General features: G+C 44.9%; 1 pseudogene; it reads left to right on the forward strand.

Annotated features, from left to right (window-relative positions):
* Window positions 1–48741: 48741 nt before the first annotated feature.
* Window positions 48742–60269, forward strand: LOC125416089 (dihydrofolate reductase-like; annotated as a pseudogene).
* The last annotated feature ends 679 nt before the right edge of the window (window positions 60270–60948 follow it).

Below are 60948 nucleotides of genomic sequence, written 5' to 3' on the forward strand. Positions count from 1 at the left end.
TGGGATGTTCTGAGCCACAGGACTACCATTTATTCTGATGAGGTGACATTTAATGGGTTCCTTGGTAGGGGCTGATCATCACAAAGGTCAACCCATGATTAGAAGTTTGGGATTCTCAGCCATACCCCATCTTCTATGAGTGAGTTAGCAACTGGTCATTCCTGCATGATTAAAATTTCCACCCATCCTCAGAGCCCCAAATTCATAGTTCCTAGGCTGGCAAACAAACCCACACGCTGGGGTCCTGGGTGCTGCTGCCGTCTTCCACACCTGGGTTCTTCCAGACTCTCTCTGGCCAGCTGTTCACATGTATCCTTTGTCATCTCTTTTACTAAGTAACAAAGAGGGATTTTGTAACCTGATTTCTGTGAGCCATCTCAGCAAACGGTGGAACCTGAGAAGGGGCTTATGGGAACCCCAGTTTAACAGTTAATTACTCAGAAATACAGGCAGCATCCTGGGACTGGTAGCTGCTACCTGAAGTTGAGGTAGCATTGTATCTTTCTAGCATTGTATCCTTCATCTCTTTGATCCACAGTAACACTGGTTAGTGTTGGGAGCCATTGCAACTACAGGACAGCTGGTGCCGCCGGAGAACTCCACAGCGTGGGAAGAAGCACACACTCATTCTGAGCCCCGAGCTGTTGTGTGTTCAGACTAGGAAAAGTAGGCGTGCATGAAACATTGCGGTGGAAATGTTGAGTAGACAGCGACACAACACAAGTCCTGTCGGAGTCCAGAAGGGATACAACAGCACAACAACAGGGGATGAGATCACCAAAGAAGTAAAAACACGTGAAGTCTGAGGCCCTGGGCAGCTGACACTTAGGAGCTGGAGAGACAAGAGCTTTCTTCCTTCAGAAAAACTGGCCCTTTGTGTCTGTCAGGATTTTACAAGCTCTGTAAACCCTTTAAACACCGTGACTCACTCAGTGCCGAGCCAGCATATGGATTACAAGGTTAAGGAATTCCCTAAGTATAAAATACAAAGTTAGAACAAAAATAAATAATACCAATGGGAAGGCGATAGAGTCAAAACTGCTAGGGGCTGGAGAGGCGCTCAGTTAGATGGTTCTTGCAAGGACTTGAGTTCGGTTTCTGGTATCTATGCCACAGAACTTGAAGATAAGACCCTACTGCTGAAAGACACCATACACCTGGGACACAGAGCTTGGAGGAATTAAGCTGGAACTGACCAGAAGCCTCCTTCCTGAGGCCTAGCTCTGCCAAACCAGTAGGTTTTCCTCTAGGGCCTATGATCCTCCAGTCAGGGGTAGTTGGGTAGGTTTACAGGCTTTAAGGCTGGGTTGGAGTATTGATTCCTTTTCTCCCTTGGCAGCCTGAACAGTACGCTAAGGTCCTGTGAGAGCTAGGATTTGGAAGGATGTGTACAAGTTACGTAAATACAGTACTCAGGTATATAATCCTCAAAAGTTAAATTAAAATGAAAAGAATTCTGGGCCTGGAACCCAGATGAGCGGATCAAGAAAAATCTGGGGCTTAATATATAGCTTCAGGTTCTGCAAGGCAACCGAGGACAACGGAGCTCATTGGACCTCCATAACCAACATTCAAGGAGCTGTTCTTCCTGTCTGGCACTGAGGTGTCTGTTGGATAGTTTATGGCCCTTTCAGGGAACATTACCACCCCATAAGGTAGAGCTACATCTAAATTATGTGGGGGGGACTATATGTGTGTGTGTGCATGAATGTTCATATGCATGTAAATAATGTTTTCTATAGCTTTTTCAAACATGCCTAGTAGTATATATGAGCCTTCCCTTAGAAAAAATATCTTTAGCAACTTTTATGTGTAGAAATCCTATTTCTCCCCTTTGCAGACTTTCAAGTCCCTATATTGTTTCTATGACTGTTTACTTATTTCTCTTTTAAGAAAATGCGTTTTTAAATTTATATTCATTTACTTAAAAGGGATATTGCTGTCATAAGCCTATAAGAGTCAGGGGCAGCACTCTGAAAGTGAGCAGCTAAACTAAAGTGAAATTAAATGAGATTAATAAATAGCCAGATACTATTGCCTGCTTTCCAAAGGGCAAGGCTGCAACCCGCTTTCCCTTTCATAACGGAGATGAGACAGCGTTAGGTCATACACATATTCCCCCAACCCTTCCACTAATCAGATCTGGTAATAAACAGTGTGCCATGTGATTTGATTTAAAAGAAATTTAAAAAGCCCATTCAGTCCTGTCACTGCCTTTGATCTCTGACTTAACTGATACAGACTGAAAAGTTGTGTCCCTTCGCAATCCAAAAACTGAAACCTTCACACCCAAGGCGACAGATGAAGCTGAATTTTTTTGTGAGAGCAAAGCCCTCACAAATGGAATAGTGCCCCCATAAGAGGCTCTAGGGGCATTCAAAATCTCCCTTGACCTTCCCATGTGACGCTGAGTGAGAAGACAGCCCTCTGTGAACCAGAAATCGGGCCACACAGAACCTGCCAGCTTGGCTCTAAGACTTCCAGGCTCCAGACTTGGGAAGGGTAAATTCTCATTGCTTGTTAGCCACCCAGAATGTCATAGCTGGTATCGCTGCTCAAACAGCAGGTCGGGGAGAGCAGGTGGAAGGTGAGGCGGTAAGCCCAGCAAATGGGAAAGCATCCTTAATGAAGCAATAAAAGTAACAGTTCTGTTCTTCCTAAGGGAGAGATGGGGAGCCACAGTGGGGAAAAAAGAAGAATGTGTGGACCAGTTCCCTGGGTCTTCTGTAAGAAATTCCCACAAACTCGGTGCCTTTGAACAGCAGAAATGGGTTCTCTCTCAGACCCAAAGGTCAGAAGTTCAAAGTCAAAATGTTGTCAGGCTATGCCCGCCCCATCTCCGAGGCCTGCGGAATGATGTTTCCACAGCTCCTTCCAGCTGCAGGCACCACATGTAGGTGCCTTCCAGCTGGCTTGTGGCACACGTGTGTAGCCTTTTGCTTCTCCCACGTGTCCCTCCTCTGCTCTCACACATTTCTTCCTGGATCTGAGCGCCGCTCTAACTCTAGAGGGTTCATCTGAAGATTTCTGACTTCATTATGTCTACAAAGACTCTTATTCCTGGTAAGGAACATTCATAGTTTCTACAGGGTCTGGAATCTGCTCACATCTTTCAGGGGTTCATACTTAACCCACTATAAGACAAGAGGGCAGGAGAGCAATTAGCATAGCAACTTATTAGGATGAAATCAGTGGCTAATCAGTGGACTTACTAAATGCATGAATGTCAAATATGCCTTTTGAAATTATTTAGATTTCTGCAGTAGAAAATCTTGGATTTCCCCCTTAAGTCAGGTTATTGCGAATGCACACCTATACAGACTATTTCTTATTCATGGTGGTTGGTGTGGTTGTAGTACAAAGGCATACCCACATAGACTATTCCTTGGTTGTAGTGGTTGGTGTGGTCGTTAACTTGGTGGGAGTAAGAGATATTTTATTTGGGGGGGGGGATGCATGGGCAGCCCATATATGGCAGTTCTGTTGAACTTGTCCATATTGGGTTTCATGGTCTAAGTTGATGAGAATGGCTGACCAGGTCTCTTCCTCAAGAAGGCACCAGATCTCATTATAGATGGTTGCGAGCCACCGTGTGCTTGCTGAGAACTGAACTCAGGATCTTTGGAAAAACAGGCAGTGCTCTTAACCACTGAGCCATCTCTCTAGCCCAGGGTGTACTTGGGTGTGCTTGGGGTGTGGGGAGGAAGTGTTCCCGAGAAAGCTGACATGTGAGTAGTAAGAAAGATCTCCCCTAAGTGTGGTGGCACCTCCCATGGCGGGCTGTCTGAACAAGACCAAGGGAAAAGTCAGTGTGCATCCCCATAAGCCTTTCGAGTGTATCTGTTCTGGTGTCATCAGACTCCAGCTTTTTCAGCCTTGTGATGTGGGTTCAACACCAATAACTGCTTGTAGATGACCCAGCACCTCTCATGTGTATGTGGATGTGCACACACACATACACACACACACACACAATGCAACTTCTTCTTATTCATGCACACATATTTACATATTTGTATATGCATGCATGTACGTCCATTTCCCCCCAAGTGTCTAACTGAAAATAGTCTTTTCCCTTTCATGAAGAGTTCTCTGCCAGACCTCTACTTGTCTTACTCCATTTTTCCCATTCAACATTTTTAATACCTAGCAACATTATTCTATTTTATTTCTTCAAAATGCTAGTCAATATTGCATTGTGTGCATATATAATATAGTTTGCTGCTCACCACTGCATGTCCTAAGACAAACTCCTGAGACATGTGCATCTCTTCAACACTATAATCAATGTGATAAATATTTATGATGCCTTCTTGTTTGCCATGTGGACTTTTCTGCTTTGGCACTGCCTGATTATGAGGTATGTATACAGAAAGTACAATAATGCTAGCTTTCAAAACTGGCTGCATCAATACATACTTCTACTCTGAGAAGGCAGAAGGCAGGTCCTCATTTTCCCCTCTCTTTGCTCTTAGTTTAATAATGTGACTTTTCCTAATCTTTATCAATCAGACAGGTTTTACTCTTTTGTTTGACTTTTCTGATAATTGATCGTATTAAAAGTACTTTCCCACACGCCTATTGACTACTCATATTCCCGTCTCTGTGTATTGCTGCTCATAAGCTTTTCCTAATTTTCAACTGGTATTTGTATATTTCTTGCTTCTATGCTAGATGTGCTTAGATCAAGCCTCTGCTTTTCTTCCCTGTTATAATATGTTCTGTTTTCTCAACTTTCATCACTGTTTTGTAGCATAAATTATTAGACAAACATATTTCACTTTAATATATTTAGATAAATCATCTTTTTCCTTTTTATGTGTTGTTCGTGGAGTTCTTAATACACTCGTGTCAAAAATATATTCTTCCAAATGTCTTTATATTGGCTTTATATTTTTTATTTCCAGATTTAGATATTTATCTCTCATAAATTCTTTACTTTCTTGAATGAACTAAAATAAGAATTCAAATTAATCCTTCTAAAGAAACTATGTTTCTTTTAGTAAAACTGTTATTTACTAATAAGTGACTAAAAGGAGAAAAGGAAATCCCTAAATTGGTCAGAGACACAAGTAACAGTCCCACCAAAGGAATTCCAAACACAAAGGAACATGGACAAACTCACTAATAAACCAGAAACAAAAAAAAATTTAATTTTCAAATTAGCAAAGATTGAAAGGTTGAAATGTTTGATGTTGGCAGGCAGCTGGGAGAACAGGTCCTACATAAGCTACTGATGTTTACTAAGCTGGTGAAAATAGCTAGAAACTTGCCAATATCTAATGCATTGAGTTCTGACTACATCCTTGACTCACTCTTCTGTGTGAATTTATCTTATATAAATAACCGTGGCAAGTCTGCAGGATCAGAACAATGACTGATGATGGGAGCGGCTGCTGAACTTTGGCTCTTAAGGAAATCCCTATCAGGCACAGGCTGACGGCAGAGATCACGGAACAATGATCACACACAGGAAATGCAGACTTTGCCACTGCTAGGAAAATCCATTACCCAAGCATGCAGTGAAACCTATAAAAGTCATCCTAAAGGGGCAATCAGAGTTATCACACTATCGTGTGAAAATTGAAGTCTCAAGAAAATGTGTGGATTATATTTTTTTTACTATGGAATTGCTCAGTCATGTATAAAACATACCAAGAAGGAGAAAAATATGGACCACCCACAGAAGACAATAATTTGATAGATCCTGTCTTTAAGGAAATCCAGACAGCAGACTTATTAATCAAAGGTGTTAAACCAAGTGTTCTAAGTGTGCTTGAGGAAGTAAAGGGAACCATAAGCAGGAAACTAAGGGATAGCAGGCCAACAATGTATAAACAGATAAGTAGCAAACTGCTATAAATTATCAAAAGACACCTAGAGTTCTAAAGCTGGTAATTATAATGAGTGAAATAAATCTCATGACAGAAACTCAGCAGCAGATTTGAGCAAAGCAGAAGAAGTGGCAACTGGGAATTAAGGCATCAAATGTACCAAATCCAGGAGGCAAAAAAAAGCTATTTTTAAAAACTAGACACCAAGGGGCCTGTGGAAGACCATAATCACATCAATATGTCTGAAAGTTCTAAAGGAGAAGAGAGAAAGGCAAAGTGTATTAGAAGAGATAATGCTTGATGAATCTTGAAGTCTATGAAAGTCCTGACCTGTTGTAAGAAGGCTGCTTGGTCATTCCTGACTGCTCAACCCTGAAATAATCACACAGAAACTGTATTAGTTAAATAACTGCTTGACACATTAGCTCTAGCTTCTTATTCGCTAAATCTTACATATTAATTTAACCCATTTCTATTAAACTGTTCATCGCCACATGGTTGTGGCCTACCGGCTAAAATTCCAGTGTCTATCTCCAGTGGGGCTACAAAGTTTTTCTCTGATTCTGCCCTTCTTTATCCCAGCATTCAGTTTAGCTCTGCTCCACCTTATCAACAGCCAAGGCAGTTACTTTATTAACCAATGGTATTCATAGCATATAGAAGGGAATCTCACATCACCTCCCCTTTTCTGTTTAAGTGAAAAAGAAGGTTTTAACTTTAACATAACAAAACAGGTATCAAGCAAGAATTACATTTGCAATATTTATATCTACTTTTTCTTTTATCATAACTAAAAAAAACTATAGCTATAAATTCTTCAACCCCATTAAATATTCCAGAAGGATATAATATTATCTAAGTAAATAATAAGTTCATTGTAAGCAACTTCCAAAACTCTAGAATTGACAGAGACTTCTCACTGCCTGGACAGTCACCCAAAGTTCTTCTGTACTGTTGGGGCATCCAGCTTCAGCGTAAAGGGCCCATAGTATCCAGCAGACTTTTCCATGAAACAGGAAATTTCAAAGATAGTTCTGCCTATATTGGCAGTCTGTCAATTGCTTTCTTCTGTGTACTGTAGAATGTCTAGCAGACTCTTTCATAAAGCAGGAACCCTGAAGGACCATCTCACCTTTAGGCAAGTTCAGCAGTCATTTCTCTGTGGGTTCTTAATGTCCAGTTCACTCAGCATACTATCAAACAGTCCAGACAAGAGCAATTTCTTGCTCAAATGGCTAACAAACTTCATAAGTAACCTCTTTGATGCCCATATTCCTCTTGAAGTACTTGGTGCTGCCAGGAGCAGATGTGTTTCACTGTCATGAAAAGTCCTAACTTCTTAAAACATTTTAAATGCCATATTCTGTAGGTCTCTGAAAGATTTTAAGAATATCTATCTAACTGAATTTATCTCTATATATCAGAAAACCTAACTAACATGACTACAAGCTTGACTATTATAGATAACTTTCTGTTAACTTATATTTCTTAATTATATATTACACTTTTAAATGAGGTGCACAAACATAATAACTTAATCAAGAGCAGAAATATACATAAAACAAAATTGATCTTAAATTTGTATCAATAAAGCAAAATCCATACCAATGCAAAGTATCCATCTCTATAGCATATCCCCCTTTAAATGTAAACAAACATTTATAAACAATTTTTGGGAATATGGGCATAGTTCTCCCCAAATTTCTTCCTGCTATTTATTGAGAGAAGTAATTTTTTGAGGGGTGTTCAAGGCAACCTTTCAGGGGATCTTGGTCCATCAAATCACATTAGCCTGGAATGAATCCACAGGTTCTCATCCTCTGTGGAAACAAAAGAAGAACCTCTTTTCCAAAGCAACATATCCTTAGACTCAAATTCCAAAGTCAAGATACCTTTAAAATACACATGTTGGTTTAACTTAACAGTCCCTAGAATCAAATGTCTCTCTGCAGTCAAAAAAATCCAGAGATAATAAGAGAGCTGGTATGACTACATTAACATTAGATGAAATGGACTTGTGTTCCTACAAAATCCAATAAAGAAGTAAACAAGCAGAGTGCTGTAGAACAGTCCATTGCGGACACTGGAGGGGCTCCTGAGAACCTCTCTCTCCCCACAGTTTCTGGCAGCAGGAGAATGTCCTTTCCTTCAGGGGCTTTGGCACTGAGAAGTTGCCAGGGACCCAGTAAATAACCTCTCCCCCATGTCATGCAACACAATTAGACTCCAGGGGTCATGGTAAAGCAAAGAAGGCTGGAAGGACAGGGCTTGGAGGGGTTCAGTGGAAGGGGAAAAAGAGAGAATGATGAGGAAGGGTAAAAATGATCAAAAACACAATATACACTATAAAGTTGTCAAAAATAAAATATTTTAGAAACAAAATTTGATTTCTAAACATTATGAACAATCTGAAATGGGATTAGGGGAAAATTCTATTTGCAAGAGTAAAATTCTTAGGAGGAAGCTTAGCCAAGAAAGAGAAAGACTTGCTGTCTGTACGTAAATCTATGAAGTGTTGCTGAGAGATTAGAGAGGTAAACAAAGAGAAGCCATCCAGAGCAGAGGTTTGCCTCTTCAGGCTGACTGGATTGAGAAGGGCCTGGGAGGTTAGAAAAGCATATCTCTGTCAGTGAGGGAGTTTACAAAGAGGATTAAAGAAGAAAGGATGGGACAGTCTGAACGTGCGTATCACTACCCCATAAGCTAAAGGCTTGTGGAATGATAGAGAAAAAGAAAACACATGCACTCTTTCTATCTATCTAGCTAGCTAGCTAGCTAGCTATGTATTTATCTATCAACCTATTTACCTACCTATCTATCTCTATCATCTTTATTTCTCTCCCTCCTCACTCACATCCTCTCCTTGTATCTCTCTTCCTCTTTCTCCCTTCCTTCCTCTCTCCTTCCCTCTGTCCTTCTTTCTCCCTCTCTTTCCCTCCCCATCTCTCTCTCTTTCTCCCTCCCTCCCCCACCCCACTCCCTGGCTGCTGTGGTGTATGAGATATTCTACTGTGCCATGCCCTCCCCAACATGACGGACTGAGCTCTCTGATGCCATGAATTGAGCATAAATAATCCCTCTCAAGTCGTCTGATGGGTATTTTGTCAAAGCAGTAAGGTGTCTGACTAATGTAGCCAGTGTTCACAGAATGGAATGTTCGTTCTGCCCAAAAGGATGCAGAGCTAATGTGATTCCTATCCTGATGTCACGCTTGCAGAAATAGAAAATCGCAGGTGTGGTGATTTGTCTCTGAAACCAAAGCACCAGGAAGGTTACAGGGGAAGTCACAAGTTTGGGGCTTTCCTGGACTAGCCTGAGCTACCTAGCAAGCACATGTCTCAAAAACAAACATGTAAATTGATATATGAACTCAATAGAACCCTAATCCTAAAGCCATCTGAAAGAAAAAAAACTGTCTCTTTCAGGTCTTGTTTTTCCTGATTTTAACCAAAAAAAAAATGCAAAAAGAATACGATGCTGCCGTAAAGCTAGCATGTAGAACAACAGAGAACCAGAAACAATAATTTTCAACAGAAAAGATCATTCAATGCAGAAGAGGGATTTTTTTTTAACAAATGGTGCTAGGCAAACTGGACAACATAAAAATAAAGAACTCAGAGCTTTGCCTGCCAACACATACAAATGAATTCAAAACGGACAAATCTCACGTATTATACAAGCTAAAACTAGAAAACCCTTAGGAAGAAAACTCTGCAACACTGGGCTTTGCAAACTGTCTTGGGTATGACACTAAAAGCATAAACAACAAAAGAAAAAAATAGACTCCCTCAAAATTAAAACCTTTTTGTGTATCAAAGGGCATTAGTAAATGAAATAATGACCACTTCGCTACAAACTCTGTTGTAAATTCTAAGTGATAAGGAATTAATATCTATAATATATAAAGAACTCCTACAACTCAATAACAAAACCTCACGCATGTGAAAATGACTTGAACAAACATGTCCCCAAATAAGATACATGAGGAAAAGATGCTCAACATCATTAGTCATTATGACATAACTGAAACCACAATGAGTTTCCCGTCACACCTGCTAGAATGACTCTACTTCTTAAAAAACAGAAAAGAAGGTATGTTGTCAAGGATGGAAAACAGAACTTGGGCAAGGCTGCTGGGACAGTGGAACAGCCTCTGCAGAAATCAGAATGGCTGTTCCTTCAAAGTTAAGCATAGATTGCTATATGAATTAGTAATTCCACTCTTGGGCTCAAAATAACTGAAAAAAAAACAGGGATTCAAACAGACAGGGTTTGGGGGTTTGGTTTGGTTTTTTGTTTTGGTTATTCCTCTATCATATATTGCATCCTGATTGCAACTTCCCCTCACTCCTCTCCCTCCAGTGACCCCCACCTAAGATCCACTCCTCTTTCTTCCCTTCAGAAAGGGCGGACCTCCCAGGGATGACAACCAAACATGGCATATCAAGTTATAACAAAACTAGGCACATCCTCTCATATAAGGGCTGACCGAGGCAACCCAGTGGGTAAAACAGACAAAAGAACTAGAGACAGCCCCTGCTCCCACTGTTAGGAGTCCCACAGGAACCCCAAGCTACGCAACCGTAACACATATGCAGAGCACGCAGGTCAGACCCACACAAGCTCCTTGCCAAACACATGGTTTCACGCCAATGTTCATAGCAACATTACTTACAGTACCCAAAAGCTGGAAATAATCTAAGTGTTCACCAAGTGAACTGGGTAAATATAATATGGTATATACGAACTAGAAAATATTAGTCAGCTATGAAAGGAATGCAGCTCTGACATGTGTTACAACATGGATGACTGGAAATGGGTGAAATCAGCCAGACACAGAAGAACCATACTGTATGACTTCACTCATACGAATGTGGACGATGGGGACAGAGACGGAAAACAGATTAGAGGAACCAGGGGCTGGGCAGAGGGGGAATTACTGCCTACTGAGTAGAAAGAGGCCCTGTGGAGTGATGAAAGCTTTGGGAGTAGAGAGTGGCGATGGTCATGCAGTGTGATGGTCATCTCTGCCCAGACTTAACATTCTAAACACAGAATTTAATGTTGGCATGTGCAAAATCACAGTAACATGTTTTTAAAAAAGAAGTAATCCTTCACCACAACAAAAAAGAAATTATGAATACATAACATTGTGGATAAATCCCCCCAAACATGATGTTGATTGAATAAGAGACAAAAGGACATGCAGAGAGGAATGAGGTTATTACTGAAGAAAGATACTTCTGGAAGATGTTGGGGTGAGAGAGAACTGAATACAAGAGACCCACAAGGAACTCCTCTCGGGCATAGAAATCGTCAAGTCTTGCTCTGGTGGTGACTGCAGCCCTTGGCAGGAGCTCACTGCCTAGCTATGCCCACCCCACCTGGTTGTGTGACTCCCGCTCTTCGTATTTGTCAAAATCCATTAATTAATGCTTTTTTAATTTTTAAAAAAGAATGACTTTTATTTCGTGTAACTTTGAATAAAATTAAAAAAAAAAGACCCTTGCAGAAATCTCCACTTATGCTGCAGGAACTCTGGCTCCAGCATTCTGGACAGAGGCATTGTATGGGGACATTCCCAGCCCCAGATCCCTGCCTAATGAGGACCCACTCTGCTGAAGAAGGAGTGGAGATCAGTTCAGGCAATGCGCCAAACTGAAGGAAGCAGTGGCCAGCCCATGCTGGACAAGACAGAGCCCAGCCCCTGGGTGCCCTGTTCTCTCTTCTCCACTCTCTTGGATCCCTGGGAAAAGGGCCAGCCGCTCCTCCCTCCCTCAGGACACACCAGGATGAACAGATGTGGCACTCACTGGCATTGCTTTCATAGTGGAATTGCCTGTCCTGACATCTTCAAATAAACGGGTTCAATTCTGGAACTGCAGGCTTTCCTTCCATGGCCACCCTAATGCTGCACCCACATCCTTCCTTGCCACCATGCAAAAAGCGCTGCCTGCTGCATCTTGCTTTTCTCCCACAAGGGACCAGTCCAGGCCTGTCACTTGTTCCCTCTCCCAATCCTAATCCTGTCAGCCCAGAAGGGGTGCTAGGGGCAGGTCTTGGGCTCCTGCTGCCATGGGAAATTGCACTTCCCCTGGTCCCAGCCAGAAGAATTAATTTCCTCGGAAAGAGTTGCTCTCAGCTCTTTGGGGGAGTGGCCATCTCTCCCAGTGGCAATGGCTCCCACTTCCAGATGCACATAGGGACCAGTTTCACCTATGGAACACACTAGAAAAGAGTAGAAAAGATGAAGCCATCACCAGAAACTCACCAGCAAGCACACCTAATGACATGTCTCCTTTTAAAACTGATCCAGCACACAAAAGGTGTTTAAAATCTAAACCCCTCTCCAGAACCTTGGTTACATGAAGGATGCAGTAGTCTATCACATCTGAGATGAGCTTCTCTCTGTCCCACAGGCTAAGTCCAGGTGACCTAGCCATACAACTTGGAACGCCTCCCTCTCGTTCCCATTGGAGCTGAATTTGGAGACTCAGTCACAATGATCAAAAAACTATTACCAGGCCAGGATTCATGGTGGTCACCAGGATTAAAGTCGTGTGGGTTGTTTTGTTGGGAGCACTCAAATACCAGTCAGCTCATTGCCACTCAACATTTTCTGTGGTTATCTGATTGACAGCCAGCAGGCGGGGCAGAGAGTTATCGTTACTGAAGCCCATGCTTTCGTTGCCCCTCTTCATCCTCCTGACAACACTGTAATCCAGGCGTTGTCTCCATTGACTATTTTCAGAAGTGGAAGTCCAGAGAAAGCCAGGGACTGGCTGTCCTCAGGTGGCATTACTCATCTGGAACAAAAGCAAAGACTCAAATTCACATTCTTCCTATGATACCAGGGTTCATTCTGCAAGGCAGTCAATAAACATTTATTATAAGAATGAATACCCCGGGGGACCTTCTGAAACTGAGAAGTTTCTGTAAAGCAAAAACATGTTCAACAAGACAAAATGACAGTCTACAGAATGGGAAAAGATTGTCACCAACCCCACATCAGACAGAAGACTGATTTCCAAAATATACAAAGAACTCAAGAAACTTGACATTGAAAGAACAAATAATCCAGTTTAAAAAAAAATGAGGTACAGACCTAAACAGAGAACTCTCAACAAATGAATCTCAAATGGCTGAAAGACACTTAAGGAAATACTCAGCTTCCTTAGCTATCAGAGAAATGTAAATCAAAACAGCTCTGAGATACCATCTTATACCTGTCAAAAGAGCCAAGATCAAAAACACTTTTTTTGATGACAACTTATGCTGGAGAGGATGTGGAATAAGGGGAACACTCCTCAATTGCTGGTAGGAGTGCAAACTTTGTACAGCCTCTTTAGAAGTCATTATGGCGATTTATCAGAAAATTAGGAATCAATTTACCTCAAGACCCAGCAATACCACTCTTAGGCATATACCCAAAAGACGCTCAATCATACCACAAGAACTTTTGTTCAACTATGTTCATAGCATCCTTATTCATAATAGCCAGAATCTGAAAACAACCTAGATGCCCCTCAGCTGAAGAAAAAATAAGGGAAATATGGTACATTTACACAATGGAGTAATACTGAATGATAAAAAATAATGACGTCTTGAAATTTGCACGCAAATGGACGGAACTAGAAAAAACATACTGGGTGAGGTAATCCAGACTCAGAAAGACAAATATAATGTGTACTCACTCATAAGTGGCTTTTAGACATAAAGCAAAGAATAGTCAGCCTACAGTCCACAACCCCAGAGAACCTAGACAAAAAAGGAGACCCTAAGAGTCTACATGGATCTAAACAGGAAGGAGAAAAAGATGTCCTGAGTAATTTGGAAGCATGGGGGGGCAGGATGGAAGGGGAGAGAAGAGGAATAAAGGGGAGTGGGAGAAAATGTATAGCTCAATTAAAAACAATAACCTATAAAATGATGAATACCTGGAGGCAAAATAGACAAGATGTGCCAATAACATACACGTTTTTAAGAGTGTGAAGGGTGAAATAAAGATCACGGTGTTGGGAGAGCATCCATTTTACAACACACAGTGCACGTGTGCTGAGGAGCTGGGTAGATGCTAAGAACGAGCAAGAGGGAAGGCTTGGGCACAGCCGTGCTCCCCAGCTGTTCTGCTTGCCTCTGCGTGGTCCCCCACTCTTCTGCTCGCCTCTGCACTCGGCACTGTGGCCTTTCAGCTTGGGTGAGCGCTGTGGCTCTCAGTGGCTTTGGTGTATTTTCTCCTCATAGGTTCATAGCATCCCTTGAGGCATGTTAGCTTCTCCACTTCACAGATGAGAGAAGTAAGGTTCTCTGAGGCCGAATTCCTTGCCAAGACCACATACCTAAAGCAATGGGAAATCTGGGGCCCTGTTCAAACCCCTAAGGACTTCCCCACAAGCCCAGGGTTCTTACTTGCTCTTAAATAAAGAAATCCACTGCCTCGCTGCAGTAATAAAAAGCAGAGGCATTCAGAGGGGCAGAGACATGATGGGGTTGGATTAGAACTAACTCCTCACTGTTGTCAGCTTCTGGCGATTAACAGCCTGGTCTGTCTGCACTGAAGGTTTCTGCAAGGCAGCAGTTCTGGAACCTGGTCTCTCAGATCCCTATAGCAGCTTTCTTTCCCTCGGACTGCTTAGGGAGTTCTAGAAACATCTTGCTACTCAGTGGGAGCCAGTTCCCTCCAGGAGCAGGCATATCACAGCTCAGAAAGGAACAATGTGTTCCTGGCATTGCCCTTAGCTGAGGAAGACAGAGCTGGGCTGTCTAGTCTGAGGGGTTACCAGGGCATCCCCGCAACGATACTAAGCAACACTTTCACGGTTTGCAAACCATAGCCTAGGAAGCCATTTTAAAAATGGCTGCCCATTACCAAGTCTAAAGAAAGAATGTATGAATGTATGAAGACGTATGCTCATCCCAGGGATACAGGCTGCCTCACATGGAGGGAAGCCTGGGTTTCCTTCCCCCAGGGACCTTTCTATCTTCAGATCTCAGTCTTCACCCCTTCCCCTACCCCAAGAATGGCCTGGTGCATCTTCCACTGCCTGCTCAGCCTTACAGTCACAAACTCCTGTGATCTGGTGACTCCTTCCATCAGGATGCCCGAGTGGTAACAACCATAGTCGAGATAAAGTACACTGAACAAGAAGGCGGAAAGCATGGCATTGAGTGCTGCTGACTTCAGCCAAGACTTGCAGCCCCTCATGAGTAAGGTGAAATTAACTGGCGGTGGATTCCCTTTATGTCACTGGAGCAGACATACAGAACACACATGTAGAAGTGCTTTGTAGCCACTCATTAGCCTGGAAAGGCGAGCCGCTGTGGGTAAATCCCAAAGAGCCCTTAGAGAAAGGACACAGCCTGGCTTGAACAGTGAGTAGATACTAATAGCATATAATAGTAGTAAATATAATAGAAATAAAGAAAAAGAAAAAAGCCCACCCCCCACGACAACCCTCGGGAAGAGATGGGGTCTCAGAGCAGAGTTGCCCAGGGCCTGACCAGCCAGCTCAGCAAGTTCTGGGCTTAGGACAGAGTGGATGCTCCATCAAGAGGATACAAGCCTGCATGGAGTGCTCCCTATTCACTCTGTCTTCAGAGAGCCCAGGCCCTCTACACTCAGGGTCAGCCTTGGCCTGCATGATGGTCTTGGCTGCTCAAGACCCCAAGACAACTCATGTACTGGGAAGTGCAGGCCCAGGCCCCTGTCAACCAATGGGGGTAGAGGGACTACTGCTGGACTGTTGGGTTTGGAACTGGATTGTAGTCCCTGTGGGAAAATTGAACTTGGACTTAGAAGGACATGAAGTCTCATTAATGTCATTCCCCTGGGAAGCTGCACCAGCTTCTAGCTTCTGGGCTATGTGGAGGTCTATTAGATAGACATCCCAGAAGCTCTCCCAACTGTCACCATAGTTACGGAAGTTCACTTTCCAAGGCCATCTCCTTAAAGAACTCCAAGGACACATTGATCTTCTAGTGTCACAGGGTCTGTGATTCTGCCAAGTGTCAGAACGCTGTACCTGGAGCCCAAGCCTCCCAGCCTCTCTGCACCGATACCTCTCTACCTCAGGAGACTCAGGCATGGCCAACAACGGGGGCCCCTCACCTGACTAGCCTGAAGGCACTTTCCTCTGCTGGCTGGGTGCACAAGGCTGTCAATGGGCCTGGCTCAGAGCTCTGCAGGTGTGCAGAGCCGTGCCAGCTCCTGCCCCTGCCTGCTCCCTCCCACACCTCTCCTGCTGTCTGCCATCCAGGCTCCCACCACACCCTCTTGAATCCTGGTTTACTCCTCCCCGGGTAAAAAGCTGAGTACGGGGCACAGGACTACTGTGGTGTCCCTCGGTTCAAAGTCAAGTTGGTAGGGTATAGTCATTATTAGACGGCACAATCTGCTTGTAGATATACATCACTGGAGCTTGTAATAAAACAGCCATGATTATTTATGTCTTCACTGGTCAGGGAATGTTCCTCCAGGAGATAGTGTTCAAGGTCTCCAGGCAGAGGGTCCCACATATGAAAAGACACAAAATGTCCACGCTGGGACAGAACAAAGTTGATTCGCTAAGGGGCAGGGGCCACCAGTGTTGACATAGCTGGAGCCAGTGTAGGAGCAGGCAAGGAGAGAATGGGAGGACAGGCTGACGGCCTGCCTTAGAATATCAGCCAGGATCAAACTCTGAACGATGGCTGTGGGCGGATGAGCTTCCCGCGGAGCACATGACTCCCAAGGCTGTTTTTCTGAAAGAATTTCTTTGGCAGTGTTATGGAGAAAGGATTTAGGAAGAGGGGTCTTGGAGGCAGGATGCTGAGAAGAACCTGTAGACAAAGTTCAAGTGAGGGACAAAGAGGGCCTCAGGAGGGCCAGCATTGGCTCTAGAGTACAGACAGTAGATTCAAAAGGCACTATGGAGAAAGGAGTTGGTACCTATTGGGGGAATGGGGAGAGTATTGAGAGATGGGGACACAAGTGAAGACATCTTTCTGGTCACCCCCTCGTCTGTAAGCCTCACGCCCTCAGAAGACAAAGTCCTATCTCAGGACACAGGCCAAGTTACACACATCTCAGCGGCTCCTTCTGAAAGAAAGATGTCTGTAGAGCCCAGAGTGGACCGGGCGAGCTCATCTGAAATGGGTTAGAGGGGTAGGGACCACGAACACTGGACCAGTGTATTGGGGAGTGAGTGAATGAGTGAGAACATGAACACCTTCCTTAGCGCTTATCCTAGGATGGATTCTGACTGACAGGTCCAGAGGGGCGCCCCTCACATACATTCTCTCCTGTCTGAGCCCACATGCATGCCCAGGCTTTGCTAGCTGGGACAGAGGTAGAACACTGAAGAACTTGAAAGACAGAGCGGTGAAATCCTGCAGGTTTCTCACCAGCTTGTTGATTACCTTGGAAGAGACTGGAAAGTCATTAGGGGCTCGCTAAGTGACATCACTCCCTTACCCGGAGATGATGGACATGACCTCCGAGCAAAAGCAGATAGCAGCCCAGAGCTGACATTACTGAAGAGATTAATTCCTCCGCACAAAGCAAATTTTCCTCCGGTTTTTTTTTTCTTTTGCACAGGCAGCAATTCAATAAATAATTAATGCTTGTTAATCTTTTAGCTATTTCTCCCACTGTAAAAAAATTAATTGGTCTTCCATCATCTATTGCATTGTAGCCCGGAGGCATCTGGCCTCAGTCCACCGCCCTGCCATAACACGCCCCTCCTGGTACTCTCTGGTGTATGTCAGTGACACTTGGCAATCAAATGCAGCCTCCAGGTTCAAGGCATGAATAGGAGTATACAACTGTGTGGAAGGCTTCTTTGCAGAGCTTCACAGAAACATTGCCTCTTTCTTCAGGTCACCCAGGTAGCTCGTGAGCACTCGCTCTCACACACCTCCCACTGGCCTGAAACTCTGACGCTGTAAGAAGAAGACAGGACTGGATGAAGGATGCCGGAGGCAGCATCTCTCTTCAGGTCTTCAACTGGAAAGGGCAGAGGTCTCAAAGTGTCTTTCTGACTTCTGCACTGTTTAGTGGGAAGAAGACGACCAGAGTCCTAGGAGCTGAAATGGGGAGGGTCGGAGTAAGACGGGAGACGCCTTCCAATGTCGTCTTTCCTCCAGGACAACCACTGTGTCTTCATTCGAAATCACAAAGCAATTATACCACACTCTACAGAAGGTCTCCTGGATTAAACCTAATACCCAACTCGCCCTTCAGCCTCAGCAACGAAGTTCTATCAATGACTAGTCTGTCCTCGTGGTTTTCTCAAAGCTCTGAGAGAGTAGTCATACTTGTCCCACCCAGGAAATCTGGGCAGCTATCCTGCAGAGCCAAAGGTCGGGCATGACAGTGGCTCCTGTCTGAGCCTCCCCCATCATCAGCTTGTCTTGCTTCTAAGGGTTGTATCACTGGTCTGTCTCCAGCCTCTGTGTTGTCTCTGTGAAGATGCTTCTGTGCCCAGGCTGCTGAAAGGATCACATTTGAGGGTGAGTGGTCGACAGTTAAGGCAAACCAGGGCTGTCCGTTCTACGGCCTGTGTGGTCCTCTTGCTCTGGAGGACCAGTCTGAATTCGGACGCAGTCTGAATTCCAATTCCCGTCTCTGGCTTCTTCAGGAAGCCCGATGGTAGAATGCCACAAGATAAGATAGAGTGAGGATGGCACCCTTAACATGCAGCCATCTTCCTTTACTGGTAGGAAAACAGGTTCACACACCAACGCAAATGGCGGGGGCTTTTCTCGTTATGATGGGCAGTCAACGTTATGATGGGCAGTCAACACCAGACTCCTAACTCCACCTTGACATAGGATTCCTTGGCAGTAGCATTTCTGTGGGCGTTCCTTGTGCCAGCCATTCATTTAAACTTCACACCAGACCTTGGGGGGAACGCTGAGTATAGCTACCATCTACATCGGACAAACAAAGATAAGCCAAGCACTGAGAGAACACGGAATTAAAGGTGGCAATGGCAGACTAACGTAAATCCACAATCTGTTCTTCATCAGCTAAATGTGATACTCCGATCCTCTGTCCTCTCAAAGGCAAATTCTCTCTAAGGAAAAAATTATTTGAAAAACAGCCCATCAGTTATGAATTCACTGAAGGAAGAGGCCCAGCCCTGTCTTCAGAAGCACGTCCATTCTCTCTCCCTTCATACTTCTCTTCCTGTTGTCCTCCAAAACAACTACGTCCTACATGCATCAGTGGACCTGAGCGAGACAGGTTCCCATGTCTAAGGTGTGGGGTGATGCCCAGAATGAACGTTCAGAACTCAAGCAAGGTGAAGTTATCAATGCAAGAGAAGTCACAGGAGTGTTACAGCCTAAGATAGTCTGGAGGTATCCCTGTGGGAACTTCCATGCCCCCCAAATAATATGAGCTACGCAAAGACAGCATCCACACAGGGCAGGACCAGCATAGAATGCTGGGAACAGCGAGAAGAGGGTTTTGACATGGGTGAGGAGGACACCTCAGTGTGGGAGGTGGTGACAGCAATGACGGGAGTAATATGGAAGGTTAACCAAAAGCATAACTGTATGAAACACAGCAGGACCCAAAGCTTTTTCTTACGGCAAGGCAAAAAAATATATAGAAAGGTGAGTACCATTCCACTCTCAGCGTCTGTGAGATCAGCTCTCTTAGGTTCCACATGAATGTGATCTAACAGTGTTGTCTGACTTCCTTTGCTTGATAATAATCCCCAATTCCACCCAAGTTGTAAATGATAAGATGTAACGCTTTTATGGCTATTCAAGTTGGGGCGTCTATTGCTGTGAAGAGACACCATGACCACGGCAATTCTTATAAGGAAAAAGCATGTAATTCTACTGGCTTAGCTTTTCAGAGGTTTAGTCCATTATCATCACGGTGCAACATGATGCATGGTGTCTTGCAGGCAGACGTGGGGCTGGAGAAGGAACCAAGAGTCCTTCATCTTGACCCACAGGCAACAGGAAGTGATGTGAGACATTAGGCACAGCTTGAGCATAGACCTCAAAGTCCGTCCCCACAGTGACACACTTCCTCCATCAAGGCCACATCTCCTAATAATGCCACTCCCTATGAGTTTATGGGGACCAATTACATTCAAACTACCACAATGGCTAAATAGTGTTCCACTGTGTGTATACACCACCTTGTCTTTGTCCATTCATTGTTTGATGGACATCTTGCCTGATGGCATATCTTGGTGATTGTCGCAGATATGTCTTTGCTTTGCATATATACCCAGTAGGAGGCTTTCTGGTAGCCCACTTTTAATTCCTTTAGGAATGTCCCAGTTTTCCATAGTGGCTATATTAATGTGCATTGCTGAAACAATATGAAGGGTTTTTCTCCCCCTTCCCAGCAACACATATTCCATTTGTCTGTTAGACAGTAGCCATTCTGGCTCGAGGGGGTGGGGCTGTACTGTGGTTTGGCTGTGTGGTCATTTCCTGAGGTCCAGCAGAGTAGAAAGGAGAAGAGACAGGGAGGTTCATCAGAATTTGTTAGAGTAAGAAACACTACACAGTAGTTAGACCTTGATAAGCAATGAACCATAGGCCCTAAAAGGCTGAAAGTGGATTTGTATGTACTGAAAAATCAAATGATACTTTACTAGTAGGTATAAATTTTATGTCTAATATGTCTGTTAAAAATAAAACCTTCAAAAATATTGTCACTGTAAGCTAAAATGGGTCTTTAAAGATGGAAACTGTTATATAAAATCTAAAAAAGAGATTTTGCCCATTTGTCTACCCCTCACCCTTACAGTGCTGTTGATGGTGACTTTAGTGTTGGCTCTATGTCCCATCTGTTAATTCTCCCATACTCCTTATCAGACATGATTAACATGACTCACTCCATTTAGTAATAAATGAGTACATGTTCTACTGTTAAATTTTAATATCGTATTCAAATGGGGAAGGGGAAAATGTTAGAATGAGCCTGGTAGTGTTGGCTGCTGTTGGAGGCAGCTCTTTGAATTCATGGATTCAACACCCAGCACTATTGCCTAAGGGAACTTGGCTCTCCAGGAGAGCTGTGTTTCTTCGGGGAGTCTGGTGTGTTCAAGGATATGGAAATCTAACCACCAGGAAACTTCACGCGAAAAAGAAACGAAACGACAGTCGTAGCAGTTCTTGCTTGCTCCTTATTGATGGCTGCTGTGGAACAATCTTTGTACAGTGTTAATATGTATCACTCTCCTTGGTTAATAAAGAGCTGACTGACCTATAACTGGGCAGGAAGAGATTGGGCGGGAGAGCTGGACTAGGAGGACGCTGGGAAGAAGGGCGGAGCCTGAGAAGCCACTAGCGAAGCACAGATGAAGCAGGAGATGAACACGTTGTGCTGATAGAAGGTACCATCACATGGCAGAGGGTAAATTTAAAAAAATGGGTTAATTTGAGCTGTAAGTGCTACTTAGTAACAAGCATAAGCTATCAACCAAGCTTTTATAATTAACAGCCGTCTTTGTGTGGTTACTTGGGGAGCGGTTGCAGGACAGAGAAAGTCCGCCTGCAGAGGATGACAGACGGAGGGTGAAGCAACACCAGCATCTCCTCTGTTTCCACCCTTCAGAGAGCACCATCCTTGTAGGGCACCATCCTTGTAGAGCACCACCCTTCAAAAGTTCCCAGGCCCTCCCCACAGGCAGACCTGCCATTTCCCAGCCTGGGTAAACATTTGAATCATCCCAATCCTGGTGTCACCCCAAAGCCACCAGGATCTCCAAGAACTGTGTTTGTAATGTGTTTGTTCCTGGGATTAGATGGGAAGCCACTAGATTGGAAAATGCTGCTGATGCTTCGTAACATCTGTACCGCTGAAGAAACGTGGTGAAGCAAAAAACCGAAGCTCAGCATGTGCGCGGCCTGCCCTTTTTAAGCCTCACCTGTCTAAATTCCATGTCCACCAACCTCAGGACCTCAGTGTGCAAAGGCAACCTCAAGCATCAAGATGGCTGTAGGCTTTAGCATAGTGTTATGGGGTTCAGGTGCAGAGAGAGTGAAGATATTTCAAACCTTCACACAACCTTTGTAGGTGGCAGACAGTCATTCCATACCATCAGCAGACGCCAGCTCTGTCTACAACTTAAAACATTTACCTACCCCCAAGAAAGTCACTCGCATCCTAAGGCTTCTGAAGTCTAATTGATCGCTCCAAAATGGATAGAACCTTTTCCAACAATTTCCACAAAATCTTCTATTAGTAATCTGTAGGCACGGCTACATACAAAGTCCTTGACTAGTTAAATATACAATTTTAAGGCGGCCCTTTGCATCTTGCAGAACACTCTCATTATACCCAAATGATGGAGACATGTGTGGCCAAGAAGGCAAGAAAGGTTTCCAACAGAGCCAAAGAATTGAACTTGGGAGGGTGTATCCATTATATCAGATCAGTAACACATGTTGACCAAAGATCAGGGTACGACACAGGATTTGTGTCTGTACCTCTGAGAGAGAGAGAGAGAGAGAGAGAGAGAGAGAGAGAGAGAGAGAGAGGTAGTACAGGGTCAGGAAGCTGAGAGTCATGTCGATGTGTATGTCTCTGGAATATTCTTCTACAGAATTATAGCATAAAAAATTAGGATATTACAATGGGCCAAAGACTCGTGAACTTCACAATTTTATAATCGCCATTTTGCTTTTGGGGGACAATCTGCTGGAAATGGAGCTTCAACCTGAGAGAATGAGGCCACCAAAGCAGGGCTGTGGGGGTGCAGAAGACCAAGCAAGTCAGCCTGTTAGAGCCTATGGGTACCATCATGTTCTCCACGCCCTTGGCAATCCCACCAACCATGGGAGCAAGAGCTGACATCCACCCTGGTTCTGCCCCTGTTTACTGTGAGGCTTTGGAAGACCATTTAACTTCTGTGAACCTTGAATTCCGCTTCTGTGAACTGGAGATCAGAGCATCCGCCCTACTTAGCTCAGAGGCTTCTGTGGATGAGGCAATGTGTGGAGCGCTTTGTCAAGGAGAACACACTAATGCAGCACAATGGGCTGTTGTTTCCCCTCTAGGTAAGCAAACATAGGCCTCCTCTGTCTCCGGCCTCCTTGCATTTTGCAGGTTGGCTACCTCTCCTATTCATGGGCTCTCAATGGTCTCTCTCTCCTCGGCAGTGCAGGCTCATTCCCAGCTGGTGTGAGTCAACCATTGGGAGACATCTCTGATTCTCATCCAGGTCCCCCGGCCCTGAGCACCAGTCTCAGCCTTTAGGCTTCCACAGGTCATACAGGGTCATACAGGGTCATACAGAAGACCCCTTGGTCAGTCTCCCGCATCTTCCTCTTGTGTCAAATCTCAGAGCCAACCAACTGTAAGAGGAGCAAAGTCATGATTGGAAATGTCATTCTGCTATAGAGTCTATACTGCTATTGTTTGCCTAGCCTATTGAAGTTCTGTTTTCTGAAACGTTCTTTCTTTGTACCTTATCCAGAACTAACTTGCCCAGAGTCCAGGACTGCTGGAGTCATCAGGGCCAAGCCACAGACCTCCTGGATCCAGGGAGAAGCAATGCTCCATCCCACATTCTGCAGAGAGAACAGAGAATCCGTTCTCATCCATCTCCCCTTGCAGGCCCCATGCCTGAGTTTCCCTCTTTCTCCAGAGAAGAGATCTCAGGTTGTGAAATACCATGATGGAAAAACAGCCACAGGGCACCAGCTTAACAGGATTGTATCCAAAACCATTATGTCATAAAAAGTTTCTTTCCCCAAGTACATGCAGGCTGGTTTCCAGCAATTATCCCAGCTCACTTTTTATAGAGAGATGGGGCCGAGGAGGAGGGGAGAGGGGGGTTTACAGCTCAGAAACGCACAATCCCCCATTCATGTCTCCTGGCTCTAGATTATCTCACATTAGTAAAGGGGTTCTTCCCCAGCCTGAGGCTCTGGGCTCTCCCCAATCTGTCCCCCTCACCAACACCCTTTTACTCATCAGGAGGGATTTTGACATGCAATTTGCTAAGTTGGTGTTTATCATATATTGCAGAACCTTGCTGGGAGGAAGCTCCCTCAAGGCGGGAACAAAAACAATTTATCTCTATGTAAGATAAGCAAGTGGCCTGGGTACCCTCATGTGGAGCAATTAAACGGGGAGATGTTGGTGTGATGGAGAGAGATGGACACCAGTCTGAGTTCCATCATAAAAGAGCAGATTGTGTAGACTCTAAGGCATGGTGCTGACTTGCCACTTAACAGACCCAGTCGGCCTCCAAAAGGACTGAGCTGCCTGTGTGTCTGTCCGATTCAGCTGAGCATGGTGCCTTAGAGACAGGGAGGAAGGTCAAACATGTTGGAGTCATAATTCCACCGCTGTAGAACAGAGCCAAGGAAGGTGACTATGAGGTAGCGTGGAGGAGCAGAGGCAAAGGTGGCGAGAGGCAGGTGTAGAGGATGATGGAAGATGGGAATCCTCTGCAGCGGATTTGCAAGAAGACCAGCACAGTGATTGGCTAACCACTAGAGGGGCCAGTTCCCATGGCCTGGAATTAACCAGCTAGAAACTGGAAGAAAGAAAGCCCCATAAATGAGGTCACCACCTTGTCTCCTGTGGCAGAGAGGCTCAGCGGCAGCCTGGTCTTTCAGAAATCTGTGTGGGTCAAGAGTGGCCATGATACACACAGCTAAACATGACGTGGCAGAGCAGCACCTGGACTGCCCTCCACATCAAGGAATCTATAACTTGCTACCACAACAGCATTTTTATTCTGACTGTTTTTATAACGTGAAGTCAGTAGTCTGTTTTAAGACCCTGGCACAGTGTCGAGGATGGGGGGTATAGACCTGTCATTTGCAGCAATACGGATAGAACTTGGGGCAGAATGTTAACCAAAACCAACTAGAGAGAGAGAGATAAGTGTCACCCAGTGGGTCCTTTCACATCCTTGAAAACTACAACGGAAAAATGAAACGTAAAAGTTGAACAAAGAAGAGGGATTGCTTAGGACTGGGAGGGAATGGGAAGAGAGTACAGCAGAGATAGAAGGATGGAGAGGTGATCAGTTTATGTAAACATCGGTGATCTGTACAATAACAGCAAAAGAAACAAAAAGGCAGACGCTCTGGATAATTTCAAGAGCCAGGGGAAAGCACTGATCCCCTACCTGGAGAGTGTTATGTTATAGCTGGTAACAGCTTTCTGGAAGAATTTTTAAAGGCAGCACAGATACAACTTGACCATGCAAAGTGTGAGAGGCAGGGTCTGACCATGAGTATTTTCCTATGCGTGGTATTGCTTCAGCATCCATATCCTTCTGGGGACAGTGCCTACGGCAGTGGGGAATTCCCATACTGTTCCAACCCTCCTCACCAGACATTAATATTAATGCTGCATTGATATGGTATAGATATCATGAATAAGTTTCCTGGTTTCAACACTGCAGCAAAAACAGGGAAAGTCCCAGGCATGGAACAAAGTTCATCCGTGTTACTTCCCTCTTGTATTGTTCTCAATTATTTCTTGGCATCAACATCAAGAGAACCGAGGTCTTCTGCAGGGGCCCTCAGAGAACCTTCCATGCGTAGTGGAAGAACAGGGTTCAAGAGCCCTTAAGACTAGTATCAAAGGGGACTGATTCAAATATGTCATTACTTCAGTTCCAAGATCAGCATGAATACTTGAGCATAAGTCTTTACGCACAAGGACATTCTCTGACATAACAACATAGCATAAAATCCAAGAAGTTAATGTGCCTACCTTCTTGTCACCTAATTCATCATAGCCATTGAGGGTGCGCTGACTGTTTCAATAATGCTAGAGACCACCTGTACTGGCTGTGCTCTTTAAAACCTTTCTAAAATGTTTATCTGTGTAGGTGTTGTGCCTGCATGTTTGTGCACCATGTGCAGTTCCGGTGCCTGCAGAGGCCAAAAGAGGATCCCCTGAAACTGGAGTTACAACGGTTGTGAGCTACCACGTAGGACCTAGGAACCAAACCAGGGTCCTCAGTAAGAGCAGTCAGGGCTCTTAACTGCCAAGCCATCTCTACAGCCCCTCCCTGGTTTTCTCCATCCGTTCTTGACCTTCCTGACTGCAATGTGGTTGAGACCGTGTGAGCTATTTTGTAAACAGTTCCTTGTGACTGGTTCAGGTGATGCTTTGGGGACAAGAGTGTCACACACATGCTCTCCTTGAATTCTCTTTGATGACTGTCATTACAGTTGACTTTATGTCAGCTTCTGTGATCTTGTATCACCTAAATGAGATGCTTCTCCAAGTCCTCTACCAAAAAGTTGCTCTTTTTCTCTTTGCAGGGACTAAGAAAATACACTCCTCTCTCACCTTCACCACTCCTGGGCTACCTTCATATCCTTGGCATTGCTTCCTGGGTGCATTAACTACCATGATGGCTGCCAACTGGTGATTTTCCAATTTTACCCCTCCTTCTGAGTACTTTGGTTGGAAGGAGACTTTCCTTCTTCATTTGTATTTGTATTTGTCTGACTCATGGATTCCATTTTATCCAATTGTATAGAATCCATTATTAACCCTCGTTTTCATGACACATAACGGCAGGCTTGGTGGTTGAGAGTCCCTTCAAACTGGCTCCCTTGTGCTTCCTCAATGTTGCAATCCTTCTTTAAATACTTCCTGGTTTCTAACACAACCAAACATCACAGCCACCTTCTGGACTTTTTCAGCCACAATCTTGGAGCTGGCCATTTCTCAAAGAAATCCTGTCTCCTCTTAGTGAAGAGGGGATTCTGAAGCTAAATTCCACAACTCAGAAATAAGCATTAAATCTTCTTATTGCTATTGGGGTATTCTTGCCCACCAATCCTCTCTGTGGTGCACACACACACACACACACACACATACACACACAGTCTACTGTAACAAAAAGTATATTCATAGTTATCGAAAGTACATAAGAAAAATTTAGCAAAGTTACATTCTAAATATGCAAATATGCATTCTAAATATACAAATCAAACCCCAATAATGCTGTGAAGGAAGATGAAAGCATCTGTGTCTGGTGAGAATGAAGAGGTTTGGAAGGACGCAGAAAGGGAAAGTCACACAATAAGAAGTTAATGTGTGCTAAGAGAGACATACATGGATCTAATGTACATGGGAAGTAGAAAAAGAAAAGATCTCCTCAGTAAATTGGGAGTATAGGGACCATGGGAGAGAGGAGAGGGGGGAGGAGAGAGGAAGGGAAGGGAATGGAGAAAATATATAGTTCAATAATGACAATTTTTTAAAAAAGGGAAAAGTCAACGTGAGGCTTTTGCTGTGACTTCTGCCAGTGAAAGCCACTGGAAATAGATGTTTGTCTCAAGCCCTGAGGAGGATCCATGGAACATGGCAATAAAGGTGGTTAGGGAGAACTGACTGTAGGAGTTTATGAATGATGGGGGTGCTAAGGAAGTAAGGGCTCAATTGACCTTGGACTGTGAGTAGAGTAAGCTCTGTCTCTGAAACAGCAGAGAGAGAGGTGGAGGGTGGATCTTCTGGGAGAGGATGCCAATAAATCTTATCTGTAGGGAGTGGGGACGGACAAGGAAAGAGTGGCCAAGTGTTGACCATTTTTCACGAAGCACAGTCATTGTCTACCTTAGACAAAGTAAGAAGTGGCTTTGCTTTGCCTCCTTTTATCACGACCTCGGGGTATTCTGCGGTGGGTATTCTATGTGGTTGTGTGTATCCAGTAGGCTCAACTGTAAATGCCAAATCAGTTTTTGAATGTCGAGACCCCCTCCCCACCACCACTCCTGACTCTGCCTCTCTCTGTCCTGTCTCTCCTCTCTCATGTCTCTCTCTCTCTGCCTCTCTCTGTTTCCCTCGGCTAGCCTGTTTGTTGTAAGCTATCACGAAGATGTTAGGAATCAAACCCAGGTTCCCTGAAAAAGGAGCCAACACTTTAACTGCTGAGTCATATCTCCAGTCCCTTAGCTTTGGTTTTGTTGTTTATCCATTTGTGTGTGTGAACACGCATGTATGTCTGTGTGTTTGTGTATATTTTGTTTTCTGGTTTTTTGGTTTGAGACGGGGTGTTATATAACCCAGGCTGGTCTCCAACTCACCACGTAGTTGAGAATGACCCTGATGATTGCCTACCTCCATCTTCTAAGTGCTGAGATTATAAGCGTGAGCCACCCCACGTCGTTCATATGGTGCTGGGAATCAAACCCGGGACCTGTGCATGTTGGGGCTAGCACTTTATCTACTGAGCTACATCCTTGGCCTCTAGAACTTAAAAGTTCAAAGTAGCCAGACACAGGAGGCCCTGACCTGGATCCAGAGACCCAGCATAGAGGCTAAACTGGGACAGGCACCCATCTTGGGACATAACACAGAGACTATGGACATAACTGCCTCTCCTGCTACCCACCCCATCTCCAGAGGAGCCATAGCAGAACTGTCGGTGCAGAAGGGAGAGTACGGAAGTTAAGTCCCTTCTGCACTACGGCCTCCCAACCTGATGCAGACCCAGGCTCAGGTCAGGGGTGTTTAAATAGTCCCATGGACTTGACTTTGTACTACTCCAAGAGACGTTTCTCAATGTTTATGAAGACCAGGCAAGTTTCTGCTGATGCTATCAATAAGAAGATGAAAGAAAATCAGACAACCAGGTAGCTTCAGGCCAGCCTGGGCTATAGACCAAGACACTGGCTTAAAGGGGGGAGGGAGTTTCCAGAAAAGACAATGGTATAAAAAATGAAGTTCCTTGTAAGTGTGCCAGTACACCCCATGGTGCTGGTACAATGACTCAATGACCATTGACTCAATAAGCCATTACATATGCACAGTAATGACATACTGGTGTTTTTTTTTAATTAATAGACTTTTGTTTAAGAAGTTTTAAGCTTACCAAACATTTTCTCTGTCCCTCACTACCCACAGTTTTTCCTGTTATCAACATATAGCATTTATGAGACACTCAGGAGCCAATATTGATGCATGCTATTGACTAAGACCGTGTTTATTTTAGGGAGCATCCTCTGTTTGCAGCTTCTGGGTTTTGACATCACACAGGCCACACATTTACCCTTACCGTGTCATGCAGGATAGGATTGTTAAAAGTTTTAAAAGATCCATGAGCTCAACCCACTCAACCCTCCCCACTCCACCTAGAGCCAGAAGTCACTGCCATTTCTGGTCCCCACCGGTGTTGCTTTTTCCAGAATGTTGGACAGTTGGAAATCACACCGTATGTAGCCTTTCCAGACTGGCTTCTTTCTCTTGACAATATGCATCTCAATTCCTCTGCATAATTTTGCAGCTCAAGGCTTCATTTCTTTTTACCAGTGAATAATACTCCGCTGTGTGAATGAGCTGTAGTTTATTCATTCATCTATTGCAAGACATTTTAGCTGCTTCCAGTTGGGCATTAAAGAATAAAGCTGCTATAAACATCCACTTGCAGGCTTTTGCGTAAACCTAAGTTTTCAAGCCTTTGAATAAATACCAAGGAATGTGACTGCTGGAGCTTACGGTAGGAGTATGTTTAGATTTGCAAGAAACTGCCTTCCGGAGTAGCCAAGCAATTCTGCGTTCCTGCCAGCACCTAATGAGAGCCTTTGTCATTCTGCTTTCTTGCCAGCAGTAGATGCTGCTGGAACTGGATTTTAGGCATTCTCACAAATGGCCAGTGGCTTCTCATTTGTTGTTTACTTGTGTGCTTCTTAAACTAGTTCTCCAGAAAAGGGAAAAGTTTGCTCTATTTGTGAATTTTCATGGTGTAAATATTCCCATCGTGGTCATATAAATATAATTATGAGAAACTGTACAAGTTCTAGAGAAAATAAAAAATAGAAATGCCATATGACCCAGTGACTGGTTTGCTTTCTGTTACTGTGGGGGGGGAAAATGACCAAAAGCATCTTGGGCAGGAAAGTGTTCACTCTGCATCTTACAGATCAGTCTGTCATGAAGGAAGCCAGGGCAAGCGTTCAAGCAGGAGTTGAAGGCAGGAACTGAAGCAGAGGCCATGGGGAAGGACTGATTACAGACTTGCTTAGCCTGCTTTCTCATAAACCCCAGTACCACCTGCCCAGGGGTGGCTCTGCCCTCAGTAGCTGGATCCTCCCATGTCAATACTTAACCAAGATGTCCCACAGGCATGTCCACAAGACAATCTGATGGAGGTAATTTCTCAGTTAAAGTTTCCTCTTCCCAGGAGACCCTAGTTTCTGTCAAATTGACAAAAACTGGCTAGCATAGCCAGTAATCCTACTTCTGAATATCCACAAAGGAAACAAAGTTGCTTTCTCAAAGAAACATCTCCTCTTCAATGTTCCTTATAGCCCTATTCACAACGGCCAAGATCAGGAAGTCACCTAAGTGTCCACCAACAGGCAAGTGGACAAAGAAGAGGGGATGCACACATAGCAAGAGTAGCTGCATTTGCTACAATGAAGCATCACTCAGCCTTTCAAAGAAAGAAAACGGCCATTTGAAACAACATGGACCAGCCCAGAAAACACTATGCCAAACAAATTAACCCGGACACAGGAAGCCAAATGCTGCCTGACCGCACAGGTGGCATCTTTAAAAACCACACTCAAAGAGGGGTGAGTCGCTGCTTGGTGGATAATGATGTTGACCTAAAGGTATTAGCTTTCAATTACCTGTGAGCTCTAGAGATCTATCGAAGTGTCGACGTCCTCTTGTATACTTTACGGGAAGAGCAGACTGTGTTCTCACCACAAAGGGAAAGCGAAGCTGTGCCGATGGGCGTGCCAGCTTAGCTGAAGTCATCATTTTACAAGGCATTTTACACGTGTTTATGAAAATTCCACGTTGCATACCCTGAATATTGCAATCTGTCATTTATAGCTCATTATAAGTGAGAAATGGAATTTTTTTAAACTCCCGTCCCAGCCAGTTTCCAGCAGCCATGATGATGTCACTGAAGGCAAAGTTATTCCCACTACCCAGTATGGGTTAACATCCTCCACAGCCCTCGTAATGATGTGTATTTATGGCATTCCCTGGGTATCTTCAGCTAGATGGTACTACTTGACTCAAGATGAACATTCTTACTTAGGAGCTATATAAGCAGCTTCCTCCCTCTAGAGATCCCTGTCATAATGACAAAGATGCTCAGAGAGTGGACACCTAACAATCACCGTGCCGTTCCCATCGATGTGCCAGTGCCCCCATGTATCTCCAGAATCCCGGAAACCTTCCCACAGTCATATGAACGGGCCCTAAGGATAAAGCCCTGCATGCCACTCATGCCTTCCCCATTATTCTTCTTGTTGCTATGGAGGGGCCTCCTTTCCTTTCTTCCTTGCTTTTCCATGATTCTCTTGTCCTAGGAAAAGAATTTAGCTGGTGACCATTTGGCAGCTTCTTTAACTGTGATGCCGTATAGTACATGCTGACCTCAAACTTGGGATGCTCTTTCTTGCCTTGCCTGCAGAGTGTTGGGAATACAGGCATGTGCCACCACACTTGGCTATTGGAAGTATAACTGAGATAGAGCAATACTGATCTAACAGACATGGCGTGGTTGTCATTCCCTCGTATGGTGTCTTCTTCTGGCCCCTAACACCTATGGATCACCCTCACTGCGGTCATTCTAGTGTCCCCTCTACTCTCATGGCCAGTGGAACTTCTGTGGCACCACATACAGGGGGCTGTGCTTTCTAAATTAAGAATATACGTGGACACACATAGTACTACCTTTCAAAACCTCCATGAGGTTCAATTATGTAGCTGATTGTCCTCTTCCTAGGGCATTTTTCCCTTAGTCACCAATAACTGGAGTTGGTAATGCCTGCCTGATGACTTACTCCTCAGCAATTCTTTGACCAACACTAAATTTAGCCTTTTTATGTGAGATTATGCTTTGAAGTGCGACCAAATGAAACTTGGAGCCTCGAGAATAAAACAGGTGCGGCCCTGAAGTCCAAGCAGGGGTGTGAGGGCAGAACTCCCGGGTCCTGTGCCCAGTTCTGCTCCTGTAATCCTTAATCTGCCTTCACAGTAGGGACACTTTAGCATAATTAGCAACCAGGATTAGCAGGGGTGATCTTGCCAGCAGAGTTATTTATCTGAAAGAGAAGCAGCTCTCCTCAGCCCAGAAGGCCCTGTCAGTGGCCCTGATAACACCCCCCCCCCCCCCCCCCCCCCGCGCGCGCCGCCCCACCGTAAGCATCCTGCGTGAAGCCTGATCTGACCTCAGGCGGATTGCACAAGACCTGTGAGATTAAGTTCCTCATCTGTTACCTGAGACCACAAGCCTTTCATGATGGACAGGTGGTCTGGTTCTGCGGGAACAGCTATGGGCTAGAAGCAGACGACAGGGAATTTAAAACTAGTCGTGGCCGTGGGTGCCATGTGATCTTGACTAAGCAAGCTACTTCCCTTGAACTTGTTTCTCTCTCCTTGCTAAATAAGGATGCTGAAGGAGGAAGCGGAGAAGGAAGAAGAGGGGGAGGATTAGAAGGTTGCACCATGGTGTAAGGGAAGAAAGAAGAGGAGGGGAGGGTTAGAAAGTTGCACCACCAAGTTCCCTTGCTCTAAAAATTCCGTTAGGGCTGGCAAGATGGCTCAGCAGGTGAAGGCACTTGCTGCCAAACCTGATGGTCACATAATGAAAGGAGAGAACGGACGTCAGCTGTCCTCTGACCTCCGCTTGCACATCAAGGCATGCACAAGTGTGCACACAAACAAATGTAATAAGCAGAATGGTGAGGGATAGGATAGGATAGGATAGAATAGAATAGAATAGAATAGAATAGAATAGAATAGAATAGAATAGAACAGAATAGAACAGAATAGAAATGTTCTTTTAAACAAAGAAACTGTTAAACCCGGTGTGAATTCAAGCTCATTGGCCTTTGGGAACTCAGTCTTCCAACACTATCTAGCAAGTATAACTTTTTGAGTATCTCATCTATATATGATATTTGTGTTCTGACCTACTCTCAGCCTCAATGACCCTCACACACACAAGGGGTGATCACTTCTATATAAATGAATTCCTAGAAAACTGAATATGGGGAAAGTGTTAGGGGTGAAGTCATTCCACACACCTCGAAGACTTCCGCTTTCCTGCTAGGTTGCCTCTACAACCGCCAGAGCACAATTTTGGAGTTTTGTTGTTGCTTGTTTGCTTTTGTTTGTGGTTCTGAGGATGGGATCAAGCATGCTAGACAAACACTCTTCTCTGGCCTCCATGGGAGAATGGGCAATCCCCCTCCAAATCTCCATCTCAGATTCTGACTCTGCCAAGGGTCCTTTACACTTTGCCTTCGGACCCAAAGCACTGATCAAATCATTTCTCCCACAGATCATTTCCTCCCAAGGGAAACACTGTTAACTAGTGACATACAGGAGAGTCCTTTCTCTATCAGCCGTCATTCAGGGGTCATAGCAAATCTTGAGAGGTACAACTTTACAGATGGGGGACCTAAAGCCCAGAAATGTTACCAGCATTGCATATCAATTAGGCTGGCTCAAAGTCTGTCTTTTTCTTCTACCCCTTTGCCCTCTGTCTGATACTGAAGAGCCCATGAAGGCTGGTCCTGAAGAGTGTCTGCTCCCAAGGAGCTGTTGCCTGTCACCCCCACCCCACTGCAATGGCAGAAACCCTCTGATCACCAAGGAATTGATGAGTCTTCCAGATTTCTTTCTCTGGCAGAGAAAGACACCACTGCTTAGCACAGAGTTGGTGTTGGGAAGGACCCCATATGCTCCCCAATTGTTCTCCCTGCTGTATATGTAATTCTGTATCCAGTCCCCTCCCCAACAACCCCAGCAGTTCCAAGTGTGTGTGTATATATGTGTGTGTGTGTGCATGTATCCTATATATGTGTGTGTGTATACATGTATAAATATATATGTATACACACACACACGTGTGTGTGTGTGTGTGTGTGTGTGTGTGTGTGTGTGTGTGTATTCAGCCCATGGTTGATATAAAGTCCAATATGGATTTGCAAACTGGGCTTGGGGTATGGTTCAGTGGTATATTTTCTTAACATGTGTGAGACCCTGGATTCAATTCCAGGAAATGTGTGTGTGCATGTACATGCGTGTGTGCATGTGCATGAGTGTGTGTTCATAAGTGATGGTTTATATCTGCAGTCCCTACATTAGAGAAGTAGAGTCAGAAAAATTCAAAGAGTTCCAGACCATCTTGTTCTACAAAGTAAATTCCAGGCCAGCATGGGCTACATAGAAAGACTTTGTTTCCAGGTGGTAGTGGGCACACTGATGTGGAATTCCTCTCTGTATGTTTTGAATATGTTTTATTACAATTGATTAATTTTTTTTAAAAAAAGCTGTTTTGGCCTATTCCAGCATTTGGGAGGCAGAAGCAGATGAATCTCTGAGCTCAAGGCCAGTCCTGTCTACCGAGTAAGTTCCAGGCAGCCAGGACTACACAGAAGAATTCTGTCTCAGGGTGGGAGAAGAGAATGGAGAGGAAGACTTTTTCAAAGCAAAATAAACAGACAAGAAAAGACAATTATAATTATAATGGAGGAAAGAAACGGGACTGTATCTCAGAAACAGGTACCTAAGGACTCTTGGCTTTGGAATTCAGTATGTCTGTAGTGATGACCAGAAAAGTACAGTGGTTTCCCAGCAGGGAGTGGAGGAAGGAGGCAGGGAGTGTGCTGGGCACCCCAGGGTATCAGTCGCAGATTAGGCACTAGCTCTGGATCACATGAGAAATGAGCACCAGCAAAACATTGACAGTTACCTTTCCTGTCTACAACTAGAAGCACCAAGGCTGGGGTGGCCAGATGCAGAACAAACAGATGATCATGAAGTTCATGTTGAAGGTCAGGTGGATGGAGATGCAGCTATGCTAACACACCTAGTACTTCCAGATGTATCCAGGACTTTCATATTCAACATTCCATCTGGTGGCCAGAGCCACTTCCTGCTCTTCTGAGAATGTGTGAAATGGTGCCCACCTTAAGTCTCACTGTTCCCTTCTATACAATAGGGATGCTGATGGTAGGCATCCCATAAGGCTGACAGGGAGACAAAGTAAAATACTCATTCATTTGGCAGTATTGAGAGGAGAAAGGAAATACACATAGTAATTGTGCCCTATTATATGTTACAGAGTCAAGATGACCAGCACTTTAGAAGCACCCAGCAAGCCTTGGCTAATACTGTTTCTACCTCTAGAGCCTGTGAGGCACATTTGTGCCTGGCCCACATTTCACAGGTGGACAATCAGCAATTCAGAAGGTGAAAGACCTGGTCAGCCTCTGTCAACCGTAAATACCTTTATTTCTTATAAGTTTTACCACAGGATTCAAGCAACAGAACATGAACGAAATAAAAATTAATACTCCCTGGTGTTATAGGGAGAGGCTGCGTGTTTGTCCTGGCTGCCCAGTTAGTTTACACCCAAAATAACCACACAGAAACTGTATTAATTAAAACACTGCTTGGTCCATTATCTCTAACCTCTTATTGGCTAACTCTCACATCTTGATTTAACCCATTTCTATTAACCTGTGTATCGCCACGTGGCAATGGCTTACTGGGAAAGATTCAGCATGTCTGTCTCCAGAGGAACCATGGCATCTCTCCCACTCTCCTTTCTTCCTCCCAGAATTCAGTTCTGTCTTCCCCGCCTGCCTAAATTCTGCCCTATCAAGAACCCAGAGCAGTTTTCTTTATTAACTAACCAATACAAGCAACACATAGAAAGAAGGACCTCCTGCACCATCCTGATGCTCCTCTTTCTTAATTCCACTGCCTGAAGAGTCCAGTTAAGAATTGAGGGTATTTAAACACACACACACACACACACACACACACACACACACACTCTTACCGCTCCACATTGAATTTCTTTCACTCACATGGAAACAGACTGCCCTGAACCCAAAGGCATTTTCCCCCTTCAAGAAATGTAAAGCTAACTGGATGAGGAATAACTTATTTAATCCTTCTCTTACTAATACAATTCAAACTGCTTGTTGCCACTCAGTTCAACACAGCACCGCAGCAAGCACCTCCTGACACACATTTCCATCCTGGTGTTTGCCCATGGGTGAGTTTCCTGGAATTCTTGCAATCCTAATCTAATTTGCATTTTAAAAATTAAAAACGAGGTTGACTGTCTCTTTGCAGCTCTTCTACAATTCATTTTAGACATGTGTGGTCCAGGCTGACCTAGACTCATAATTATTCTACCTCAATCTTTGTAGTGCTAGGATTTCAGGCAAACCTTATCATACCTACCTTCTTCTGTAAACTTCTTCCTTCCTCCTCAGATGTCTGCCAGTTCAGATGTTTGTCATGGGACTGTCTCTACCTTCCACCTCTCTAAACCTTTATCCACAGCCACCATTATTCTGATCTGTCATTGGATCAACTAACCCAGAGAAGAAAGAATGTGTATAGGGACATCACTGCAATCCAAGTGATGGCGCGAGGAGCACATTTGGAAAGTTTAAGGAGTCTGTCTTTTGGAGAGTGCCTCAAAGGAAAATAAGGGTCTGAGGAGCAGGGCACAGAGGAGTATGGCAGGGGACTTAGAGACATGATGAATGAGCGCAATGGAAGAGCCTTGTCGTGGCATGATTTACAGATTCCCGAGGGATGAGATTCTGTCCCATCTCTTGTCCCTCCCTGAACTGGATGGTAAAAGGTGGTGAGTGAGCCAAACAGCATCACTGGTTCTAGTTTTCTGATGCCATACTGCATTTTAGAGCTCCTGAAAGCCATTGGGAAGTGATGTGTCTGATTAGGAATTAGGGAAATATGATCACGGTGCTGTTTGGGATACAGAGGCCATACTATGTCACATCTGAACAATCACCCTTGAAGCCCCAGCCCAACTCTCTTCCCTGTTCCCTAACTGTCTCATAAAGGACAAGCTCCAGGACAAATAACTCAACTCTTCAAGTATATTATTATTGTCACATGATGGCTAAAACCAGAGTCATAAGGAAACACCCCAGCCTTGCCATGTTGGTTCAGTCTATAATATTTGAGAGCTCCGCCTGTTTCTCTTCAGTGCCATCTCCTTGGAGCCTTTTGTAGATGGACTCTGGGACTGAATAACCAACTGTTGAATTATAGAGGAGATGATTGAATGGTTTGATTAACTCTTCCCATTTTATTGGGAAGATCTTATTTAAAAGCTCACTTTTGAGGACTCAACTCCCAGTACCACTGACAGAGGTGGGAAAAACAACTTTGGGGTGAGGCTTCTGCTCCCCCTCCCTGCTAAGGGTGGAGCTGTGTGCAGATTGACTGCCTTCTTTTCCCTGTAGCTCCCTTGTTTTCCTCCAGGCACTTAAACTGCCCTGGATCTCTATGGATTTCCAAAGTGCTCTCTCTCCTTCCTCTCTCCCTCCCTCCCCTGTTACAAGGAGCAGGCCCCTTGTTTGTCCTGGCCACCCGACTAGCTTACACCTGAATTAACCACACAGAAACTGTATTAATTAAAACACTGCTTGGCCATTAGCTCTAACTTCTTATTGGCTACCTCTTACATATTAGTTTAACCCATCTCCATTAATATGTGTATCGCCACATGGCAGTGGCTTACTGGAGATTCTAACCAGTGTCCACCTGAGGTGGGGGATCCATGGCTTCGCCTCACTCTGCTTTCTTCGTCCCAGAAATCAGTTCTGTCTTCTCTGCCTACCTAAGTTCTACCCTATCAACTAGGCCAAGGCAGTTTCTTTATTCATTAACCAATAAAAGCAACACATAAACAGAAGGAACTCCTCCTTCCATCCCCTTTCTTCTTTCTCTCTCCCTCCTCCCCTCCCTTTTTTGCTGTAGAGTCCACTTTGTCTTGTTCTGACCGTTCTCTCTCACCAAGCACACAGAGGCAGCATCAAGTCCACCATCTTATTCAAAAATTTCCAAATGCTTGAACCTTGGCACTGTTTCTGGGTCAGTGTGGTCAAGGATAGGCTTGTGTGTCCTCATAGGTGACCGCCATTGTCTCCTTAAAGCAAACATGCAAGAGTCATGCATTAAAGTTCATTTTAGTAGCATAAAATATCTCGGAGGAACTCTAACCAAACAAGTGGAAGACTTCTATGACAAGAACTTTAAATCTTTGAAGAAAGAAATTGAAGAAGACACCAGAAAGTGGAAAGATCTCTCATGTTTTTGGGTAGGCAGAATTAACATAGTAAAAATGGCAATCTTACCAAACGCAATCTACAGATTCAATGCAATGCCCATCAAAATCCCAGCAAAATTCTTCACAGATCTCGAAAGAACAGTACTCAACTTCACATGGAAAAGCAAAAAACCCAGGATAGCCAAAACAATCCTGTGCAATAAAAGAACTTCTGGAGGAATCACAATCCCTGACTTCAAACTCTACTACAGAGCTACATACTAAAAACAGCCTGGTACTGGCATAAGAACAGACAGGAGAACCAATGGAACTGAATAAAAGACCCGGATATTACTCCACACACCTTCAAACACCTGATTTTTGACAAAGAAGCAAAAAATATCAAATGAAAAAAGCATATTTAACAAATGGTGCTGGCATAACTGGATATCAACATGTAGAAGAATGAAAATAGACCCATATCTATCACCATGCACAAAACTCAAGTCCAAATGGATCAAAGACCTCAGCATAAAGCCAGCCACACTGAACCTTATAGAAGAGAAAGTGGGAAGTACACTTGAATGCATTGGCACAGGAGACCACTTCCTAAATATAACCCCAGCAGCACAAACACTGAAAGAAACAATAATTGGGACCTCCTGAAACTGAAAATCTTCTGTAAAGCAAAGGACACGGTCAACAAGACAAAATGACAGCCTACAGAATGGAAAAATATCTTCACTAATCCCACATCAGACAGAGGTCTGATCTCCAAAATATACAAAGAACTCAAGAAATTGGTCATCAAAAGAACACATAACCCAATTAAAAAAAATGGAGCACAGACCTAAACAAAGAACTCTCAACAGAGGAATCTAAAATGGCTGAAAGACACTTAAGGAAATGTTCAGCATCCTTAGTCATCAGAGAAATGCAAATCAAAACAACTCTGAGATTCCATCTTATACCTGTAAGAATGGCCAAGATCAAAAACACTGATAACAACTTATGCTGGAGAGGTTGTGGGGAAAAGGGAACACTCCTTCATTGCTGGTGGGAATGCAAGCTGGTACAGCCCCTTTGGATGTCAGTGTGGCAATTTCTCAGAAAATTAGGAAACAACGTTTCTTAAGACCCAGTAATACCACTTTTGGGTATATATCCAAAGGATGTTCAATTGTGCCACAAGGACATGTGCTCAACTATGTTCATAGCAGCATTATTTGTCATAGACAGAACCTGGAAACAACCTAAATGTCCCTCAACTGAAGAATGGATAAGGAAAATGTGGTACATTTCCATAGTGGAGTACTATACAGCAGAAAAAAATAACGATATCTTAAATTTTGCAGGCAAATGGATTGAGCTAGAAAACATTATGTTGAGTGAGGTAATCCAGACCCAGAAAGACAATTATCATGTATTAACTCATAAGTGGTTTTTAAACATAAAGCAAAGAAAACCAGCCCACAAATCACAATCCCAGAGAACTTAGACAACAATGAGGACACTAAGAGAGACTTACATACATTTAATCTACATGGGAAGTAGAAAAAGACAAAATCTCCTGAGTAAATTGGGAGCATGGGGACCTTGGGGAGGGTTGAAGGGGAGGGAAGAGGCAGGGAGGGGAACAGAGAAAAATGTAGAGCTCAATAAAAATCAATAAAAAAAAGAAGAAAAGAAAGTTCATTTTAGGCTAGGAAGATAACTCAACGGTAGAGTACTTGCTTAGTGTGTAAAGCCCTGGGTTCCAGTCTAAAGCAGTTAAGGAAAGAATATAAGGAAGGAAGGAAAGAAGGAAGGAAGGAAGAAGGGAAGGAAGGAAGGAAGGACGGGAGGGAGGGAAAAGAAGGAAGGAAGGAAGGAGGGAGGGAGGGAGGGAAGTAAGGATGGGAGGGAGGGAGGGAGGGAAAAGAAGGAAGGAAGGAGAGAGGGAGGGAGGGAGGGAGGGAGGGAAGGAAAAGAAGGAAGGAAGGAAGGATGGGCGGGCGGGAGGGAGGGAGGGAGGGAGGACGGATGGACGGACGGGAGGGAGGGAGGGAGGATGGATGGATGGAAGGAAGAAAAGAAGGAAGGAAGGAAGGAAGGGAGGGAGGGAGGGAAAGAAAGAAAAAACGAAGAATGGAGTCACAGCATTTTAGACTGCATGTAAGGAGGAAAAGAATTAGTGAATGCTGAGCTTCTGTATTGAATTCCTAGGCCAAACTGTGTGCTTGGTGTGGTTCCCTCCCCATTGTCATCAGGGAACACACAGAGGTCTCGTGGCGAGCAAACAGCAAGCAGAAGAGCCCAGTTCTGCTATGTCCAGACCGCTTCCAACACACCTCATGGATTACATAATCTATTAACTGTCTTCCATAGGGGCAGTTAATGAGCAAAGCTAATTTGTCTTGTTTTCTCTATCTTTTTGCTCTAATACACAAACAGTCCAAATCGGCAAAGGAGAAGAAATTGGAAGACAGACAATAAATCATTGGCCTGCCCCAGAACATGTATATCAGTGGGAATGCAGAATATCGACTTGCAGTTGGGACAGAGGCCTACAAGGGGGGCCATTTCTCCCTCTCCAAAAGTCCCTGTCATGTGAGTGAGCTTATTGTCGCTGTTGTCTTTGGAACTGACACCATGCTGGAGAACTAACATAGGGTAGAAAGACTGGCAGAGTCAGAATCAGAGGAAACGTCAAAGCTAGCTGTATGGAGACAGGGAGAAATGACACGCCTCAGTGAGCCAGGAACTAGGTGTCCTTTGTAATCTGTGAGGGCTTCGGGCTGCTTGCCACAAGCTTCACTGTGGAATGGCCAGCCATGGTGTGGTAGGAAGCGATTAAGGGTCTGCTCCTCAAGAAAAACAAACTCCCTGAGTTCATGCACATTTCCGTGGTATAAATATGACCCTATGCTCACTTTCAGTCTTTGGTGTGATGTCACCAGCAAGCCTGAGCAACCGGTACCAGGAAGTCTATAAGAGAGGGAGGGGTCCTCAGACCAAGGAAGAGGGTCAGATCCCACAGGAGGGAAGAACAGACATCTTGGGTGAGCCTTTACCGGTTATAGTCTTCTCAGGATGGCATCTAAGAAATAAACCACAAGGGGGCAGACGATTTTTGTCTAGGAATCATCTCTGTTTCTTTTGCAATTGGCCAGTTGTACTTCACCTTGTTTGGTTTGTCAGCGTTTTGCACTAGGTCTGTAGCTCAGCGGCAGATGGAGTGCTTGCCTTGCAGTTTGTACTTAGTCTTCAAAGAATCATCTGCTCATTAACCCACTGATTGTGTGATTTAGTGGTATTTTGGTTTTTTAGTCATTTGTATATTCTAGATATCAATCCTCTGTCAAATGTGTATAATCAGCTAATTTTTCTCCTATTCTCTAGACTTGACTGTTTCCTTTGCTGCCCAGAAGTTTTCCATTTCCTGAAATCCCATCTGTCTAGTGCCAGCGTGGCTTTTTGAGTGGTAGAGTCCTTTTCAGAAAGGCCTTGTCTAGGCCTAGATCTTGAATCGTTCTTCCTGGTTTCTTGTCTAATGATTTCACAAGTCCAGGTCTCACACTAAGTGCTTTGATCCATTCAGAACTGATTCCTGTGCACATCAAGGACATGCAAATTGAAACTGTTAATTCGTTGAGATTTAATCTTGACTCAGTCAGAATGGCTGTCATTTAGGGAAAAAAAAGTGAACAATAATAGAGAAAAGGAAGCCTTTATGTAACTACTGTAGTAATCAGTATGGTGGCTCCCCCAAAATCTAAACATACATTTATGGTGTGACCCAACTGTCTCCCTCCTGGGTATTTATTCACCAGAGGTGCTGTGAGTCCATGCACAGAGGGGCACTTCCATAGCCATGTTTATTACACCACTATCACACAGCTAAGTTAGGAAATCAACCTCGCTATGCATTATCGGGGGGCTGCACAAAGGAAATGGGAGAGGGCTGGGGAGATGGTTCTGCAGGGAAAGCTCTTGCCATGCAAGGGTAAGGATCAGAGTTCCAGTCCTCAGTATTCATGTAAGCTTTGGGGGGCTATGGTAGTCCACCGGTAATATCGGCACTCAGAAGGCAAAGACAGGGGATCCCCGGATCTTATTATCACTGTTGCCGTTGGAACGGACAACATGCTGGAGAGCTAAGATAGGCAGGGAAAAGACTGGCAGGGTCAGAATCAGAGGAACATGTCCACTCATCCAGATTAGTGGAAATGCTGAGCCCTAGGTCAATCTGAAAGAGTCTGCGTCTGTAAATAAGGTGATGAGTAATTGAGGTTTTGAGACTGCATGCACTCCTGCACCACACACACACACACACACACACGTACACACACACATACACACATACATGTACACACGCGCACACACGCATGCACACACACATGCATTCGAAAAATGTGATGTATGTACACAGTGGAATTTCATTCAGCTGTAAAGAACAACAAAATTGTGTCATTTGCAGAAACACAGACATAATCAGAGGTCATCACATTAAACACATTAAGTCAGACTCAGAAAAAAAAAATCATGCTGTTTTTCCCCCCATTTGTGGACTCCAGATTGTATACGGATACATAAAGTCACGTCTGGGTTTCAAACGGCACAAAAGCAGAAGCGAAAACTGGCGAATGGAAGGAACTACGCCAGGATAGGTGTGGGTAGGAAGGGTAGGGTAGTGGGAGGGTGATGTGGTCAGCGAAACATCACATACCTGGATGGAAACATCCTGATGTAATCTGGTACTATCTACAATGGACAGATGCCAGTTAAAGAAAGAAATAGTTGTTGTTGTTGTTGTTGTTGTTTCAAAGAAAACAGGGCCATTTTCTTCTATTGTCTTACCTGCCCTTTATTTCAAAGTCTGAGCCAGTGTGACTGATAGACCGCCACCTTCTATCAATGGCCTAATTTTCTGGCCACCCTTCAGATTGGCCACTCATCAGCCTCTGGTGTCAGTATTGGAATTTTTCTACTAGAAAAATCTAATCATGTCACTCTCCTGATTGAAAACGCTCCTCCCATCCCTTTCTACTTCCTCCCTCAGTGTCTAGCTTTCTTACCAAGCATTAAACTCCCCGAGGGTATGGGCCTTGTCTGCCTTGTTTCTTGTGGTGCTCCACCGCCTAGAATGGTGCTTGGCACGCAGGAACACTCGATAAATATTTGCTAGATGACTCTCAAACTGCTATTAACGTATTCATCAAATATTTTTTAAGCTCCTTGACGTGCTAAGAACTGAACAGGGCCCTGGAGATGTAGAAATCAATAGGTATTGTTGATGCCGTCCAAACGTCGGTTTCTCCTTGTGCACAGAGACAGGAGCCAGGGAATGAACATTCCCACAGCTCTCCTGGAAGGGCAGCCAGGTACCAATGGAAGCAAGACGAAAACCATGGATTCCAGCTATAAATTATACAAACACATGGCATTATAAAAATTATTTTAGCACATCAAATATTAAGTCATTTGTACGCTCTGCAATTACTTTATCTGTCATCAGCACACTCGAGCTGTTTGAAGCGGTGACAGACGGAGGAAGACCATGCCAAGTTTTCCTGCAGGTGCGCATCTGGGCTACAGGGGAGGGTTCCGTACGTGCAGCAAGGGAGGGAAAGGGAAGGGTGACTGAGGTTATGAAACTAAAGCTGATGTGAGAGGCTTGGCAGAAAAATAAAAATTACCAATTTGCATCCTGGCGAGCTTCAGGGCGCTGCACTCTTGGGAACTTGGAAGGCGGCTTAGCTAGGCAGCTTGGGGAAGTGAACTTGCCTGCTGCCTGCATTGCAGAAGGGGGAATTCAAGGCTCCGCCTGCTGTGTTCGGAGTCCTAATCTATTCTGAGGGCAGCACCCCAGAGGAAGTCAGGCAAAACAAAACAAAACAAAACACTTAGGGAGGAGGAGATGGAGGCTCACCCTGAGAAGAGCACCTCAGAAGTCATCCTGGGGAAGGCTGGCATGCTGAGAAAACATGGAAGGATCATACAAATATTTGAACTAAGAAGAATGATTTTTTTCCCCCCCCCGAACGCAAAGGTTACAGAATTTAAGACCCACCCAGACTGAATGGTACTTTCAAACTCAGCCCGAGGCAGAACTCCTCTAGTGAGTTGTTTTCTTCCTGGGATTTTGGCAGATCTGCCCAGATCCATTTGTCCTCATCTCCTCCCCCAAGATTCCCAGAACTTGAGGCTCTGCTCCAGGGCCAACATCCTTGGCTTCTGGTGAGTGGCAACCTCTGCCGCCTACTCTGGAAGGCTCAGCCCATCTCTGCTGAGCTCACCAATTCCACCCTCAGCGACTCCACCTGCCAACGCCCTCTTCCACCTGTCTGCAGCCAACCATGTTGATTTTGAGCCATGAACCCTTAGCTCTCTTCGGTAGCTTTGGTATCTCAGCTCGCCCCTCCTTCCCTCCACAGTCTCCCTCAAAGTCTGGAGGATTTGAGAGCAAACCGGTAGATTGACACCCCGTTCCCCTGCCACTGCACCCCACTCGAGCGCAACGCACATAGAGTTGGAATGTGAACATGTACAAGAGAAAATTACTCCATGAATTTCTTTCACTGAAGTTCAGATCTACCGGGTACAAGATGAAGCTGGTTCCATTCCATCTTCTAAAGTAGAAGAACAACTTTCAAGGCATGGCATGAAGGAACAGAGGTCACGATGAGACATAAATTCCACCCTGTGGAGTTGCATACTCTGGGCTTACAGTTCTGAAAGCAACTTTTTTGTTTGACTATGGTGGAGGTTTTCCAGTTAGAGAAAAATTGGGCAGGGCATTGCTTACAGAGCATGGATGGAGGCAATACCTTCCCGTCTTCCAGGGGTCTCTAAGATGAGGCAGTGGAGTTCCTTACAGAGAAACAATCACTAAATGGCGAAAGTACCAGGAAATACATGGCACTTAGCAAACTGAAGTCAGGACTAACCTAGAGCCGTCGAAAGCCTAAACAGGCTGACAGCTCCTGAGGCAGGAGGACTGCAATGTTGGGAGACTGAATAAGCATATGTGAGTCCAGTTGCTTTGAGTTGGCTTAGTATTAAGATTTTATTTGTTCTGAAATTTCAATAGCATTAGAGCGAAAAAGAAATGAGTCTTAGGTTTAATCTCAAAGGGGGCGGCTTTTTGAAAATTGTGCAACTTTGTTTTTAGATAACATGCATTTGTATCGGAGCAAAGGCTGCATTGAGCTCAGCGCTTTCTTCTCCCTTCATTTGTTCAGTCTGGTAAGCCCTAGTCATTCTTCTTCCTTTGTGGGAAAAGCTTGCCGAGAGGCCCGGGATTATGAAGATGAATAAACCTAGTCCCCAGCCCTGAGAAAGGCATAATCCAACAGTCAGGAGCTGGCAAGAGAGGGCGAGATAAATCACTCTCACATGGGGCTGGTTCTATGTAGAGGGCAATGGCAGAAAGGTAGAGGAAGTGGGCCTGGGATGAGTCAGGGAGACGCACAAGAGCGCCAAATGTAGGTAGGGTCACTGAAAAGCAGCAGCCAAGGAAGCAGGCGACATGTGTGAAATATGGTGACCGGGGGATCACCAGGTACTCAGAATTTCCCCTCATGATGATTTCTGAATCGCCATGAGGAAGTGGTGGCAGCTGCTTCAGGGATGGCTAAGGCTGGTGACAGGGACTTGGAGAACCTGGGTACCAAGCTACTGAGTTACAGCTTTGTTTACAGGTGACAGAGACCCATTAGATAGGTTTAAGGTGGGAGTGGCAAGAGTCCCGAGACCTGGAGAAAGCTCCCTGAGTGTAGACAGGAGAGGAGTACAGGACACACAGGAGGCAGGGGAGACGTTAGGAGGTGACAGCCATGAGCAGAGTCTGTGCCGCAATCCCCTCCATGTTGGCTTAACTGACACACCCTCGGAGTCCGCCCCACAGAGCAGTGAGTCTCGCCTGAAGTTTCATAAGATTTCCATCCGGAGAGGGGTATAAAATTGGGGTGAAAGGGCAGTGACTTTGAGTCGGGGGAAGCAGAGAATCAGCTTCTACAAGACAGGGAAACAGAAAGACTAAAAATCAACTTTAGGAAAGAGCTCAAGGCCTGGTGATGTAGTTGAGTGTTAGACGGTTTGCTTGGTGTGTGCAAGGCCCTGGGTCCCATCGCCAGCAAAGGGGGAGGACGAAAGAAGGGAGGGGTGGAGGGAAAGGGGAAAGGAAGACACAAGAGAAAAACAAAGAAGAAATACCCCTTCATTCCATGAAAAGCTTTGCCCTGTATTCTGGAAGAATATGTTAGGGTTATCCAAGAAACTGAAGGTTCCAGACCCCTGGCAGAAGAGGCCCGGTCCTAAGGTCACCTTGCCGGTACTCCCCTGTGAGTCCCCGGTGCCACCGTGTTTTGCACAGAAGCCGGCTGTGCTCAGTTTCATGTGGTCATAAAGAGAACTGACCTCCCTGACTCAGCGGTCCTGACAAGATCTCTGCCCCAGGAGGTCAGGCTCCCTGGCAAGCCCAGCTCCTTTGCCACACCTGATGTCAAGAGAGAATGATGTATGCTCCTGAATGGAGGGGGCTGAATGGGGAGACCAAGCCCTTGTCAGTCAGATGCCAACAGGGCAGTTCTGAACCTGCCGACTGGCTTCGTCATCACCTTTATAAAACAAAATACTCCAATAATTAATACAGGGCAAATTAATTAAAGGAAGTGGGAGCATTGCAAGGCCCATTATGAACTGGGTGATAATTATTAACAAACACAGGAAGAGGTTGAGCAAGAGCCCCTGCCTCCCGCTTCATTGGCAGTGAACTAAGCCTGAAATCTCCTGTGTCAAAGATCAGAAACAAACAAGGCTTCGCAGGGCAGAGCCCACCCATTCCCGGGACTTCACCCACGTGATTGAAGTACCCAGGGACTGCCTAGCTCGGTTCTTTCTCTGACCGTTCTACCCACTTGAGAATTTCCTAGCATTTCTGTCCCTTGATGAGCTATAACTCTGGCGCTCCACAAGTCCAATCATGGGTTTCTTCAGTTTTCTGTGTAAAAATTTAAAGCCAAGGGATTTTAACCATATAATAGTCAAGCATTTTTCCGGCTTATGCCTTCATGCCTCTTTAATGTGCACTCCCCAGCCCTGGGTGACATCCTACCCATAGGGACAAAGAGCCACATTTGTCTGGACCAAAGTGTGTAAGCTGGAAATGCTTGCTCTAGCCTCATCTCTCTTTTCCCGTTTTCACAGTTCGTATTCCACGTCATTTTCGAAGGTCCACCCGAGGCGACAGACGCGAGGATGCGGAAGGAAAGAGCAAAATTATGCACAGGTGCAGGTGAAACCGTGTGGCCTCGAGAGAACGCACAGAAGTCACCTGGAAAGCTACTAAAATTAAGCGCCCAGTGAGGTTGCACAATCGCCCTTCAAAACTGAAACGCGAGGTAAAAGGCTTCATCGACACCAACATGGAAACAAGAAAATACCTAGGAATAAACTGAACAAAAGTTCTGCGAAATAATTTTGAAAGGAACACGAGAACGTCTAGATAAACGGAAAGATGCCTTGGATTGGACAATGTGATGTTGTTAAAGCAGCAACGGTTCCCACATGGACCTAAAAGGTTCCGATCTGACGTCTTAAACTCTGCTTTCCCCGTTCACTTCACTCAGTTCCCTAATGTGCAGGCAGCAACTGCCTGTGGCTGTGCTGTCTTTCTACCCTAGCTGATAACAGAACAGATCTCTGCAGCAGAACGTCGGCCCCAAGAGGTTAGGCTTCTCCACAGCATGAACTCCCTTGCCACACCTTGCATCAGAAGGAATGACGTTTCCACCCAAATGCATCAGGCTGAATTTTTGAGTCCGCAACATTCAAAAGGAAGGAAATAACTGCTTTCATTGTTTCCCTGCCCTGCTCCACAGTAACCAAAGTCCCCAGGTGAGGAGGTCTTCATTTAGTTCACAAAGGCAGTCTGCAAACCTAGCGTAGTGCCTAGGAGAACACGAGACTGTAAACTGTGTGGACTTCTGGGGGGTGAGCTCCCCAACAGCACTGCCCCCTTCTGTTTCTGTCTGTATCACTGCTGCACTTGGTACGGTGGGGACTCCTGAGAAGGAGGGATGAGAATATCGCTCCTATAGCAGGTGACCCCACAGGCTGGGTGTAATCTGAGCTCTGAGAGTCCCTGGTGTGCTTGTGAACTTGCCCGCACCTGTGAGGTGATAAGAATAGACAGCCTTGAGTTTATGACCCAAAGCTCTGAGCAGTCCTAGGGTTACAGGCCAGGCACTCACACCTCCCGCTGAGGGTCCCAGACCACCTCTCCAGCATGCTCAGATTGATCTCAGATTGCAGGCCAGCTAACCTTGTGTTCTGGGTATACAATGAGCAGCATGTTCTGCTCCTGATGGAAATCTTCCGTTGAAAGCCTAGCCTCTAGTCCCTGTGCCTACTCTTCCGAAGGGCTGTGATCCACTTCTGGGACTATCCCACGCGACAGAATGTGGCAAAGCCAGTTCTCGGCTATGAGAGCATTCTGTTCTTCCAAGGCTCCGAGTAGGAACTGTGCTCTGCCACTGCCTCCGCTGCAAACAGCTGGCCTGCAGAAACTCAAGGGATCCCAGAAGAAAGTGTTTCTTCAGTGGAGTTGAGAGATTCTTGCAAACATGCCTGGTAATAGATAGCATCTCGTTAATCCAGGTCTCTGGTTAGAGGCCAACTGGAGTTTTATCTCTTTCTTCAGTGATACTTAAAGTGCCAGGGTATTTTAGCTGTGAGGCAAACAGAGCCCCCACCCCAGGTGAAGTGGTAGGTAAGCTTCTGCAGTTGCCTGTCCACACAGGCAATGCAGTCAGATTAAGTGAAGAAGACGGTCGCAGTGGAAGGAGCGTTTGTTCACGTTATCTGTCTCGCTTGAGGGGGCACAATAGGATTGGTTTTCCTCATTTGTTGATGAAGCCATGGGTATGGAAATCGAGTCTGGTGACCTACTGAACATCATGTCATCTTCAGTCTCCTGTCCACACCAGTCCACACCATCTCTCCCTGGTGTGGGGGTAACCAGTCCTAGCTGGAGTCCCTGCAACGCCTCATTCCTTCCACACATGGGCCTCCCTAAGCCTTCCAAAGGTTCTTGCGGTCCTCAGGGTTGAGTTCAGACCCCTGACGAAAGCCGTCCCCTCCCCATCTTTCCAGCCTGTATTATCCACTCCTCCATCTCCCATCCAGGAAAGCAGCCATGTCTGCCTTTCCATTCCTTGCATACCATGCCCCCAACCCTACACGCTGTGTACTCAGTGACGTCTTCCTCCCAAGGCTTCCTCCTTCCTCTGTCACATCCACAACTTTCAACTTTCCTTTGCACATATTAATTCCTTCTGCTCCTCACAGTCTGCTGCCTTTGGCTCTTCTCTGACCCCTTGGCTACATCTCTAATACATACTGTCCTCCGTCTGTAAAACTTTGTGATGGCCAGCTGCCCACGGGCCTGACGGTCTATCGGTGCTATCGTTTTTACCCAATGTGTCCCTGCGTGGGAAGACCGCACCCATTTTCAAAACAGCTACAAATTCCCCCTGTGCTCGGCTCCAGGTTTAGCCTGTGGCACTGTGTTCATTGCACACCTGGGACCCTCCTTGGATTAGGTCTCTCTAAGCTTTTTCTTCCTGATGTATCTCCTGCCATCTCCTTCCTGACTCGCTTATGAGTTCAGCCTCGGGTTCCTTCCCTAGATGGTAAATTCTTTTTCACTTAGAACTCGGGTCCCCAGAGACATGGGAATGCTGAAAAATTGCCCGCTTGACTATTTAAAGTCATCGGGAGTCCTGGCATGCCCCCTAGAGGTGACGAGAGTAAAATGCTTTTATAACCCGTCTGTCCTGCCAACCATTACCAGCGCTGCAATAATAGTCAAGACTGTGAATGCCCACGTTCACAGATGAAATCCCCAGAGTCACCTCACAGATGAAACCCCCAGAGTCACCCTGAGATGGGATGTGTCTTGACAACAGTTGTTCAGAGGTCCGGAACACAAACCCAGCTTCCCCGTGTTGCTGCCAATCATAAGCGACCTCCTTAATTTAGAAGTTCCCAGTCTCTCTACAGACTGCCAATGTTCCCCTTTAACCCTCCTTTCTGATGGGAGAGCCCGTGGTGAGCATGCACGGAGGGCCCACAGACTCCCAGATGATTTTGAAGAGAAGCAATGGTAGAGGTACTGCCCCGCATGCCGCCCCTGGTCCTCTCCTTACCTTCTAAACCCACCCCACTGTAGATTCAACGCAATCTCCTGGGGCAAACCCCGGCACCTGGGGTGGACCCTTCCTTTCTCACAGGGATGGAGAAATGTGGCTTTCATCATGAGAGCTTGTTTTACAGCCAGCAAAACAGAAGTCTGAGGCAACCAGTGAAGTCTGGGCTCGCTTTTATGGGAACATTCAGAAACTCTCCCCCTGGATCTCTCTCCTAGAAACAGGCACAGTGAAATACTATAGCAAAACTATTTGTGTCAGATATCAATCTCTGATAGAACACCTAGAACATTCTATCTAAATTTAGTGATTATATAAAATCAGAAGCATTCGCCATAGGCATTTGGGTGGCACCCACACGGCAAAACGAGCAGCATTGTCAAGGTTTGTAAGTCAGACAGATGCATCTCTAGCCCACTTCTGCTGGGTCTAAAGTAAGGTAGACCTATTTCACCATCAGGCCTCTGGGAGATGTTCAGGTCTGAAAGGTGAAGGAAGTCAGGGCACCAAGGAGAAAACATGGCCCTGCCCAGTACTAGTAGGAACTGAGCATGACAAGGAGAACCACAGTCATGCATGGGGTGCCGAGAAGAAAATATCTGCCCACCCGGTGCCTTGTGGCACTGGGCAGCCCAGCACTATTATGGTGAGCAAATATATGGGAGAGAGAGAGAATGGTCCACTTCTTTTTTTTTTTTTTTTTAATTTTTTTTTTTAGTAAATTTTATTAAATTATAAAAGTTTCCATTTCCACCCCCCCTCCCAACACCCTCCCACTCCCCCTACTCCCCCTCCTCCTCCCTCTTCATCCCCCAGGGCAGTCAGGGTTTCCTGCCCTGTGGGAAGTTCCAGTTCCTTCCCCCTCCCTCCAGGTCCAGGAAGGTGAGTGTCCAAACAGACTGGATCCCCAAAATCCATTATATGTAGAGGAAACAGGTCCCAGTGTCATAGTCAATGGCTTTTCAGAAAGACTTCGGGTCAGCCACAGTCAGAGAATCCGGCCAAATTCGGAGAGTCTGGTTAGATCACGTCCTCTTTCAGTCCCAGTCCAACTGGCCTTGGTAAACTCTCATCAGATCCGTTCCCTTGTATCAGTGGGTGATAGCATCCCTCGCAGTACTGATTTCGTTTTTCATGTTCTTCCTCCTTCTGCTCCTCATTTGGACCTCGGGGGGCTCAGTCCGGTGCTGCAATATGGGTCACCGACTGTATCGCTGTCCTTCGTCAGATGCAGGATCTATGGTGATAAGCAAAATATACATCAGTATGGACATGGGCCACGGCCGATTCAGGCACCCACTCCTCTGTCCAGAGAGCAATCTGGGGGATCTCTCCTTGGACCTGGGATCCCATATATAATCAAGTCTCCTGTAAACCCTAAAATGGGTCCCTTAGTTGAAATATAATCTTCCCTGATCCCATATTCATCCTTCCTCCCTCCCCCCCCATCCCAGGCCACCAAGCTTTCCCCTTTCTTCCCCTACTCCCTTCTCTCTAACCTTCTCCCCTTCCATCGACCCTCCCTCCCCCCCATGCACCCGAGGTTACCTGGGACTCTTGTCTATTTCCTACCTCCTGGTGGATAGCTAAATAATCTTCATCAGGTTCATCTTCTTACTCATCCATTGTTGGTGGGAATGCAAACTCGTGCAGCCACTGTGGAAATCAGTGTGGCGGTTTCTCAGGAAACTGGGAGTCAACCTCCCTCAGGACCCAGCAATTCCACTCTTGGGAATATACCCTAAAGATTCCCGATCATACTACAAAAGCATTTGTTCTACTATGTTCATAGCAGCACTATTTGTAATAGCCAGAACCTGGAAACAGCCTAGGTGCCCCTCAATAGAAGAATGGTTAAAAAGGGTGTGGAACATATACACATTAGAGTTTTACTCAGCGGTAAAAAACAATGACATCTTGAATTTTGCATGCAAATGGATGGAAATAGAAAACGCTTTACTGAGTGAGGTAAGCCAGACCCAAAAAGAGGAACACGGTATGTATTCACTCATAAGTGGATTCTAACCATAATTAAAGGTCTTTGAGCCTATTATTCGTGATCCTAGAGAAGCTAAATGGTCCACTTCTTATGGACAGAGGCAGATCTGAAGAGGTGAAAGCCGAGAGAGAGAGAGAGAGAGAGAGAGAGAGAGAGAGAGAGAGAATTGTCCACCAATTCTGAAGAAACAAGGATGCAAAAGTGCTTTAAAAGACACTTGTAAATTGAATTCAATTATATAAAAAAAAGTATTTTTTACCACAAGCAAGTAAGCTTTATTCCAAAGATACAAAGATGGTTCCAAATATGCAAATTAATATTACATATCACACAAATAGACTTAAAGACAAAAATCACAAGATTATCACAGTAAATGCAGAAAAGACCAACCAACTTAAAAGTCCTGAAGGATTAGGAAAGCAAAGAACTTATCTCAATATATACACAAGTTACAAATGAGAATGAAAACTTATTATATCCGGTGAAGAAAAACTCAGCTCCTTTACATAAAAGTCAAGAATGAGACAGGGTGTCTACTTTCTTCACTCCTATTCAATATTGTGATTGAAGTTTAGCAGGATTTAAAAATCAATAAACAAAAATTCCGGCTTTTCTAGAGACCGATAACAAACATTCTCAGAAATAAGTCAGGAAAAGAATCCCATTTCCAATTGCTTCAAAAATAATGAATTGCATGCTAGCAAACCCAACCAAGGAAGTGAAAGTCGCCTATCGTGAAAATTTAAAACACTGAAGAATGAGGCTAAAAAAGACACCGATCGCAGGTTGGCAAATCTGTGTCATGGAAATCGCTCTATTACCAAAAGTGAGCTGTACAATCAGTGCAATAATCACCATCAAAACACCAGAGTGGACAGGGAAAGACCACAAGGCACCCCTCTACATGAAGAGCCAGGCGATCTCCACTGAGAGAGGGAGAATCAGTCTTCCCCAGAAGAGCCCAATGTTATGAGCAATTCTAAATGGGCTGAGTAAGGTGTGTGTGTGTGTGTGTGTGTGTGTGTGTAAAATCATAATAAAGTAGAAAAGGTCATGAATTTGAGAGGGAGTAAGAAGGAAGCTGGAAGGAGGAGAGGAGGGAGTAGAAATGATTTAAATGTAGCACTCGTGTATGACATTCTCAAATAAATAAGTTAATTAAAATTTTCAATACTGCTCTTCACAGAAACAGAAAGGGAAATCCTAAAATTCATATGGAGTCACAAGGGACTCTGGGTACCCAGCATATTCTCAGACAAAAGGAATAAGGCTGGAAGCACCATGTTATCCTACAGAGCCGTCATCTGTGTTTTTAATACATACATCAAATAATGGAACACAACAGAAGGCCCAGAAATGAAGCCATGTGGCAATTACCACCTGGTTTTTAACAAAGATACCCAAAGACAAACTCTTCAACAATAGTCCTGGGGAAAATACTAGATATACATGTGTAAAGGGATTAAGCTAGATCCCTCACACCCTGTACAAAAGGCGATTCAAAATGGCCTTAATGTAAGACCCAAAACTCCAAAACTGTTAGGGAAAAGTGCATAAGACAAAGCCAAGGATCCTCTAAAAGGTCTCCAAGGAGAACAAGGTGGCTCAGTAGGCAAAAGTTCTTCCCACGGAAGCCTGGCAGCCTACACATGATTTCCAGAACCTATAGAAAGGTAGAAAGAGAGAACCAACTTAATAAATTTGTCCTCTGCTCTCTGCACACTTGCAGTCTCTCTCTCTGTCTCTTTGTCTCTGTCTGTCTGTCTGTCTGTCTGTCTGTCTGTCTGTGTGTGTGTGTGTGTGTGTGAGAGAGAGAGAGAGAGAGAGAGAGAGAGAGAGAGAGAGAGAGAGAAAGATGTCTGAAGTCCTTCTTTCCCTTTCCTGAAATGCTCTTATTTCTTCTCTCTACTCCTGCAGTGCATATAAGCTGTAGGGTTTTATTAAGAAATCTTCTAGAGAACCATCAAGATGGCTCAGTGGCTAAAGCCCTTACCCCAGAGCCCACATAATGACAGTGAGCACAGTGGGCCACCTGTAATTGCAGCCGCAGAAAGTTGAAATGAGACTTTTCAGAGCAAGTGGGCTCTCAAGACTAGCCAGATAAGTGACATCTGGGGAGGAGGGGGAGTCACTGGAAGTCTTTGTTTCAATGAATAAGGTGGGAGAGCCATTGATGGTGATTCCCAATATCATCTTCTGGCCTCCATGCACATATATGAACACATACAAACATGTGTGTGTCTAAAACATGCCAACATGCAGACACACACACTACTCCTCTCCTCTCAGCTTCCCAGTGTGCACCCTGTACACAGAAAGATGCCTTCCCTCCAAGGAAAAAAAACGGCTGGCTTGATTTCCTAAAGCATTTTACAACGTCACTGGATACTAGACACCCATAGCAAAAGGTACAGAACTGAATGAAAATAATTGAACTGCCAGCCACCAGTGCCACCAGCGCTCATGACCCAGCTATATCACTCTTGAGCACAAACCTGAAGAACCCTGTACCCCACTACATAGATACTTGCTCATCCATATTCATTGCTGCTCTACTCTCAATAGCTAGAAAATGGAAACAATTAGATGGTCATCAATCAATAAGTACATAATGAAAATATAGTATATTTCTAAAATGGAATAATACTGTCATTACAAAAAAAAGCAAAATTATGTGCGGATAAATGGATGGAGCTGGAGATGCTGGAAACCTCTGAGCAAGGTAATCCAAACCCAGAAAGACAAACAAAGCATGTTTTCTCTTATATGTGGATATTAGGTGCCAATATTCATATGTGTGTGTTTCACTTAGGATACCCATAGAGATCAGGACCCAGTTAGGGACCACAGGGATGCTTTCAATGAGGGGAAGATATAACACAGTGATATAAAGACCTAAAGGGGATAATGAAGTAGAACAGGTTGAATTGCATTTGTGTTGCTGTGATAAAACACTGATCAGATTCAGTTTGAAGAATGAAGGGTTTATTTCAGTTAATAGTTCCACATGACAGACCAACATTGAGAAGTAAGAGCAGGAACTCCCAGCAGGAGCCAGGAAGCAGGAACTGAAGTAGACACCATGGAGGAACACTGTTTACCAGCTTGCTCTCCATGGCTTGCTCAGTTTGCTTTCATATACAATCCAGGATCACAGCCCAAGGGTGGCACTGCACACAGGGGGCTGGCTGGGCCTCCAACATCAATCACTAATCACAGACTTCACTACAAGCCAGTTTAACAGAAGGGATTCCCCAAATGAGGCTCCTTCTTCTAAGACTACTCCAGCTTGAGTAAAGGTGACAAAAAAAAAAAACTGATCAATACAGGAAGAAATATAGAAAGGGACAAACACTAAAGACCTATCTAATAAAGTCATACAAAAACTTACCTACTAATATAGAAGCTTACACACACACACATACACACACACACACACACACACACACACACACACACACACACAATGACAACAATGCCCCTAATAGACACTACAGGTTAACAAATAAAAAGCCCAATGCCAGGAATGGGTTACTTCCTCTTTTGGCCAGTGAGGTTCCTTTGACCCCAGACATTAAAGATGACTGCCAATGCAATGGTTACCCTCTAGAACTTGACAGTAAGGCCGTATTGCTGAAGCCATCACATAGTTGAGTCATAGAATATGGCTGGAAGCTTTGTCCTTTATTGGCTAGCGTTCACAGTTGGAAACTATGAACTATGCATGATGTTCATGATACTGGGGAAGAAATGTAATCATCACTCTTACCTAGCTCTGAACCTGCACGCTACAATAATGAATGGCCTGTCTAGACACACCCAATAGAGACATGAACATCACAGGAGTAACCAGCCACTTTCTGATCGGATTTAAGGCCTCCTAGACAAGCTGTTACCCATACCTAGCACCAATATCACGGCCAAGACTCTATGGTTAGACATAAGACCTAGGAGAGAATCTACTATGATTATTCTACTAAACAGGCCTCGTATTGAACCAGTTTCTAATGACTTACCACCATATCCATAGATTACTGTGTCTCTCAACCCTTACTAGAGAAGCTCTATTTGCAGTAGATGGGGATTAACACAGAAACAGAAAACTGGATATAGTGTAGAGAGTAAGAAACTGCAGGATGCTCAGCCCTAAGTGGGACATTTGTGTCACATCCAAGACAGCTTTAATTTGTGACTTTATAAGGTCAGGTGTTAACCCAGAATGCAGGATTGTTGACTGAGAAAAAGAAAAGCCTTTACAAAGCCTACCACATGACCCTCCCAAGACACAGGGGTCGTTAAGGAAGAAGGGGTTGGAAGACTGTAAAAGCCAGAGGTGGTCAATGACCACAAGGAAACAGTGTCTCCTGGACACAACTGGGCAGCTGAACAAATGACCTTGCAATGTTTACAACAGCAACCTGTGGCTGTGCAAACTCCAGAGAGACAAGATCCCAACACGGAAGTGGAAAGCTATCATGCAATGCCAGCCGTGGGAAAAGTTGGGGGAGCGGTGAATGGGATAAAAATACGGTGGGCACCATTTTCAAAGAGCTAGTAACTTTTCTAAAAGATTGTATCCTCCTAATAAAAAGGAGGCAGTGTCATGTGTTAAGTTTTATAAAGATTTTTTTCCCTGCCTCAGTTGTCACTCTTGCAATCAAGATTGACACCTGGTCCTAGAAATTCTTGAACTAAAACTGTCTCGCTTTCACTTAAAAAGAAATTAAATATTTTCAAGGTAAGAATATCGTCCAAAATAGTTTGCACCTCTTTGCCCCAAATCCATGAAGTCACCTGCTTCTGCTCTGTGGGTCATGGTAGTCCGGGATCGGGGAGGCAGCATGAATAAGAGTCTATGAGCGTCCGAGATCAAAGCATGTTGACTCTGAGTCTCCTATAAACAGGTACAATTGATTTTCTCCACTGCGGAAAAACAAGCTTTGAGTGTACTTGTGACCAAAGTATACAAAAAGTCAACTAACACAACAAAGAAACACAGTGGAATACATCTAATACAAATACATCTAATACAAGTATTCATATTTGTATTTGACACACTCTGATGCACCTTGAGCTTTTTCCACCTAATGTACTCTGGAAAGTAGTTCCTAAAAATCTTTTTAATTCTTTTTTTATAGCTGTATTGCATTCAATTATAAGATCATACTGTAACTTGTTCGATTATACCTCATGTTATGAATACATGAGTGAATTTACTCCTGCGCTCGTGCCAGTGTGCAAATTGTTTAGAAAGTAAATCTCCAAGGGTCCCACTGTGTCAGAGATTATATGACTTCCAAATTTTGACAGATATTGTTAAATTGCCCTGTGGTATCCTGTCAGCATTAATGTAAAAGGTTTCTTCTATTTCCCCACAGTGGTGTCCACAGAGGTGTTATCAATTCTTTTTATCATTTGATAGGTGAAAAATGATCGTGTGTGTGTGTGTGTGTGTGTGTGTGTGTGTGTGTGTGTGTAATTATGGGGTATGTGCATGTTTGTCCATGTGCACTCCTGTGCATGGTATCAGAGGAAAGCTTCAGAAGAGCCCTCCATACCATTCCTCTGCAGAGATCAGGTTTTACACCTGGCTAGCAAGCCCAGCAATCCTCCACACTGAGGCCAGGTTAGAAGCAAGTGTGGCACCACAGCCGACTTGTTTTGTGGGTTCTGGGACCCAGACTCTGGTCCTCATACTTTCATGGGATCTCCTTGCCATTCAGTCATCTCTCCAAGCTTTCTCAAGTATGTTTCAAATGTTTCAACTTGCACTGTTCCCACAGTATAGGGTTTGAGCCTCGTTTGAGTACATTTAGGGACCTTTTGTACTTGCTGTCCTGGAAATGATCTGTTCACGTCCTCTATCCATTCTTCTTTGGGATTTTTAGTATTTTGCAGGGTGGTGCCTATGAGTTCTTGAGTCAAACTGGCTTTTCTATAATGTGGATTACAAATCCTTTCTATTTTATTATATTTTTAAATCATATTTTTGCCGTTCAGAGAAAGCAAGAGTGTTTGGTGTATGTAGATGAACTGGATGTAAAACATCCCTGCTCACACCGGTAGAGGCCAGAAGAGGCTATGTAGTGTCTTCCTCTTTCCTTCTCCACCTTACCTCTTTGAGACAGGGTCTCTCACTGAACCTGGAGTACCCATACTGTTTTTCCACCAAGATGGTGGTCAGCAAGCCCCAAGGATCTTCCTGCATCTGGCTCCCCAACCCTCCCCAGTGCTGGGGTCACAGGAATGCTTGGCCACAGCTGGGTTTTTCATGAGTCCAAACTCATGTCTCCATTTATATGTAGTAAGCGCTCCATCCCATTGAGCCATCTCCCCATTCCCTCAGACTCTTATGTTATTTAATTTACTTATCCTCTCTAGCTTTGTGATTTGTGAATCAGAGTCATAGTTGGAAGCATAACACTCCCCTGAAGGTTACACAGCTTTTCTCTCAAATTTCACTCAAGTGTTTGTCTACTGGTTACATTGACTTAAAAATAACTAAATAGAATTTTGCGCCAAACTTGAGGGGAGCCTGGCATCTGGGCTGGCAAGGAAGCGGCCACCACAGCCATCGTGGTTCATCCCAGAACTGCATCACCGTTGTGTCCCACAACATGAGCATCAATAAGAACGGAGACCTGTCCTGGTCTCTGCTCTGGAAGGAGTTCAAATCCTTCCAAAGAGAACCACAGCCTTCTCAGTGGGAGGTAAACAGAACCTGGTGAACAGGTGGGGAAACCTGGATCTCCATTCCTGAGGAAAATGGACTGGTAAAGAACAGAATTCACATAGTTCTCAGGGGAGACCTCAAGGAACCACCACAAGGAACTCATTTTCTTGTCAAAAGTCTGGACAATGCCTTAAAACTTACTGAACAACCGGAATTATCAAATAAAGTAGACAAGGTTTGGACAGCCAGAGGCAGTTCGTTCACGAGGGAGCCATGAATCAGTCAGACCACGTCAAACTGTGACAAAGATCATGCAGGAATCTGAAAGTGACATGGTTTTCCCAGAAATTGATTTGGGAAGATACAAACATCTCCCAGAATGCCCAGGAGTCCTTTCTGAGGTCCGGGAGGGAAAACGGCATTATGTCTATAAACTTGAAGTCCAGGAGAAGGCTAATGGAAGACTGCTGTCTGCTGACTTCAAGTTGTTCTGTTTGCTCCTAACATCAAGGTTCTCACAAGGTCCTGGGACTGCTGTCTGCTGCAGATCTAGGAGCAATTATTTCTTTAGGGAGGGGTAGCTGGAAGAGCTTGCTTCATAATGCTGGGGATGGAACCTGGGGCCTGATGCATGATGGGCAAATGCTATACTGTTGAGCCACAACCTAGCCCCTGTAGAATTCTAAATAATGTTTTTATTTCCCATTCATCTAACTAGATTATAGTAAATATTCTTTAAGGAAAAAAAAACAAGAATAAATAAATAAACCTTTGGCTCATTTGGAGTTGTTTGTTACTTTTTCTCTCTCAGGGAGGAGTCCTGTTTCGTCTTCCTCTGCCATCGCCCTCCTAAATAATATCCCTTTCATCCTACCCTGAACTTGGCCTGGCCCTGCTTAGACATCACAACAGCTGCCGGCAGCACAGACTTGAGGAAAGGCGGTGGCCTCTGCCTCCCAGACCGACCAGAAGCCCCCGCACCCCACTGTGAATCTGAGCTGTCTGGGATGAAATGAATTCGGTGTAATTACAAGGACCCACTGAACGCATTCCCGTGATGGGGACCCTCAAAAGGAGTTGCCTTGTCCACTTAAAATTCTTGGGAGCACTGAGAAGAGTCGCTTGGAAAGGGAGAGAAATGGACTTTAAAGGGTGATGTCAGGGCTTCACCATGTGCTCTTGGCTGGTCGGACTCAGGGTAAGGATTTGGAGGCGCTGTGGGAGTATCCGTTCACTACTCTCCCCTAATCCTCTCAAATCGCCCGGCTCTACAGCTGTTGGTGCACCAGATAAACTATTTGTTCAATTATTCTTGGCCGGGATAGGGCGGCTGGCCTCAAAGGCTATGGGCTTCATAATTCCGGCTACTTCAATCAGCCAGGCCCTCCCCGGGCTGCCCACGGGAGACAGTGCTTGTTTGAAGCCAGGGTGCTGGGCTAGTCTTCTTTCCACTCTTTTCATCTCCACGCAGACGGCGGGGCGCGGACACCTCCCGACGGACCCCGGCAGGGAGCAGCATCAGCCGTGGGCCCCGTGCCAATGAACAGAATCAAGGCGATAAAATAATTACAAATGAAAGGGAGATTAGCGGGCACTGTGGAGACAAATGCTTCCAAAATGGTTCTAGAAATCTCCTCGGTGTGTTCTCAAAGGGGACTTCGCTGCAGCTGCCGTCTCCATGGCAATCAGGCAGCAGATGCTGGGCTGGGAGCATTCTGGACACTTGTCAGAGCCACCCAACACCAGCCCGGGAGGGAGATGTAGGCTGGTCACCTTGGCATCGCGGAAATGCACACTTTTATTTTCCCCAGTTTTAGTGCTCCTCCCCTTCTCTCAGCCTCTGCAGAGTCCCACTAAGTGGATGGCAGCTGAGGAGAGACTGGTCCTGTCTGGCAGTTGCTCTGAGAAATACTGGGGGGGGGGGGGGGGGGTGAAGTCTCACATGACTAAAAAGTCCTTTGCAGCCAAAATGCCCTCTCATCACTCAGTTCATTTTCCCTGCAAACTTGGATTCAGTGTCTTAGGAGACTAAGTCAACACCAACCAATGACTTGGGATAACTCTGCCTTTACAGCCCACTGCCTCCTTCGCTTCCTGCAGATCTCCTCCAATAAGCAAAATCTAAGCTAGCACAATTGACAGTTGTGAACAGTTGACTCAACACAAGCTACACACTGCAGCAAGAACTCTAGAACATCTCAGAGGGCGTCTCAACCTAATGTGACACACAGTCTGAAGCAAGGCC

Source organism: Myodes glareolus, chromosome 4, assembly GCF_982192425.1.
Source record: "Myodes glareolus chromosome 4, mMyoGla1.1, whole genome shotgun sequence".
Classification (NCBI taxonomy): Eukaryota; Metazoa; Chordata; class Mammalia; order Rodentia; family Cricetidae; genus Myodes; species Myodes glareolus.